General features: G+C 54.9%; 1 protein-coding gene across 1 annotated transcript; it reads right to left on the bottom strand.

Annotated features, from left to right (window-relative positions):
- Window positions 1-5385: 5385 nt before the first annotated feature.
- On the bottom strand, window positions 5386-54724 carry UMODL1 (uromodulin like 1). Its single transcript, XM_036243633.1, has 22 exons — window positions 54632-54724; window positions 51176-51418; window positions 46372-46533; window positions 45135-45256; window positions 42806-42992; window positions 40662-40802; window positions 33436-33690; window positions 32681-32793; window positions 30913-31132; window positions 26532-26669; window positions 25035-25274; window positions 24711-24920; window positions 23468-23725; window positions 21627-21739; window positions 18929-19142; window positions 16473-16610; window positions 14688-15025; window positions 11440-11585; window positions 10702-10938; window positions 10320-10479; window positions 8203-8287; window positions 5386-5567 (listed from the first exon to the last, which is right to left on the bottom strand). The coding sequence occupies exons 1-22, from the start codon at window positions 54705-54707 to the stop codon at window positions 5386-5388; spliced, it is 3978 nt and encodes a 1325-aa protein (XP_036099526.1). The 5' UTR covers window positions 54708-54724.
- Window positions 54725-70656: the final 15932 nt, after the last annotated feature.

Genomic DNA, 70656 nt, shown 5'->3' on the forward strand with positions numbered 1-70656 from the left:
TGGATGGGTGGCTGAGTGGATGGATAGATGGGTGGCTGAGTGGATGGATGGATGGATGGCTGAGTGGATGGATGGATGGCTGAGTGGATGGATAGACGGATGGATAGATGAATGGCTGAGTGGATGGATAGATGGGTGGCTGAGTGGATGGGTAGATGGATGGCTGAGTGGATGGATGGATGGGTGGCTGAGTGGATGGATAGATGGGTGGCTGAGTGGATGGATGGATGGATGGCTGAGTGGATGGATGGATAGATGGGTGGCTGAGTGGATGGATAGATGGGTGGCTGAGTGGATGGATAGATGGGTGGCTGAGTGGATGGATAGATGGGTGGCTGAGTGGATGGATAGATGGGTGGCTGAGTGGATGGATAGATGGGTGGCTGAGTGGATGGGTAGATGGATGGCTGAGTGGATGGGTAGATGGATGGCTGAGTGGATGGATAAATGGGTGGCTGAGTGGATGGGTAGATGGGTGGCTGAGTGGATGGGTAGATGGATGGCTGAGTGGATGGATGGATGGATGGCTGAGTGGATGGATGGATGGATGGGTGGCTGAGTGGATGGATAGATGGATGGCTGAGTGGATGGATGGATGGGTGGCTGAGTGGATGGATAGATGGGTGGCTGAGTGGATGGGTAGATGGATGGCTGAGTGGATGGATGGATGGATGGCTGAGTGGATGGATGGATGGATGGATGGATGGATGGATGGATGGATGGATGGATGGCTGAGTGGATGGATAGATGGATGGCTGAGTGGATGGGTAGATGGATGGCTGAGTGGATGGGTAGATGGATGGCTGAGTGGATGGATAAATGGGTGGCTGAGTGGATGGGTAGATGGGTGGCTGAGTGGATGGGTAGATGGATGGCTGAGTGGATGGATGGATGGATGGCTGAGTGGATGGATGGATGGATGGATGGATGGATGGATGGATGGATGGATGGCTGAGTGGATGGGTAGATGGATGGCTGAGTGGATGGATAGATGGATGGCTGAGTGGATGGATGGATGGGTGGCTGAGTGGATGGATAGATGGGTGGCTGAGTGGATGGGTAGATGGATGGCTGAGTGGATGGATGGATGGATGGCTGAGTGGATGGATGGATGGATGGATGGATGGATGGATGGATGGATGAGTGGATGGATAGATGGATGGCTGAGTGGATGGGTAGATGGATGGCTGAGTGGATGGATGGATGGATGGATGGATGGATGGATGGATGGATGGCTGAGTGGATGGATAGATGGATGGCTGAGTGGATGGGTAGATGGATGGCTGAGTGGATGGATAGATGGGTGGCTGAGTGGATGGGTAGATGGATGGCTGAGTGGATGGATGGATGGATGGCTGAGTGGATGGATGGATGGATGGATGGATGGATGGATGGATGGATGGATGGATGGCTGAGTGGATGGATAGATGGATGGCTGAGTGGATGGATGGATGGGTGGCTAAGTGGATGGGTAGATGGGTGGCTGAGTGGATGGGTAGATGGGTGGCTGAGTGGGTGGATAGATGGGTGGCTGAGTGGATGGGTAGATGGATGGCTGAGTGGATGGGTAGATGGATGGCTGAGTGGATGGATAGATGGATGGCTGAGTGGATGGATGGATGGGTGGCTAAGTGGATGGGTAGATGGGTGGCTGAGTGGATGGGTAGATGGGTGGCTGAGTGGGTGGATAGATGGGTGGCTGAGTGGATGGGTAGATGGATGGCTGAGTGGATGGGTAGATGGATGGCTGAGTGGATGGATAGATGGATGGCTGAGTGGATGGATAGATGGATGGCTGAGTGGATGGGTGCGTGGGTGGAAGGAGAATGGTGAATGGTGCGGTGAGTGGATGGATGGGCCAGGTCAGGGGGACCGCACAGCACACGTGCATTTGTCCCTCTCAGCACCCGTCCTGTCTGCCATCATCTATTGATTCGAGTGCCTCTCCCCCCAACAGGACCGTGTGCTTGATGGGAGCAGGGCTCAGTCTGCTCTCTCACAATTCCGTCCGGACCTCTGAGCCCAAGACCTGGAGCAGGGTGTGTGCTCAGGAAATATTTGTCAAAGAAGAGCCTGGGGCAGGGGAGGGAAGGAGAGAGGAGACCAAAGCTCCATTATTATGGAAAGCACATATAAACACATGTAGCATATTTCTTGGGTTGGCATAAAAACTGGAGATGGAGTTTTAAAATGCACGTTAGCTCTGAAATGCGAAAGCCACAGAGCCATGGGGCTCAAAGTCTGGGTTATTGCATGCTTACTGTCTCTTCTCCAACAACGGTCTGCCGTAGGTCCGGTGTCAGAGCGGTGGACGCAGCTCAAGAAGAGCCAGAGACAGGTTCCCGGCCCCCCGCCTGCCCCGCACGGCGCCGGCCTCGGCGGGTGCTAGCTGAGCATCTGAACCAAACACAGCAGCCGCTCAGTTGATGTCATGTGCACTTTATTCTACTTGTTCAAGCCGGTTATCCACAATATCGTGATTCCCTACGGACTCTGAGAATATCCAGTACATCAGGAAACTGACTTCCCCCAGATGTTTGCATCAGTGGTAGTCAATCATATTCAGCAAGATTACTCTCATGAGTTAAAAACTAAAGATCATGTTATAATTTTAAGTCCATCAAGGATAAACACTATACTTTCAGGCGTTAACTATCAAATACAGTTCAATTTGTCTTAAATAAAGTAAAAAGCATTATCGGTTAGCATGGTATAAAGAAGAAAATTCTAAAGTAAACTATTTAGGTTCTAGACCCATTTCCCCATTCATTCATTTTGTGACTTTAAGTAAATAACTCATCCATTTCTTCTCTAATTTCCAGTTGTGTGATGGGTAAATGGTACCCCCCCCCCCCCCCCGTGGTAGGATTATATTTTAAATGGCTGAGAAAATGTTTGGAAAAATATAAAATAGTGATATATATTATGGTGTTTCTACTTATTATAAAGATTTTCATGTTAATAGAATGCCTTTTGCGTCACCGCTGTGTAAATATAAATAATATCCTGGTAATGCAGGAGAAAGATTAGGAGCACATATGTCTACTAAACATAACAGCAACAATATATTTATTACTGACCTACTGTTAAAAGAACTTCAAGTGCACTGTCAAATATCTCTGAAAATTAGGAACATTATGTATTTGATAGAGAGTGCCCAGTGGTTGGGTGGATAGATGGGTGGATGGACGGACAGATGGATGGAAGATTGATGGATGAATGGAAAGATGGTTTGGATAGATGGATGGACGAGTAGATAAACTGATGGATGTCAATGGTGAGCAAAACCAGGAAGGGCCACTTGGACCAAAATGGATGGTGAAGGGTCTGGGAGCTCTGGGGTCTGGAGGTGATTTGGGTGATGGCAGAGCTGGGTCCTGCCTGGTTTGAAGACCCCTGTGTCTGGAGCTCCAGGCACCCCCACCCGCCCACTCCTCCAACAGCTCCCCTCCCCTGCCTGCTTGTCTAGAACCTACATAGTGGACAGCCTCCTGGGGGCAGGCCGAGGTCACGCTTTCATCATCTCAGCTCATCCAAGCTCTGGATGTGGGCAGAGCAGGCCTCCTTCAACGCTTGATGAATTAGGAACCGAGCTGAATTCGCGGCTACCTGCACAGGAAAGGAGGTCACCGGGGTCAGTTTGCACTAGGAGCGGAGGGGTTTATGCAGGAAACCCCTGGGTAGGACTTCTGTGCTGGCGGGATAGTGAGGGTGGTGCTCAAGCAGGAGGCAGCGACTCCCAGCGGCCCAGAGGTGTGGCCTGGCCTCCGGGAGCGAGCTCCCCGTGTCAGCGGCAGGTGTGCCTGCCCGCACCCCTGAGCTGGACCACCACATCCTCGGGTCTTTGTGTCTTTGTGTAATCTGGGGAGGACCCCCGTGCTCAGAGGGCTCCTGCACCGAGCACCAACCTGGTGTGTGGGGGGTGATTGTTTAACTTTCGGGAGAGCAGATGTTTGCAGGAACCTGAAAATTATCTATGGATGGCTTTCCCTTTGGAAGACCGAAGCCTCCGGAGAACAAAGAAGAAGAGAGGCCAATTTTCCCTCTGGTGTTTTCATTTCAAGGAGGGGGACACCCTCGTGGCCTCGACACCCACACACCTGGTTGCCTTAGACATTTAGGAGGACAAGTGTGACCTCGTTGTTGGAATTCACATTATACATTAAGCAAAATCCACGGAAATTCTTTTGTGAGTCCCTCCAGTGAAGCAACCGGCCTCGGGTGCTGGCCCTGGTCTAGCCCTCCCATCCATCTGGGCTGTAAGGGCTCGAGACCCTGGATCACGGGCACAAGCTGTCGGGCACCCTCAGAGCAGAGGGGGCAGGATGAGCCAAGGCATGACTCTCCGGCATCTGCAGAACCAGCTCCTTGAACAGCTCCCCCAGCAGGGACGGTGCCTGGGGAAGTGTGCTGGGACCCGCCAGGGCTGTGTGCCCTTGGGGCAGTCACCCAGCTCTCTGGGACCCATTTCCTCATTTCAAGGAAGTGTGTCTATCACCCTTTGCTGAGCTGTTTTGAAGACCTGTTACCTCAAGAGACTACGGAGCCAGATACAGGGAAGGAGGCCTTGGCTTGGAAGCTGCTGGCCCCGCGAGGAACGGAGAGCAGTGGTCAGCCACTGTGGGCCGCGTCGCTGGGACAGTGCCCCTGACAGGACAAGAGGGACCAGGGTCTTCATGACCCGCACCTCGTGGCCCAGACCAGAGACCAAGGCGCCACACTGCGGCAGGCTGTTTCCCGTGAGTCGGGTGTCGAGGTGTCGCTGCTGTTCGCTCCCCTATGTGGGACTCCCTGGGGTGGCGGAGGACCCCAACTAGAAGGAGGCTTCGGGGATCCCAGGAAAGCTCTTTCCTCCTGACGGCAGCAGCCGCTTCAGCCACTGTTGGGTGCCTGGTGCCCCACCTTAGAATTGGGGACATCTTAGGTAATTGCTCCCAGAACCCCATCATTTTGGTTTTTTATGGAGGCTTCATTACATGAGCTTGTCTGATTAAATCATCAGCCGCTGGTGACTGATTCAACACCTCCAGAGATCAGGGGGTGAAATGTCCAGCCCTCCAATCACCTGGCTGGTTCTCCTGGCAACCAGCCCCACCCTCGGGTGCTTCCCAAAAGTCACCTCATAACATTGTAGAAGACACCTGTCTGCTCCCATCACTAAGGAAATCCAAGGGCTTTAGGACCTCTAAAACCAGGGACAGTGAACAAAGACCAACATATAGTTCTCAGTATAAATCACAGGCACAAAATGCTGACACCCACAAATCGACCTTTGGCCGAAGCCACTGGGGCACACTCCACGGCCTCCGTTGGGGGCAAAGGCAGGACACGTGGGCCGGCCATGTGTGCCCCTCGCCGCTCACCCACCTGGGGCAGCGGGGCCTCCTAGTCCCGGAACATCTGGTAGCTGAAGCCGTCCGGCTGGGCTGTGAAGCTGTGCTTCCCCGTCATTCTCTGGTAGCGCACAATGAGCAGGGCAGCTGCCCCGGCCACCGCGGCCACCACGGCGCCCACGATGAGGGCGAGGTGGCCGGGGCCCAGGCCTGGCTTCACATCCGGAGACTCTCCTGCAGGGACGAGACAGGCACGGGGGGAGCATCGGTGGGCTGGTCCCCGTGGCCCCAGCCCGAGCCGCTGTTGTGACGAGGGAGCACCGAGCCTGCAGGAGCGAGCTCCCCGCCCGTGGGCTGCTCTGTGGCATTGTCATCTGAATGTGATCCATCTGAAGCCCCGGGGCAGGGAGCTGTGTGCCCTTGTGCCCATGGGTTCCCGAAGGTGATGAGCAAGGTGTCCCAAGGCCGGAGAACCCAGCGGCCAGGACAGTGCAGCCTGCCCAGGGCTCCGGGTAAGCGGGGCTCAGAGGAGGCCACGTGGGAGCAACAGGCCCTCGGGGAGGAGGTGGACAGCTCAGCGGGACGGCCCACGTGGAGACTCGGGGCTCACACACTCAGTGTGAAGGAGCACAGGCTCCCCTTCCAGGGAGGGGCAATAAAAACAGGTGTGGACCCCAAAGAGTGACAGCAAGAACTCAAATAAATACTTTTAAACCCATGTTCAAAGTGGCACTGTTCACACCAGCCAAAGGTGGAAACAACCCAAGTGTCCACCAAAGGATGAAGAGATAAAATGAGGTACAATGCGGCACACCCGCGTTCTAAAGAAAAAACAGTAGCTGACGTGCAGTAGGTGGACGAAACAGTGATGAGTAAGTGGGTGGGTGGGTGGATGGACAGGTGGCTGGATGGATGAGCGGTGTATGAAGAAATGACGGATGGATGGATGGATGGATGGATATGTTGGTGATAAATGGGTGGATGAGCAGATGGGTAGAATCCAGAAGATCCAGTAGTTTTCCCAAGACCATGTGGTATGAGAGCCCATGTTCACACTCGGGTCTCCGACGCCGAGCCCACCGCTTTCTGGTTCTTGCACGGTCTGTGGCATCTCTGAATGAACCGAAGGCGTGCGCCTGGGCACGGCAGTGCAACCACCCACGTTTCGCTCCATATCAGGGCCCCAGTTCTCCTCAGCGATTTAAGAAAACGAGGAGGGTAGAAAAAGCTAGTTGTCCTAGGACCAGGCCTACAGTCCCCTGAGGACCAGGGCACACGCCAGGCCCAGGGCCCAGCTCCAGGGACGGTCAGGCCAGGGCGTGGCCTGGGACCTGTGAGAGTTTACGTGTCCCAAATGCTTTGGCTGAGAGTCCCTGAGAGCAGCTGAGAGTCCCTGGCCAAGAGGCCCTCCCTGCCCAGGTCCTGATCAGCATCCCAGCCCGGCTCAGACCCTGCACCCAAAGCGCAGATGTTCTTGTAGGGAAAACATCGAGAGGAAGGAGGGCCATCCAAGTGAGCAAGAAAGAAAAACAACAACAAAAAAATCCAGTAGAACGAGGTGTCGCTGCAAAAGAAGAGAAAAACCCAAAAGAGTAGTGAAGACAAAAACGTGGAAGTTTATGTCTTCCTTGCATAAAAATGGTGGAGTCAGAGCCCAGGCCTGGCCTGCAGCTTTGCGCCACAGTCTCCTGGGGGCCCGGCTCTTCCAGCTCCCGTCCCCGTGGTCCTCACGGTCCAGGAGGGCGGCCAGGCAGCAGCATGGGAGGCAGCAGGAAGACGGTGAAGCAGGGCAGGGGCATTGTGAAGGAGGACAGCCCTCAGGAAGTCCCTCTGGACGTTCCCATCTGCGTCTCACCGGCTGGCACTTACTCACGTGGCCACACCTGCTGCCTGGCTGGTTATACGTTTTAAAAATTATAGTTTTTATTCCCAGCTGAAAACTGGGGGTCCTAGTACTATGGCAGGAAAGCAGGACAGATACTGGGTAACAGCTAGAAGTTCTGTCTTAATACTCGAAGCACAAAATTTCTCCAAATCATTTCTTAAAAAACAGGCTAGATCACAAAGAAAAGAAAACGTTTTCCCAGAATACGAATGGCGAGTTTCAAAGATACAGGGAATGTCATTGGCGGCTGGAAGTTTTATACTGAGAACGACAGTGTCATCTTTTTGTTTTGCATCTTCTGATTTAGTCGAGTCCAAAATACAGCTTTCCCATTCACACAGGTGTGCGCGAAAGCACACACACACACACACAGAATTTGACCTGCCTACCGCCGGAGTGTCTTCCTCATAACAATCCACTGGACGCATTTATCCAGGGTCAGGACACTTGACAGCCTCACACTATCCAGCTCCCATGTGCCTTATTTAAACAGGGGCCAACTAACTCCCTGAAGTCTCGGTCTTTTTGTTTGCCACGTGGGGATCGTAAGTCCAACCTCACAGGACTGCTGAGAGGAGCAACCTACATTCTGCACGTAAAGAACATAACGGCCCTGGCCGGTTTGGCTCTGTGGTTAAAGCGTCAGCCCGCGGACCAGAGAGTTCTGGGTTTGGTTCCCCCTAAGGACACATACCTCAGTTGCAGTTTGTCCCTGCCCCGGTTGGGGTCGTGTGGGTGGCGACCACTCGATGTGTCTCTCTCACGTGGATGTTTCTCTCTCTCTCCCTCCTGCTCTATCTGAAGATGAATGGGGGAAAAAAAAAGAACATAAAGTAAGTGTGAGCGGGCATTGTTACTACTCTCTGGGCCTTTGGGGAAAATCTTAAGAGCTCCATGTTCCAAGAACCTGCTTTTTGGTTTAATGCTGGTGACATGCAGTTGGTCACATCTTCCACAGTTGTCTAGACCAAGCCATCGACTCACCGTCAGCCCGAATGAGTGGCCCCCAGGACATCTGGTGCGTTTCGGATGGTTCACTGCTTCTCAGCGACCGAAAGTCATTGCAATTCTGTTTGTTTTTTTAAAAGGGGAGAAACTTCAAATTAGTTGAACAATGTTTATGAGAAAATGTATCCACTCTCTGGAATAATACTCTGACTCATAGATTTTTTTTTTTTACTGCTGGAGACCTGAAATCATGATGGATAAGCTCAGACAGGAGGAGGAGGGCTGCGGAGGCCTGGACCGCGGGCTCCGCCCAGTGTGGCGGGAGGCCGGCTGGCGGTGAGGTGTGCAGGCGCAGCAGAGGCTGCAGCCCTGAGCGGCTCCAGATACCAGCACTGGTTCCCTTCTCCTTGTGTTGGGGGGATTCTTTTCTCAGCAAAGCCTCAGGGTCACCTTTGCATTTCCTGCAGCCTGCTGCAGCCACCTGCTCCTTTTAATGCCTTTGCCTTGCAGAAAGTTCAGTGCCGTGATGGCATCTGCGTTCCACGCACCCACAATGGGTGCATAGGTCCCCCAAAAGACGTTGGAGCCCTAACTCCCAGTATTTGTGATGTGACTTTGTTTGGAGATAGGGTCTCTGTAGAGGTTCAAGTTAAGATGAGCTCGCTAGCCCTGGCTGGTTTGGCTTAGCAGTTAGAGAGACGTCCTGAGAACCAAAGAGTCCTGGGTTTGATTGCAGGTCAATGGCACATACCTGGGTTGCAGGTTTGATTCCCGGCCCTTGTCAGGGCCGTGCGGAGACAACCATTTGGTGTTTCTCTCTCTCCTTCCCTCCCTCTCTCCCTTCCACGCTATCAAAAAAAAAAAAAAATCAATGGAAAAATATCCTTGAGTGAGGATTAACAACAACAACAAAAAGAGGAGCTCACTAGGCTGGGTCCTCTCCAATGTGACTGTGTCTTATACAAAGGGGAAATCTGAACACAGACACGGACACGCACAGCGGGAAACCTACGAAGACCAAGGAGAAGGGCACCTACAAGCCAACGAGCTCGACCCAGAACAGACCCTCCGTCACAGCCTCAGAAGGAACCAACCCTGCCAACACCCTGGCCTTGGACTTCCGGCCTCCAGACAACGGACAAGCTTCTATTGTTTAAGCCGACTCCTTCTGTGGTCCTGTTTCGGCAGCCACAGGAGACCCAGGCAATGCCCACCCCAGAGGAACTGGAAAGGAATGTGTGGAGCTCCCACGGTAAAGAGTTTGGGAACTGGAGGCTCCCTGCAGAAGCGAAGTGTTACTGTGGCTATTAATGCTCTTCGCGTTTCTGCTGGGCCTGTGGGACCGGGTGCAGGCTCACAGCGCCCTGAGCTGGCGGTCACTAGGAGTCAGTGTCCCTTTCCTCCTGTTGTTCCAGGAGGCCTACTGTTTGACAAGTGACATCAACAAAACGACCGTCGCTGGGTTTCTCTCATCCGTGACCTACTGACGCGCGGAGGCGCATCACCCAGGAAAACCTCAGGGGTTCGTGAGAAGCAGAGGGACAAGCTTATCCTCCGAAGGACAGAGAGACATAGAGTGGCCGAACCGGCCAGCACAGCCCTCTACACTGTCCTTGGCCACGGAAAACACGTGACAGTCACTTCTCACACTCATCACTGGTAGCACGAAGGGCCTTTCAGATCTCAGGGCTGTGAAGCAGATTTGGAATTCAAAGGTCAAAGGAAATGAGAATGTAAAATTATTCATGATCCCAGCAGGACTGCTGCACCAGGGAAAGAAAAACAACTGGGTAAATATCACGGTGGCTATGATTCAGTAGGGTGCCATCAGCGTAGCTAAAATAACATTAAATTAAAAGAAGACTTTTACACCTCGCGGAGAAGTACAACATCTCCATGACAAGGCGGCGCCGGTGTGACAGCCAGCAGTGGGGACGGCCGCAAGGACCACACAGCTGCAGCAGTCCTCACCCAACGCCTGTTGAAATCTCATTTCCCACCTTTCAGGGGCCACATCTGCAGGGCCCAGCACCTGTTCCCAGAAGTCAGGCGCCAGAGCCACCCGCACCCCGGGCTTTCGGTGACACAGCAACCCTCCTCATGACAAGAAGGCGTGAGCACCCAGACGGGAGCTGAGCACGTCCAGCACCTACGATTTTGCACGTGGTCCCGGGGGTCTCCATGCAGATGCGGAGTTTGCAGTGCAGATAGACTATGGAGTTGTTGATGAAGGAGAAGATCTTCAGCTTAAACTGGGCCTTGTTGGAGTCCCCGTTCTCGATCACGTTGGTATGTGTGTTGGGGATGGGGCAGCTGGGAGGAGAGGAAAGGTGACTTGTCAGTTATAAACTGGCCCTCCTGTCCTTGTGCCCAGGTGAGAGGTTACAGTGCACCTGGCTGCACATAGAGCACCCCCACCAGGCTCCGTGGAAGGCAAGGACGGCTAGCTCTCCAGGTCCTGAGAAGAGAGGGTCTGGAAGTTCTGAGGGCCCGACGCAAGGGGGCAGCAGTGCGCAGGGCCCCCCGGAGCCCTACCTGTTGTTGATGAAGCTGAACATGACTGGGTCCTTGGCGTTGCTGGATGGTGTTGCCCAGCACTTGGTCAGGACCACCTTGAGGTTGCTTTTCTGTTTATAGAGCCCCACTTCGATCTTGATGTCGTCACTGGCAGACACGCTATAATTCTCAGGTATAGGAGAGTCTCCAATAAATAACTGCATCTCTGTGATAAAACTCCCAGCGCCGTGGAGGTCTTCAATGATGGTGTAGACCCTGCAAGAGGGAGCATTCCCGGAGGTTCCCTCCTGGCGTCCCTCTCATCCCCATTCCTCCCTGAACAGCACCTCCGAAGGAGTGCGGAAAGAAAGAACAAGCAAAGAAAGACTGAATCCCCACTGGCTGCAGCGGGACTCAGTCCCCGCCCCTGGCACTGGTGGAGATGCTAAGGCAGGCAGAGGAGAGGCACAGCCTCATGGGGGGAAGGGGTCTCAGGTGTGCCCTGATGGGGCGTCTTCCTGGGGAAGCTGTGGGCGGGCTCGCCAGAAATGGGGTGCCCTCTGTGGTGGACTAAGGAAACATACATGGCTTCGCCTGGTTGGTCCTGAGTTGGAAGTGGGAATGAAATTTCAGGGAGCCGGACATTGTTAGTCAAGTCCTGTTAATCACCGTCTCTCAGACGGACCCTCAAGTGACGGGAACCCTAAAGTCACCCACAGCAAGGGTGCTGGAGAGGAGCGTGAGCGGGGGGAGAGACAGGAGGGGCTCTGCACTCACCCCCACTCCGGGGTGTAGCCCGAGGACGTCAGGAGGTCGTTCTGGAAGGCGCAGTGGATGGGGCTCAGGATCTTCAGGTGGTGGATGATGCCTTCTGGCGACAGGTCATTCCTCAGCGTGGTCGTCACCACGGTATTCGTCATGTTCTGAACACAAACCAGATGGGCGTGAGCGAGCACCCAGGCCCCAGCAGCACCCCAGGATGGGTCTGGGGAGGGGTCTTTTTGAAAGCATTTCCCCCAAATAGAAAAGCCCTAATGATTTTCTTCTAACACAGACTGTCAAAGAGAGGAGGAAGTCGGGGTGGCGGCGGTAGCCGGTTTCCAGGGCCAGTTTCTTCCCTGGAGCAGAACCAGAGACGAGGGTACCCCAAAATAACAGACCAGGCTCCTCCCCGGAGGATCCCCGTCCATTTCTGGAAATGAGAGCGCGAGGCCCTCCCCAGAGGAACCGAGTGGAGCTGGTCAGGCTCGTGGCTAAGCCAACCAGCACCCTTCCCAGCCTCCAGTCTGGGGAGTCACATGAGCCGAGACCCAGCGGGCACCCTGCAGGAAGGGAGCGCCGTCCTGACCAGGTGTGGGTGCAAAAGGAACAGCCCAGCTACTGCTGCGGGCTGGAGTCTCCGGGACGCTGACGGTGATGAAGCGAAGCCTGGGAACAAAGGTGCAGAGCAAATTGGGTTCGAGCATAAAGAGAAATGTCCCAGGTCAGCCGCTGTGAGGTCTGGTTGCTGGGAATGTGGCCGTTTAGCAGAAAGGAGAGATTTCGGACAGTGGGACCAGGCCGAGAAGAGGGGCCTTCCCAGGAGGCTGTGTAGCAGGCAGGACCAGGGACGGAGGCCCTGAGCGGGGCCCTTTCACAGATGGCCTCCGTGGAAAGGGTTGGAAGGGAGGTAGAGTGTCCTGTGACAATCCGTCATTACACCGAAGTCTTCTGTTTGACAAAATGTCCGAAGTTCTAGCTCTTCCTTTGAAGCACTTTGCTGGGAACTGGCCTGGAGTCTGTCATGGTGGTGGAGTCTCCAATGTCCCTTTACTGACGTCCCCCTATGTTGTCACCAGAACAGAGCACAGGGCCCGCCGAGGTCAGCTGGGTCACCTGCCGCAGCGACCACAGCGGTGACAGCTGGCAGTGGGCACCCTGTGCTCTGAGCTCGCCGGCTGCCCCGGTGTGGCCAGGGAGCATAGTGCAGAGCTGGGATGCGGAGGAGGGGGGTGAAGCCGATGACAGAAGTTCAGTCGAGTTGAAAGCACACGCCAAGAACAGGACACGCTGCTGGACCACTCGGGGGACAAGCGGGCTGTGGGCTCAGCAGAGGTCGGATCCACTCACGAGGCTGTTGTCTCGCGTTCGCTGAAGGAAACCATTCTGAGGCTGACCGGTGACTGATAGACAGGGACCAGGGGCCAGGCCGGCCCCAGCCCGAGTGGGTGACAGCAAAGCGCCGTGTGCCGGGCAAGGCTCACGGAGGAGGGCGCTTCGGCTGGGTCTGAAGTGGGAGCCGCTGGGGAAGGCGTCTGATCTCCTTCTGCAGCTCTGTACTTGCTACTTTGTATAAAATTATATAACGAATGAATTCTTGTGTAGTAAACAGACCTGGACAAACTTTGGTAAAGTTGATTACCTCAGAGCCATTAGCTTATCTTTGGAAGCTGTTAGATATTGTTGGTCTAGGTATTTTATTTGTTAATCCTCATCCAAAGATAGTTTTTTCCATTGATTATTTTAGAGAGAGTGGAAGGGAGAGAAGAGAGAGAGAGAGAGAGAGAGAGAGAGAGAGAGAGAGAAACATCGATGTGAGACAGACACATGGATTGGTTGCCTCCCATACACACTGGACCAGGGGCCAGGGATCAAACCTGCAACCCAGGTCGCTACATGCCCTTGACCGGGAATTGAACCCAAGACCCTTCATGGGGGCCGATGCTCTAACCATCAAGCCACACTGACCAGGGCTGGTCTAGGTTTTTATATAAATAGCGAAAGTTGAATGATAGAAAAACGCTCGTGTTTAGAATTCACTCTCCTTAGCGGTGACTAGGAAAGAAGCTCTATTCTGGGAAAGACTTGGGAGTTCGCTGACCCGCCCCCCGCGGAGCCGTTCATCACTCTTGAACTTCGCCTGTCTTTTGTGTTTGCTTCTTTAAAACAACAGCCTGCGTTTCATTTCGGAGTCACTGTCTGCGTGATGTTTACAGGCCTATGGGTTCCAGCCGACTCCCATTCCGCTCCTTAGTTTTATCTGTCACGACGCCAGGGCTTTGATGTGCCCTCGCAGAGACCCCGGGTCAGGAACGTGTCTTCACAGAGGGGACACCTGTGCCTTGCAACATTTTGCAAAGTGTCTCAGCTCGTGTATTTATGAAATGATTCTGTACTCCAGTGCAACTTTGGGGCACGGGCGAATCTGTGTCTCTTCGTAGTCATATCTGCGTGACCCATCCATCATAATCAGAGATGTGACCCTTCTTTTCTAACCTGGAGGTTGATAAAATTTAAACTGCTTAACAAACTAAGGGGGGGAGGGGTGGAACCTGCTAACTGTATGTAATCCACTGTGTTTGTACAAATAAGTCATCAAGGCAAAATTAATTTTTGACAAATGCCAAAGAACATTAAGAACTTGTGTGGATTCCAGGGACTCATAAGAGACAAATTTCCCTTTGCTCTGACCAGGCCCTGAATCCACGTGAATATAATTGCTAGACCAGGTGTTCGTCTAGCTCCGAAAAGCAAAGGGAGTGAGCTGATGCCCCCTCACCCACCACGGTGGCAGACTCACCCCTGGGAACAGCCTGCGGGAGGGTCACAGGCTCTGCCCAGGCCCAACCTCCACCAACACGCCACACACACAACCGTACACACACACATGCACACTCACACCTACACACATACGTGGCCTCCCACACACGGACGCTCACAGGCTGTGGCTTTGCTGCCCTTTCGGTCCACTGGTTCTGCCTGTGCAGCAGCATCTCTGAGAGGATGCTTTGAACCCTGACTCTCAGACCTGCCCCAGGCCCTTTGCACCAGAATCCTAGCAGGGTGGGGCTCTAAGTCCCTCACGGTTCTAGGGTGTAGCCCAATCTCCAGGGAGAACGTGGCCCTATCCTGACTCCTTTGCAGGGTCCCTCACTTAGAGTCAGAGACGTCGGGGGGCAGAGTGCTCCCTGGTCCCAAGGTCAGCTGCGGGCCCTTCCCATACTGAGGTCCGGACAGCTTGGATGCCCCCTGCACCCAGGACTTACGCTTTGCACAAGGGTGCCGCACTCATTCCATCCGGCCACCAGGAACACGTGTGTGCCATTGCTGTCACTCACGTTGCAGGACGGGTGTCCCAGGTACAGGGAGGACTCGGGGACGGACTCCTGCTGCAGGAAGCGCCTGTCGATGGCGATGGCCACCTTCTCGATCTCGCAGAGCACCCTGACCGCTCCGGTCAGGTTCAGCCGCTGGGCCGGGCCCTGGAGGGCCGGGCTGGGACCGTGCACGGAGGCAGCCCAAGTTTCTGCTGGGGTGGGGGACTGCTCCAGGCCAGGGTCCAGAGAAGACCCGGGGGCCTGGGTTGTGTTGCCAGAAGAGTCGCCTGCAAGGCATGAGGAGACACAAGCGAAGTGTAGGTCTGTGTTTGGGGACTGGTATGTGAGCCTGGACAGGGAGGCTGGCACAGAGGGGAAGGAGGGACGCGCAACGGGAACCACCCTGCGCCCTGCAGGACCACACATGGGAATCGCACCTTCCAGCCCCCTCCGCATGCACACACGTGTTGCATGTTTCTGCCAATCCAGGCAGCTGGGCTGGGCTTGGCTCCGTGGGCCCTGTGGGCTAGGAAACGAGGGACCCTCTGCCCTCCAGCCTCTCCCAGGCCGAGGCCTGTGGACTTCGGACAAGCCGTCTACCCTCAGGAGTGCCTGCGTCTGGGCTCTAAGACGAGTTAGTGATGTTTACTCTCAGGATCCTCGCGTCCCTCCTGCTGCTCCAGCTTCCTGCTTCCCCCAAAGCACTTCGGCCCAGGGAGGCTCCTCACAGGCACCCACCACCCTCCCTGGTCCCTCCCTGGTCTGCGTGAAGCAGGCCCAGGACGCTTCTCGGCCGCCCCCCGGACCCTCCTCTACGGCCTGGCCCCACTGCCGGCCACCCCGGCACCCGCCTTCTCTTGTCTCGAGGTGGGGGACCCAGCCGTCACTCTGCCACGTCACCCAGCTCTGCCTGCCTCCGGGCACTTGCAGCCTCCTCAGCGGGCCTCACCCACCTGTCTTGGCGGCCTGCCTCCCACTGTCTCCCGCTCACCTCCTGCGGCACCCACTCTGAAGCCAGCCCAGCTGCGCGCCTGGACCCCGCCTGCCTTCGACAGCTGTTCTCGCAGCTGCCTCCGCCCACCACAGCCCCCTCCGCGCAGCGAGGCCTTGGCCATCCTTTCAGACCAGCTCTAAGACACCTCCTCCAGGAAGCCCTCCCTGACCACACTCATGGGGCTGAAACAACTTGGTCTCCTCTGGGCCCCCTGCTTCTCCCTCAAGCAGAGCACATTCCACATCCCTTGTGACACCATGTTTACTCGTATAAACGCCTGTCTCCCTCCACTGAGCACAGATCCCAGGATAGCAGGCATCGTGTCTGAGCCAATGCTGAACCCACCAAGGCCACACTGCTGAGGGAAAGAGGGACTGAGTGAAACGTTCCTGCGTGCTGCTTGTCCCGTGAGCTGTGCATTTTGCAAGATCATCTTTTAGCGTCTGAGAGAACACCTCTGAGTTCATGTGTGTGTTTTCTCATCTCACGATCAGAAGAAGCATTTGGGGATATGAGGCACCACCCAGAAGGCTGGGGACACAGGGGAGAACGTGAAGGGACAGCACGCACACACATGTACACACATGTACACACACCCACTCACATAGCACACACACACATTAGGAACCTGCCCAGGACATAAAAACGGGCCAAGCTCATTTGGAAAGGGAGCACTTGGACTCTTTTAAAAGAACAGATTATCCAACAATGTTCCAGCAACAGGACAGCGAGGATATTACCTTCACAGGGTCTTCCCGAATATTCTACAGGGAAGTCGGGGGCTCTGCCCACACAGCTGCACGTGAAAGACCCAAGGGTGTTGCGACAGGATGTGCCCGGTTCACAGTCGTCCTCCCTCCTCTCGCACTCGTCGTAATCTGTGCGCCGGTCAGAGAACAAAGGAGAACTGAGCGCGCCGGAGGGTCGCGGCCAGAGGGGCACCGTACCGGCCAGGCAGCCAGCCTAGGAAGAGCCTCTGGGGAAAGGGGAACATTATCAGCGACAACAACGATGGCCAGTTCTGGAGAGTTCCGGAGACAGGGATGGGGTGGGGGTGGGGTCAGGAAGGCGGCAGGGGCTGTTCCAGAAGGAGGGACCCTGGTCTGGGGCGGGGGCAGGTGCTGGGCAGAGCAGGTCACATCAGAGCAGCCAGGAGGTGAGCAGCTCCCCCCCCAACCCCTGGGCTCGGGCAGAGGGTCCCCAGCGACAAGACAGCCCACCTGCTTTTCATCTCTCTCAGTTTCTTCGCTCATTAACAGTAATGCAGGTTTACCGAAGAAATGGCTATAAATCAGAACAGCTTAGCAAAGAACATAAAACCCACCCCTGAGGTCACCTCCCCAGGACAGCAGTGTCCGCGGGGCTATGTATCCCGTCCAGTCCTTTAAGTGCAGACAGTGACAGAGCTGAGATCGTGTTCTGTTCGCAAATGTGAGTCCCGCATTCTCCCCTTACTTAACCTTTCGTCAGGAATACCTTCTGTCTCAGCAAACCTCATTTTTAATCCTTGCATAACAGTCTGTGGCAGGGATACGCCACAACCGACCTTCCATTTTCCCTGTTTTGAAACTATGGGTGATTTCCAAACTTCTCCTTTTAAAGAAACACTGAAGGTAAATACCTCTGTGGCCTTGGTGGGTTCCAACTATGACCTGTTTCCGTAGGATGGAGTCCAAGAAGTGACCTTCCAAAGTCAAGGTGGAGGGACATTCTTAAAGTTCTCGATGAATATTGTCAAGTTGATTTACAGGGAGCAGGAGCTAATTCTATTCCCAGCTTCACTACACGTTCATCAGTATTATCATTTTAAATAATATTTTTATTCATTAATTTTTTTAGAGTGAGAGGGGAAGGGAGAGAGAAACATCAATGTCAGAGCAGAACATTGATCGGCTGCCTCCTACACGCCCCCTAGTGGGGACTGAGCCTGCAACCCAGCATGTGCCCTGACCAGGAGTCGAACCAGCAACCTTTCGGTTTATGGGTCGACACCCAACCAACTGAGCCACATGGACCAGGGCTGTGTCATCATTTTTTTTTAAATTGCTCATAGACGAGGAAGAAGAGCAACTCATTTAGTGGGAATATCCTTGGATATTTCATTTTTGTTAGTCATTTATGTTTCTTCTTCCATATATTATCCATTGGAGACTTTCCTGCATTTATCTATCAAGGTTCTTAGTATTTTATTATCCATATATGTGATCTCTATCTCTCTATCTAGGGTATAATTCTTCATCAAATTATATTGTGGTTTGTTGCTTGATTTATACTGGTGCCTGTATTTTGTTTGACATAAAAGATTCACATTTGTGTGGAGTCAAATAGTCCAGCCCTTTCTTCTGTGGGCTTGATTTCCCTCTGCTTCCAAACTTGGAAATCCCTTCTCATTCCAAAAAATATCAGAAAAATCTTCACCTGTGTTGTCTTTGACTTTTTAATGCATGTAACGATAAGCCCCTTTTCACTTATTTTCAAATAGGACAGTGCTATGGACTGAACTGTGCCCCCTCAAAGTTCACCTGTTGAAGCCACCCCCCCACCCCGTTTGGAGATGTGGCCATTAGGAGGTAATTAGGGCTAAACGAGGCCATGCAGGTGGAGTCCTGATCGGATGGGATTGATGTCCTTATAAGGAGAGACACCTCGGAGCGCTCCGAAGGACCTGGGTCAGGAAGCAGACCCTCAGCAGAAACCAAGTCAGCTGGCACCTTGACCTGGGGCCTCCGGCCTCCAGGACCGAGATCAACGTCTTGTTTAAGCCACTCGGTCGGTGGTATTTTGTTATGACAGCTTGAGCCGCCGCAGATACGGCCATATGAGAAAAGAATCTGAGCTGCCATCCCTCCTGCTTCCCTTTTCAGTTATTTTCACTGGGATCTCCTTGGCAACTGCGCTTGGGAGGAAGTCTGGCTGCCAGAGGGACGCAGCTGCCCTCGGCCCCCGGAAACGGGCACGGAGGAGGGGCGGGGGCAGGACGCGGGCTGCGACAAGGGAGCAGCACCCTGGGGATCTTTGCAGGTTCACCAGAGGCTGTTCCCAACTCTTAAACCTTAAATAAAAACAACAACAGAGTAGCCGTAGAGAGCCCGAGAGAAGCACATGGAGCCCATCTTTCAGAAACGAAGGCAGCAGCGGGCACTCGCTGCCTCTCCTTCCACCCAGGGAGCCTCCGTCAGGCCCGGCGTCCACGTACCCCATATGAAGACGTCCCCTGCGGCCACCTCCAGCTGAGAGGTGTTCTGGAAGGCGGAGCGGAACGCGGCAGACACCTCCTGGACGGCCAAGTCCGCGACAATCAACAGGTTAAACTCCACCACGACACTGCCGTTGGTGATGCTGGTCACTTCCACCCGCACCCCACCGGTGTCCAGGTGCTGACGCATGGGGGGTGACAAGGACTCCCTCACCTGCGGCGAAGCAGAGCTGGTGAGAAGAGCTGCCGAGAGGGACGGGTACTTGTCCTAAGGTGGCTTCTCCTGGGGTTGCAGCCAGCAGCAGGGCTGGCCTTGGCAGAAAGGTCAGAGCCACAGGTCAGCTCTGGGCCCAGTCCAGCGCCTCGGGTCTGCGATACTGTGGAGAGCCGAGTTCGCCCCTAGCCGGCTGGTCCGTACGAGCTGGGTGCAAAAGCCCCACCGTGGGAGCTTATCACTTGGTAGGTAGGGGACTCACAGCGGTGCTCCGATCAGCACCCAGCAGCTCAGAGCATGGGGGCAGGGGGCTGGATGAGTTGTTATGGGGAGGGGGGGCACGCCTTCCTCACGTTGTCTCTTCTAGAACAATCATTTTGTTCCTGATATGACACATTTCCCCTCTATTCTTCCTCCCTTCTTTCCAAAACTTCTTCCCTGTGAACACCCCTGCTGAGACAGGCTTTGCCTGCTTGTGAAAGCCTTGTTTTTATTCTGTCACTTTGGATAGCACCTTACACCACGCACAGTGTCGCTCACGCCTGGCCCATCGTGGCCGAAATGCCAAGAAGACAGGACATAGCAGTGAGCTTTAAGGAGTCCGTGCGATGGGGATCGTCTCTGGGAACCTGCACCTCCAGGCTTTGCCCTCACGGAGGAAGCGCCAGCCTCCTCTGCACGGTGTGAGGTGCTCAAGGCACAGGATCCCTTCCCAGCCTCGGGACAGTCAACCGAGGAAGTCTATTGTCACCCATCAGAGGCTACAGAGGCCCAGAGAAACAGGAGCTCCCTGCAGTCACACAGCTGATATTATTATCGTTTAAACAGTTAGTTGTTACCTATCATCTATCATCCATCCATCCATCCATCCATCTCTTTCTTCCTCTGCCTGTGTCTCTTTTGTTCTTCTAGGACTTCCTAAGAGGGATGTCACAGTCTTGGATTAATCTCACCTTTAGTTGCTTTTCAAACCAAGCTCCAAGCTCCTTGCTAGGCAGTCACAAAGAACAAGGTGCTGAATTAACCCACAACTTCCCCAAATTATTCTTAAAGTCCTCCATGAGATATGTGGCACACTTATTTGCTATCCTGAAATTCTGGACAAACAAACAAAAACTGTCCCCAAAAATCAGTCAAAGAAGAAATGGTTTAAACAGGAAAGATTAATCAAGAAACTCAGGGTGACCACGAGAGCGATGTGGGTTGATTTCGGTGTTTGCTTAATATCAGTGTAGCTTCATCGAACGAAGCAAACCACAAACACTCTGGAATCCACGAGCTGGGCCAGGTGCTGAGGGTCCCAGGATGAATAATGTAAAATCCCAGATGCTGAGCAGCCTCAGTGGACAGTTCTCATGACCATTTCGTCACCAAGTGATGCTGACAGATGAATAAAAGTGAGGTCACCTGCACTGCTAAGGCGCCATCATGTCATCACACTCCACCACTAGATGGCGCTGCCAAACCCCAGCTATTTCTGTGTCTTCAACACCCAGAATAAGGAAAAGCTAACTACATGAGATCTGCCCCCTGCCAAGAAGATCGTTAGATCATGACAAGTGTGTTCTCTGTTCATCAAAGAGTAATCTAATCTCCATCAAAAAGAATATTGAGGTTGCTACCCTGACTAGGTTGTAATAACACACCATCCCAAAGAATGCTAACTGGATGGCGGAGGAAAGGACGTGCAAGGAAGAGTAGGAAAATAATGTTTACGGTAGGGGCTATGGCAGCACTGTTCACAAGAGCCCCGAACTGGAAACAACCCAGCGTCCATCAGTGAGGAAAAGGATAAACAAAATGTGGTCCATCTGTACGACGGAATATTACTCAGACATTAAAAGGAATGACGTCCTGATACTGCCACGACACGGACGAACCTTGAAGACTTTATGCTCAGCAAAATAATCCAGACACAAATGATCACACAGTGTATGGTTCGTTTTCTATGAAAAGCCCAGGACAAGCAAACCCATAGAGACAGAAAGCACATTAGTGGTTGCCAGGGGCAGAGAGAAGGGGGACTAGAAAGTGACTACTGAGTAGGGTTTGGGGGGAGGTAATGAAATGTTCTAGAATTAGAAGGTGGTGACAATTTGGCAAATACCATCCAATCCAAACCACTGAACCGTACACTTAAAAATCTGAATTTTGTGGTCTGGAAAATCAATTTTTTAACAAAATGTTCCTTTGAAGGCAAGTGGGGGCTTTCTGTGTCCAGGGGTCCCACCTCGAAGTTGCACTGAACAGGAAATGGTGTGAGGAAGGGTGCCACCGAGGAAAGGTGTGTCTCCCATCCCCTGACGTGTCTGTTTAGTGGCAGGTGCAGGGACGCCCAGGTGCCACGCACGAGCCGGGGATCCCCGCTTCCCTCGGAGAGGAGACCTCAGCACCGGCGGCCTAATCCTGCGTGGCGGCAGCTAGGGCTCCCCCCGCCTCCCTGCCTCACATCCTCCGAGGAAATACGGACTCCCACCCACTCACCATCCGGAAGAACAGCTCCAGGAAATCCTGGGACTCCCTGCTGCTGGCGTTGCGGAAAGATTCGGAATACTGGACGTTTGCTACTCGGACTTTACCGCTGAGCTTCTGGGCAGCTGCGGGACGGAGAATAAACATGTTTGGAACAAGAATGTGTCAGGAGACAGATGATCACGTCTATCTTAGTAACTGTATTTTCATGTTGGCCGGGAAGAACATCAAACCAGGTTGACTTGGACTCTACAAAGAAGGGACCGTGCTCGACACTCACAGGTACAGCCCACCAGAGTGGAGGACACCAGGGCAAAGCCTGGGCACAGGGGAAGGGCCTTCCGGAGGCCCTGGAACCAGCCCAGCTGCAGCTCTCTGCTCCCCGCCTGTGTTGTTACCTGTGCTTAGCGTGTCCAGGTGATTTGCCAGCAAGCGGGCACTCTGACAGTAAAAGGGGCCACTAGCAGTGGTTGTGCCAGAGCCCAGGTGCACACCGGAGGCCTTGCCAAACCTCTGCTCAGAGCCCTTGCCTGCGACAGAGCGCCCAGAGGTCCTGACCGGTCAGCTGCCCTCGCCCCTCAGCCCCCCGCGTCTGCGGTCCACGGGTCCAGACTCAGGGCAGCTGGAGCGCGAGGCCTGACCGAAACGCCATCGGGGGCAGAACAGGTGCGCAGGGGAGGGCAGATGCGGACCCCTGCGGGCGCTGGCAGTCCTCCCTCCAGGGGGGAGACCTTCACAAGCCAGATGGGTGCAGCCCAAGGGCCGCCCGGCCTGAGGTGCAGCCAGCTGTGACCTCCCCTTCTCCAGCTTCCACATTTGCACAGTAGTGTCATTGAACACCTTTTCTCTGTTTCTCAGGCCATGACTAATTAAAACTTTATTTTATTTTATTTTTTTCTGTATTGATTTTTAGAGAGGAAGGGAGAAGGAGAGAAAGATAGAAACATCAATTAGCTGCCTCCTACATGCCCCCACTGGGGATTTCACCCACAACCTGGGCATGTGCCTCGACTGGGAATCTAACCAGCGACCTCTTGGTGTATGGGTCGGTGCTCAACCACTAAGTCACACCAGCCAGGCTAGAACTTTAAATATACAAACAAAAATTCTAAACCTTTCTGACTGCATCCCTGTAGGTCACCTTAAGCATCCCCAAGGGTGTGCACGGTGCCTTGGAGACCACCACCATCGACTCCCCAACAACTGCCCAAGACATGAGAACTAACCTGCAGCATCAGGCCCACCTTCGGCTGCTTAGGGAAGTTAGACATTCAAGAAAATATCTGGCTGATAAATGCCGAAGAGGAGAAAAGAGGGGAGTTATCTGGATATTTGACTATGGTCAGCATCAGCCGCCTTATCAGAGTCTGCTGCAACTTGCTCGATTCTATTCCCATCCCTTTACTCTGCAGCCCCAGGCTCTGGCGGCCATTCACAGCTCTGCTGTGTGTCCATCTGCTTCTTGTCATTCTTCCTGAAAACCACATCCAGGTCCACTGAGAGTGAGTGACCAGAAGGAACCGAGGACACTCCATAGACCTGCACCACCCACATCTTCCCACATGGAGGACACAGGCCAGCAAGTGTCTACGACCTTGTGGCAGAGTCTGGAGCTCTTTGCAACATCCACCCAACACCTTCTCCCAAAATGAGCCACCTTCTGTCTGGCTGTCCCATGCCAGCTGAGTAGGGAGTGAGCCAAATGTTTCTACACTGAGAAGCCAATGGAAACCCAGCAGCCCGCCCACAGGTGAATGCAGTTCTTTCAAACCTTGACCCAACGAAAAATCTTTTTCATACATTCTCCCTCCCTTAAAGAACAAATGGCCATTAGCGTTTCTGCAACCCCTTACCTGTCCTCACTTTCAGGTGTGCCCTGGCACTTTCTTTCCCACATGCTTTGGCCACTATCTCAACCAGGTGCAAGACACCGGGCTCCAGGCCCCACAGCTGCAGGCTTGTGTTCCAGGTCTCCAGGTGCACGGCAGGGCTCCGCATGGACGTCAGGGTGAGCTGGAAAGTGGGGTGCAGGGCGAGATCTGCCACCCATGCCACATGAAAGCCGGTGCTGGTCACGTTGGAAATCGTGACCCTTCTGATGGGGGCGGGAACTGGGAAGTGGATACAAATGCCGAAGTTAAAAACAAGCGTTCAGAGGAGAGACGAAAGGCCAAGACTCGCCCTGTGCTAAAATCAAAGGCACTGCTGGGGACGTGAGACATCCTTAGGGGACGCCAGCCCAGGGAAGTCCCATGAAGCCCCCTTGCTACCAACAGAGCACATGGGTGCAGGCTCCCTGGACAGCAGCCCTGCCCCTTCGGTTTGGTGTCTGCCTCTGAGGTCCCCACACTTCCCAAAACGAAGGCCTCATGAGCAGATTGTGGGCGGCTCCTCCAGAGGGGATACTTTTGGGTAGACTTTTCACATGGTGGCCATCGCTGGCTACAGAGCCATTCTTACAGGAGGACCGGGGCACTCCCCAGAGCTGGTTTACGCCGGCTTAGCAACTTAGTCCTGGAACATGCACGTCTCAGCAGAGGGAATGCATTTAGTGGCAACTGGCACGTGCCATCCAGAGTCGGGCCAGCTCAGAGGGCTCACAGAGATGCCAGCGTGGCCCCCTGTGGGAGCTGGCCCGGCCAGGCCTTGTCACCAGGGGCTGTGGCGAAGGCTGAACCCTCTACATGTAATGAGGAACTGCTGGGGTCAGCACATCTGGGACTGCACAGCTGGCGCGGAAATAAAGGGGGGTCCAACACTGCTGGGGGATGTGCCCCAGTGCTCGTGGTGACACATGTGCCCCGCAGTCTCCTCCAGACGCCCGAATTCCTGCTCCAGCTTGGCAAACGGGAGGCCTCGGAAGGGGGAGGAAGGGCTGGAGAGAACACGGAAAATAACTTCCCGTCCTAACCAGACCAGAAGTCAGCCGCCAGGGACAGGGCTGATCTGCACCTCCGCTTGCCAAGCCTTGAAACGGGAAATCCACCTGAGTGTCCCTAGGAGGGGTCTGACCCGACAGCCCACGAGCCCTTGCCACTGGCGCTCAAGCTGAGCACGTGGTCCCCGTCCCTGGGACACGTCCTTCCAGGCACTCACCACAGGCTGGGGTCTTCAGAGACGAGAGGGTGGAGGCCAAGGGCAGGTCTGGGGAGCTGGAGTGTCCAGGGTCTGTGTCCTTCGGCCATGTGGGGTCCAGAGGTGCTGGCGATGTGCCCCACGTGGGAAGGCTGGCATGCCACCCATGGCCCACGGGGCCCTCAGCAGGGGTGGGCCAGGCGTGTGGCTCTGTAGTGGAGTTGCTCAGCATCCATCCAGGAGGGTCCAGCAGGCCGTCCATGGCCCCAGGAAGGGTGCTGAGGGTTGGTCTGGGAGCCCTGCTGGTCATCCACTGGCCTGTCCCCAGACCTGGGGCCTTGCTGGGCACCTCCTCCACACCTTGTTCTGTGCCATTCTTGTCCTGTCCGACCACGCCACTGTCCCCTCTCCTGGGCGGGGGCCCTGGGGTCTGGGCCTGGCCTGCTGCAGGGGTGCCCCAAAGATGCCCGGGGCTGGGTGACAAGGCAGGGGTCTCCAGGCCAAGAGCTATTTCTGTGCTGAGAGCTGGGGCTGTTAGCCCTGTCGCCAGGGACAGCGCACCTACTGTGGGGCTCACCAGGTCACCTGCTGGGACACAGCCATTCTCAAAAACAGAGAGCAAAGCCCCAGATGCCACCCACGAGCAAGGGCCCCCCAGGTGGACTCCAAGTGGGAAGACAGACTGTCTCAGTGACTATGAATGTTTAGTGTGGTCGTTACCCAAACGACTCATGGAGGGTCAGGAGGAGCCTCTCCACTTAATACATGAGGACGCTGCCCTGGCCGGCTTGGCTCAGCAGTTAGAGCATCGGCCCGTGGTCCAGAGAGTTCCGGGTTCGGTTCCCGCTAAGGGCACGTACCTCGGTTGCAGTTTGTCCCCAGCCCTGGTTGGGGTCATGTGGGTGGCAACCACGCGATGTGTCTCTCTCACATTTAGGTTTCTCTCTCTCTTTTCCTCCCTCTGTCCCTCCCGCTCTATCTGAGGATAAATGCAAAAATGTCCTCGGGTGAGGATTAACATAAATAAATAAATGAAGACGCTGAGACCCCAAGAGCGAGGTCCCCCTGGGGGACTGCAGACCCGGGACTTGGTTCTTACAGGTTCAGATGACTCCATCCAGCAGTTCCCTCACGTGTACGCTCAGGGCGGGGCGTGGTGCGGGGCTGCTGGGCCCTGACTAAGAAGCTGGGAGGAGAGACGCTCTGCGCGCGTGGGGAGGCGGGACCACGGACACGGGCCGGAACAGAGTGCCTTCCCTGGGGACACTCTGCCCGGCTCCCAGCCGGAGCTCAGCCGGGACAGTAAGGGGCTGAGCGTCCATGCCCACCCCGCGTCCAGGGCAGACATGGCCAGCCTGCCACAGCACTGGGCGTCTGCAGGGGCCTCCTCCTGCTTCTCACCTCGGCCCTCGGGTAGCCCCAACCCCTCAATCAGAGCCAGCCCCCCAAAAATCAGGGAGATGTTTTGGCCCCACATCAGGGCCTTCTCCACACTTTCCTAGGCTTCTGCAGCCTCGGGCTCCTGGCCGCCTGGAGGGATCCTCTCTTGGAGGCTGCATGATGACTTACCCGAACCCTCTTAGCCATAAAAAATTAAAAATTGTATTTTAGAACTGCACTGGAATAAAAATTAGATTCATTATTGACATTCACTATTATTATATTCGTTTCTTTGATTAAAAAAATTAAAATGAGAGCATTTCTGTGGGTTCCTAACAAAACGGTGGGCCCTCAGCCCTGTGCCCATCCTGCCTGATGGGAGGTGGTGTGCCCCACAGCCAGTCCCGGGGCGGGGGAGAGGGGGGCACGGCCCAGCGCTTGGGGAGGGTGGGGAGGACTCGCCTGCACAGGCCCGGCCGGCGCGGGCGGGGCGGGCGTCCTGGGCCGTCAGGCAGCGGCAGGTGTAGGAGCCCTCGAGGTTGACGCACTGGGCGGCCGGCGAGCAGTCATGCTCCAGGCTGTCCGCACACTCGTCCCAGTCTGCCGGCGGGAGACAGGACAGCAGCCAGTGCGGACAAGGCGAAGGGACCGCGGAGCTGTCCCTGGCTGTCTGCAGCGAGCAGCCCGGGGACGGCGCCAGGAGCAAGGGGTGCGCCCCTGCGTCCAGCACCCTTGGGAGGGGCCCTGCACAGACCTCCCCGGGATGGACGCCGAACCTGAACTGAGGCCACCAGCCGAGCCCTCCTGCGCTGACCCCCACCGCTGGCTGCTGATGCGGGGCAAGGGTTAGGGATGTTGGCTACTTTGGAGGTATTAGCACCCACAGGTGCAAAGGTATTTCTTCCTTGTTTATTCTTTGTTCCCAGACCCAACTCTCTGTGATGTGCCAAGATCCCCTAATATTTACTGTTTCGAGAAAGAAATAGGAGGCAAATGACTGAGCCAGATGCCCAGTTAAGTATACATGAGCTTCCTTGACGTGGGTGGGAATGGCCCTTGAGCACCTCCTCTGGAGAAAGTCCATAGACCCACGTCGCCAGGAAGCGCTGGCCCCTCTATTTGGGCAAGGAAGAGTGTTGGGCAAGCCCCCATCCCTGTAACAGGCCCCAGCGGCCCCCAGCCCTGGCTCACCGACCGCCCCCCCCAATCCAGCCCTGCCTTTTCCAATCAGCCAGCAGCCAGGAACTGCATTAGGCCAAACTGAAAACCAAAATTCCTAGAGAACACCATTCCCTTCTCCTTCTCCCGCCCTCCCCCCGCCCTCTTCTGGACCCCTACTCCCGTACCTGCTTTGAGAGAGAATCTGATGGTGTTGTGCATTTTGACAGATGACTAACCAGTAAAGTGCTACATGCAGTAAGTATGATAATCCTAAAGGAACAAATATCTCAAACTGTTTTCCCAGCGGGGACAAGCTGGGGTGGGGCAGTTTTCCCACACCTCTAGAATTCCATCTTTCAGCCCAGACCCAGCTCTTTGGGTCCCTCACTACCTGTCCTACCTCCCCTTCCCCCGGGAAACAGGTGGTTCTAAAGAGGGTCACCCCTGCTAGCAGGGCAAGCTGGGGCCCCAGGAGGGTACTGGATTCCCCGAGTGGGGGTGGACTGTGAGGTCCATTTGCACGCGCCTCCCTGGAGCCTGGGCTCAATGCCTGGTCCAGGCCCAGTGTGCCGGGGGGGCTGGGCTTGGCTGGGCTTCAAGTCAAGATAAGGGATGAGTTCAGTGTTGTGCTGAGAAGACTGCAGCTGAGGGCGCAGAGGCCTGCTTTGTGGTTTTCGGTTTTTCATGTGCTTTTCATGGAAACAGCTCCCCAGGGACAGGGAGGCTCACTCATCAGCTGATGCAACACTTACACGAGTGTGCGCGTGCACACACACACACACACACACACCCCCCACATGAGCCTCGGCTCTTTTGCAGACAGGGCCCTGCTGGCCCGGCCCCCAGATGTTCCTGGATGCCTGCCCATCCTCCAGCCTACAGGCAGCTCCAGGGTGCTGGGAGGCTGGAGTAGGGGCCAGAGCACAGCTGGCCCCGCAGCAGGGCCCTGAGGAGAGGGAGGGCCCAGTCGAGATCTGGGCTCCACTGCAGAGTACCTGGTGGCTGTTTTCAGTGCTGGTGACTCCCTGGCCTTCGGTCCCCCGCACGCAGCCTACCAGCCAGCCCACGTAAGGTGGGCACAGCTGCATGTGGCCTTGTACCACAGCCCAAGGCCAGCAGTTCTCCGGTTCAGAGGGAGGCGGCGGGTGTGCGGGCAGCTGGGGAGGCCAGGTGGCCTCTGCACCTCCTGGACTGGCCGGACGAGGACACGGGGGACACGGGCAGGAGCCCTACATAGGAAGCTGTGGGGGCTCCGGCTGGCCCTGAGGCTGGGCCGAGGGCGTGGCCCACCTCCCACCAGCCACAGCGAAGCTCGGCTCCTGACACAGGTGCCCCCACCCAGGAACGAGTTGGGGAGGCCCCAAACCAGGCCTCTGGGTCCCAGAAGGGGCAGGCTCCTCTCGAGGCCCCAAGCTGTGGCCCAGGTGCCCTTCAAGGGGACGTGTGCGCCAGAGGCCTCCTCTCGCCTGGGGGACAGCACCAGGTTCACACGTGAGGGCGAAGCGGGTCCAGAGAACCTCGTTCTCCTGGCACCACGCCCAGAAGCCGGACAAAAGGCAGCACCATTGAACGTGGGGAAGAAAGCCCATGCCGGCCGACCGGGCGGACGGCGACCGTCCCAGGGCCAGGCTCCCTCTACTCTGCCCCTTCTCCGCTGCCTGAAAGGGGACAGAAAGGGCCTGTGTGGCTGCCATGCTGTCGGGGTGTGCGGCCGACTGGAACCTGTGGGGAGCACGGTTAGGCCGTCCTGACGCCCACAGAAACGGTGGCTGCCCAGCTGGCATGGTGGTGGCCTTTGTGTGTCGATTTTTCTGCAGAGCGGCAACAAATGTCTGTGTCCCTGTTCCCGGGCTGCGGGCTGAGGGCACTTGGGAGGGAAGAACGCCTTCCCCACTCACGGGCTCAGGCCCGTGCTCCCCAGTGGGGGCTGGGCCCAGGGCCTGTCCTGCGGGCTCTGGTGTCAGAAGCCAGTAGTAACTGGGTCAGAAAACTGCACGGGCAGGACACCTTCCCTGCCAACAAGCAGCCCGAGGCCTCCTGGTCCAGGGTCAAGGGCAGGTGCCTGCAGGGGGGCCTTCAGCCGCCCCCCAGCTCCGACTCGCTCCACAAACAGCTCCCTGTCTGGCAGGACCGCTGCAGGCTCCGCTCTCCAGGGCCTCTGGGACGGCTGGGGATGCTCGCAAACGACCTGCGAGAACGCTCCCGTGTCCGTCCGCCCTGCCAGACCCTCCTCTCCTCTGCGTTTCCCAGGCTGCACGTGACCACAAGTCTTCAAACCGGCTCAAAACAACGAAACTCATCTCTCACGGTTCTCGAGTCCGAACTCCGGGTGTCGGCAGGGCCGGGTTCGCTCCGAGGGCTCCAGGGGAGGGCTCTCTCCCTCCAGCCTCTGAAAGCTCCGTGGTTCCTTGGTTTGCAGCCACCACACCGTCTTCAGGTGGCCTCTTCTCTGTGTCCTGTCTCCGTGTGTTCGCTTCCATCTCTTCTAAAGACCCTTGTCACTGGATTTAGGGCCCGCCCCGATCCAGGATGATCCCAGATCCTACCTAATTACACCTGCAAAGACCCTTCTTGCACACGGACCCTTCTGAAGCTCTGTGTGCAGAGCTCTTGGAGGCTGCCCTTCCACCACCGCACCACTTGGCAAAGATCTGGAATGACCTAAGCCCTGGGGCACAAGGGCACGCGGGCAGGGTGCTGAAGGGCTGCTGGTGATCCAGCAGATGGCTCCTGCTTGGTCTCGGGTGGGCCTGGGGGCGCAGGCTGAGGACCCACCCGCAGCAGGCCCGCGCCGGCCAGGTGCAGAGAGCCGCTGCCCTCCGTTCTGAGGGGCTGAGTGACAGCCACCCCCGGCTAAGCAGGCAGGTGTGACTTCAGTGTGGCACCCCATTGGCCTCCCTGCCTTGCTGGGCGGGGGAGGTTTGACAGCAAGCAGGAAAGAGCTCATTCTCGGACCCAGCTGCACCGGGGCTCAGGGGCGCCCATTCCACACACTGAGCCTTAACCAGGCTCGTCGATGCAGACACTGCGGTGCCCGCACTACACGAGGGAACTTTATCTCCGTGTTTGAAGACAAAGCTTCCTTACCCGCCAGCACACACTCTGTCTCTGTCTCACCTCCCCAGTCCCCATCTGTCTCTTGGTGTTTCTGTCTCTACCTCTGACTCGGTCTACCTCTTACCTTCCCCTGTCCCCCTCATCTCTCTGTCTCTGTCCCTCTCTCCCTCATTCCTGATCTGTGACTTCCTGCCGCAAGGCAGTACCGAGTGAAATTACACGCACCTGGCCGGACGAAACCACCCGCGCTGAGTCACACAGTGGCCAGGCGGTGCGTGGTCCTGACACTGACCCGGGGGCTCTCGTCCTCTGCCCCTTGTGGGCCCTGCAGCCCGTTCCACCCTGAGCTCTGGGCCTGTGGCAGCCGAGAGGCACCCTCCGAGGGGACAAGGCTCTTTGGGTCCCTTCTCCCTTCTGGAACAACAGTGTGAGTGGCAGGTGGGCTCGCTGTTCTGGGGCTGCGACCCTAGGCCCCGGTTTCCATGGAGTGATACAGAATAAGGATTCGAACTTCATTGACCTCATCTCTCTTTCGGAATGAAGTCGCTGTTGACCCGAAACACTGTAGCAGAGGCATTAGAGGGCACCTTGGTGGCACGCCCGGGGTGTAGAGAGGTGACCCTACCTTGCACTAATGTCCCCCTCTGGTCAATCTGGAACACTCTGCTTGCACACAGCCTCGGGAGCATGGGGGCCAGCGTGGAGACACCCACTGGGAACTCGGGGTCTTGCACCGTCACTCTGAGCTTCACGACCAGGCTTCCGGCCTGGAGAGACACGATCTGCAGCCTCAGTTTCCCTCTTTTGTACAAGTCAGACACCGCTGGCGGGAAGGCGCTCTCGACCTGGCCAGGGAGAGGCAACAGCCACTGGTTAGAGCAGAGTTTCCATCAACAGCTTTGAAACCTTTAAGCAGGGCCCCAGGTGCAGCTGACAGATGGGGTACAGAATCCATGTGTCTCCTTCACCACCAAGAAGAGGCACCCAGCAACCAACCTCTTGGGGCAAGCAGAGGTGCCCCCAGCTCACGGCACCCCACCTGCCTTCCCCCTGGGACGGTGGACTGCGCATTTGCGAGAACTCACAGTGACGTCACAGTCAGCCCCCCTGTCGTGGAGCGTGAGGTATGCAATGCGCTCTGGGTGCCCTGAAAACTGGTGTGAAGGTAACTTGTGTGAGGGAGACAAAGGGACTGTTGGACTGACTGATGGATGGACTGACTGACCGAGGGGGCCACCGAGGAACAACCTCGTAGCTATTTGACGCTGCCCCCCACTTACAGGCTGTATCCCCCAGGAAACACACGGGCAGAGCCAGGGGCTCAGGGTCAGCTCGGCAGGAGCAGAGGAAGCAGCGCGCCCCACTTTCCTGCCCCACGATTCCTGCACACATGCCAACACCACTGGAAGGAAGAGGGGGTTCTCTAAGGACGTTTAAAAACCAATTTTCCCTGTAGGGGGATGTGGAGAGACAACCCTCCTTCGGTCTCTTGCATTTCTACAGTTTTGCAGGTAGAAGCACGAACTACCCTCTTGCTTCAGAATATCTTCCCCAGATGTCTGCATGACGAACAGCCTTGGGGGAGAGACATCGTGGCCCCTCAGAAAGGGGCAGATTTGTCCACTGTCTGGTACAATAAAGGTAATGTCTCTTTACGGCAAAAGGTCTAGGCTGGCTTGCTCACAGCCTGCCACGGAGGTTCAGGCTCCCTAAGCTTGGGGGTCCTCCGCTGCGATGCAGACCTGCTGTGTGGGCGTCACCCACCTGGGCCTCCCTGAGCCTGCCCTGTGGAACTTGGGGGCCAGAGAGAGAACGGGAACCAGTGTGAGGCTCGGTGCCTGCCGTGCTGGAATCAAGTCCTTTGTCTCTGATCCAGGACTTCGTGTCTTCTGCCAGCATCCAGGCAGCAGGAATCGGCTAACTTATTAGTTTGCAAGAAGGGTAAAATCTTAGACCTTTCATAGTTCTTGACAACTTATCAAATACTTTTTCCTCCCATTTATCATCTGAGGCTAGAGGGTATTCACCACAGGCCTGGCTCTCCCAAGCTGCGTGCTGCTGTCCCGCAGTAGCCGCGGGGAGGGGGGAGGGATGCCTGGTCCCTGGCCAGCGCTTTCTTGATAGATAAAGCTGCTCCGGAGTGGGAAGACCCCCCCCCCCCCCAATGCCCTGGATGGAAGTTTGACAGAAAACCTAACTGCAGGATCAAGTGGTGCAGACCATTTGAATCAAAGGCATGTATTTCAAAGGTGGGTTGCCTCCAAATCAAGAGTAAGTACCCCATAAAGAGGGAGGGGGAGGCACTGAGTAGTGACATGTGCAGACTCCTCGCTCGGAACCTGAAGGCGAGCTCACAGTGCCTGCCCTTGGCTTGTGCCTGCCCTTGGCTTTACCTCGTGCAGCAGCTGTCGGGAGAAGTCCCGGTACTCAGGGCTGCTGCGGTTCTGCAGCGCCTCGGTCATGGTGCGGTCCAGGATCCTCACTGTGACTCCAAACACACGGGCCTCTGAGATGGACAATCACGCACATTAGCTGGAACCGTGTGAGCTAACGTCATAGGGTTTTCTGCCAATGTTTTTGGTAAAGCCTATTCTTTGAGGGAAAATAAGAAAAAAGATCGAGGCCTGCACCACCGAGGTACCACCGTGACCAGGCAGAGGGGAGCTCGGACCTCGGGCCAGGAGAAACGCCAGCCACCTGGCAGAGCCCCATGGCATGCCAGCTGCCTCTGGACCAGACTTCCCAGCTCATTGCTACGCGGTGTTCGGGGAAAAGGTTCTTTCCCGCTGGGCGCAGGCATCAGCTCGGCAGTGTATCACATGGGGAATGCGGCAGGCTTCGTGGAGATTTGGTGTGGTGCTCAGGTCTGGGTTCGGGGAATTTACACACACTCAGCCCTGCGAGTTAAGTGTGACAGAGGGTCTTTCAATGCCTGCAGGAGGGGAGCGAGGAGCCCGTGATGGCCATGACCACCATGACACTGTTCAGGGCACACGGAGAACCCAGGGCTCCATCAGGATGGCGGGCCGCGGCCGTGCCTGCCCCTGCCTACTTAGAAGAAGAGCACCAATTTGCATCTCTGGGGCCAACAATCGGGATAGAAAGACCAGCGCACAGGTAACACAAGGCATTCAGGCGAGCGCCTTACCGGTCCTGACAGGCAGCATCGCGGTGACATCGGCCCCACATGCCTCATAGCCGGTCTTCACCCAGTACAGCACTCCGGCCTCCAGCCCAGTCACCTCCAGGGTTGTCCCCTGGGTCCTGGCACTCCTGAGCAGCTCCTCACCCCTGTAAACTTGCACAAGGAAGGTGCGGTTCTGGGTGGAGTTTAAACTCCAGGACACTTGAAAGCTGTTGCTGGTGACGCTGAGGATCATGTAGTCTGTGATGGGAGGGTCGTCTGTGAACATACAGAGAGAAGATTCGGAGAACGTCAGGGAGAGGCAACAAATGCAGAACCAGCAGGTGGGACTGTTCAAACCAAACGCTTCTGCACAGCAAGGAAACCACCCACGAGGTGAAAAGGCAGCTGAGGGATTGGAGAAGATAATCTGCAAATCACACATCTGATAAGGCTTAGTATCCAACAGCAAAAAAAAAACAATCCACTTACAGAACGGGCACAAAATCTGAATAGACCTCTTCCCAAAGAAGATGTATAGGCATCCAACAAGCACATGGGAAGATGCTCAGCATCACACATCACCAGGGAAATGCAAATCAAAAGTACAGTGAGGCCTCACTTCTCACCTGTTAGAACAGCATCATCAAAAGGCAAGGGTTAGGTGCCGGCGAGGGGTGTGGGGAAAAGGGAACCCTTGTGCACCATTGGTACGGCCACTATGGAAGACGGTATGGAGGTTTCTCGAAGAATGAAAACTAGAGCTGCCGTAGGACCCAGGGACCCCACTTCTGGGTATTTACCCAGAGGAAAGGAAATCACTCTCGCGAAGGAATTTTTGCACCTCAGGGTTCGCTGTGGCTTTTTTCACAACAGCCAAGACGTGGGAACAGCCCAAGCTGGTTCACAGCTGTGGTCGTTATGGTGGGTCATGGGCTGAACTGCATCCCCCAATATTCATAGGTTGAAGTCTTAACTCCCCGTACATCAGAATGTGACAGTATTGGGAGACAGGGTCTTTAAAGAGGTAACTAAGTCAAAGTTAGGTAATTAGGATGGGCCCTACTCCGATCTGACTATGTCCTTCCAAGAAAGGGAGTTGACTCAGGAATCGGGCTGTGGCTTCTTATGTTTTCATATTAAAATCCATGTTTGAGCCCAACCGGTGTGGCTCAGTAGACTGAGCATTGGCCCATGGACTGAGAGGTCCCAGTTCGATTCCTGGTCAGGGCACATGCCCAGGTTGTGGGCTCGATCCCCAGTGGGGGGCGTGCAGGAGGCAGCCGATCGATGTCTCTCTCACACATCAATATTTCTATCTCTCTCTTCTTTCCTCTCTCTAAAAAATTAATAAAAACATTTAAAAAATTTTTTTAATTAAAAAAAATAAAATCTAGCCCTGGCCGGTTTGGCTCAGCGGTTAGAGCGTCGACCTGCGGTCCGGAGAGACCCGGGTTCGGTTCCCGCTAAGGGCACGTACCTCGGTTGCAGTTTGTCCCCGGCCCTGGTTGGTCGTGCGAGTGGCAGCCACTCGATGTGTCCCTTTCACATCGATGTTTCTCTCTCTCTCTCTCTCTGTTCCTCTCTCTCCCTCCCACTCTACCTGAACAAAAAATGGAAAAATGTCCTCCGGTGAGGATAAAAATATAAATAAAATAAAATCTATGTTTGGGGGAGCAATACTCTAATATAATACTCTAGTACATAATACTCTAATTACCTAATATAACAAGTAATATATATTTCTTAATACTCAAATATTAAACCTCTATTTTGGAAGAAAATTCTGGCATACAACAGGCACCTGGGTAATATGAATTATGTAAAAAGGAGGTTGGTCCTCAAGCCAGGCACAGTCGTGTTTACATCAGGATTTGACTTGTGTAAAAAGCAAGCCATAAGGATATTTTCTAAAAACCTTCTGCAAAACCATAGTAAAAAGAAAGTTAAAAAGTGTCTGAAGTTTCCCAAAGCTCTTCTTGTAAGGATTCACAAAACATGTTTTCTAGTATCATGAACAATTTTCTCTCTCCAGACAAATGGGTCTGCTTCCTTTCAGTAAAATAAACGAATAAATGTGTCATTTCACTCATTTTTCTTTTTTTCTTCGCTGCCAAGATGCTCAGACTCAAGTTCAGTGCTTCACCCTTGTCCTGTGACTCAGCCCTGCTGTGTCTTCCTCCAACTGAGCACTGAGCTGGCTGCCTTTTGTAAATGGGGGTGTCCTGTGTATGCATGGTTCCTTACCGTAACCCCTGTGGTTCCCCCTCCAAGCAGGTGGAGATAAATTACAGCGAGCCCAACCCTCCCTTCCCTGCCATTCTGGCACAGGACCGGGGACCTCCATCTACATTCTGGCTGTTCCCTGAGAACTCTCCCAGGATGGGGAGGTACAGTGTTTGTTTGTTTTTGTGCATTTATCTTCAGACAGAGAGGGAGAAAGAGAGAGAGAGAAACATCGAAGTAAAAGCGACACATTGATTGGTTGTCACCTGCACAACCCCAACCAAGGCTGGGGACAAACTGTAACTGAGATACGTGCCCTTTGCGGGAATCGAACCCGGAACTCCCTGGTCCGCGGGCCGACGCTCTAACCGCTGAGCCAAATCGGCCAGGGCTGTACAGCGTATCTGAAGACACCTGTGTCCTTTTCAGACTTCTGCCCTCCGGAACTGGAGGAGACTATGTTACTGTAGTTTTAGTCTTTTGAAAAAAATAATGCATTAGATCATTTTCTTTTTCTTTTCTTTTTACCATTTCTCTGCCGTTTTATGCCACCAGGTGTGTGGCTCTGGGACAGCAGTCACAGGGCAGGAATCCACCTCCTAGTCTCCCCGAACCCGTTTTCCAGGCAGCTGGGCTGGACAGCAACTTGGCCAGTCTGTGTGGCTGCACCCTCAGCCAGCGTCTGACACACTGTGGCTAATCCCCCTTCCGTAGGACGGAGCTTGAGACACGCTGACCTGAGAATCGTCCTGCTGCTGCCTTTGCTCCAACTTGGAACTCGTCCTTCGTTAGCCAGGATGTCCTGCTTGCACGACCCCTTAGCTTTCTGACGGCCCTCGTCCAATGTGGCCCTGGGAAATAACACCCGCTTCGCGCCTGGGTGACCCCAGGACACTGCTGCCATGGGGTCCTCCCCATCCTTCGTCTGGGAACTTGGTCTTTATTTCGGTGAAGCTCATTGGATTCCGTGCCTGTGGGTCTGGGCCTTGTCTCTCCTGGGCAGCCCAGACTCATGTCTGGTGAAGCAGGAAGGGGCCTGCAGGGGGCGCTGCCTTTCCCAGGACATCCCGTGTCAGGCTGTTCCTCTTTTCCCTGGGCCTGTCACCCTGACACCTGACCCTTGCAAAGGTAGAAATGCCGAGGATGCGCAGTCTGCGCAGTTAGGGACGAGGGGTCTGACTCCGGTGAACGTGAGTGGCCACTTCCCGCCAGCCTGGCTGCCCCTCGGACGGGCAGCCCTGCCCTGGCCAAGCACAGGCTCGGGAGACATTTCTTTACGGAGTTGAATAGCTGTTCGGCTCCAGCTGAGAAGGGGACCGTGTTGGAGGGAGTTGGGAGGACCCTTGAACACAGTTCCACTCTGTCCCAAGAGCAGAACGTGTTTCTGGAACATGACAGGCAACCCGGCAATATTTCTTACGGTTTCTGTTTTGTGCAAGAATCCAGCTGCCCCGTGTGTCATTAATCGAATGACTAATTTCACAAGAAAAGCATGTGAAATTTGTGCTGTATTTTCCACGGATTTGTACCTCTGAACCATTCCAGCAGATTGCTCATCAATATGAGCTTCTAAATTTAAAACATGTGCTGCTTCGCTTGGCCACATGCGGTCGGAGCTCTCCGGGTCTCCAGCGCCGAGTTCGCAGCGTCCGCCCGTGGAGTGGAGCCGGGCGGGGCCGCGGCCCCTGTCTGTGTACCTGTGGCCCAGCCTTTATCTGGAAGGAGCCTCGGAACTCAGTATCCGGGGCAGCGTGGTGATGGTTGGCTGACAACATTCCTAACTATAAATAGAGCCTGATATTTTTTTCAGATTCCTGGCCAGAGTACTTTCAATAAGTGTATTCCAACCCTCTATGCTCAGTGACGAACAGGACTCCCTGCCTGGAGGCCCCAGTGCGGGAGATCCAAGGGTGGTCAGCGGGGGAGCCTGTGAAAAGCTCGTGGGCTCAGTTGTGCGTGGAGGGCACTCATCAGACCCTCAGAGTCATGGGCTGCGTGGTGGAGGGGTGTCTTGTTGCTGGAAGTGGGCTGGGAGGTGCACCGCCCAAACATCCAGAGACCCCGGGAATAGCCGCCGGCAAACCTCCCTCTCCACTGACTGATGTCAAGTATGTGCTGAGCGGCTGTCTGCCAAGTGCAGGGGCTCATTAGCAGTGACCGGGAGACCTGCCCCATGGAACTTCATCCTGGAGGAAGTAGGACATCCCAGTGGAGGAAGACTGACCTGCACCCCTCCCGGTCCTCAAGTGGAGCTGGGAACCAGCCCCTCCGAGCGCGCCCGCAGCCTCCGCCTCCCCCTCCACAGCAGAGCAGAGCGGGGAGTCAGCGAGCATCTTGCACTCATGCTGTCCTGGATCACCAAGGGAGCAGTCCAGGCCTCCAGAACTCTGGTCAGCTCCTGATCCTCGGCACCATGTGGGCGGGAAGGGCATGGCCACCGGGTGGCACAACGCAGTGACAAGGGGCAGCCCCGGGGGAAATACCGCGGGGCAGTTGCCTGGTGGGGTTGTTCTAAGGATGAAATAAGGTGACAATAGAAAGGTGCTCATTACAGAGCTGGGTGACCTAAGTGCTAAGCAGTTCTTGGCTGTGTTATTCTGAACAAAGGGAGGGCCTCGCGGTTAATGGTCCTTTAGAGGGACTCGGACGTGCACATTAAATTAAGTAATTCAACGTGATTGTAACAATATTCTCCATAACCACTTCACAAAGTTACTGAAAGTCCTAGTTTCTATAGCAGAATGTTGGAAGCCACCTTAATGCCCCCCGAGAGACAAATAGCTGAGACATTATATCACTGCTACACAACATCATTATTACTCAACCGTGGAAATTAGGGTTATGAAGACCAGGTTGCTTCTTGGAAACCTTGAACGGGGAATGGAGAAAGCAGAATACAAAATTGCATGCACAGCAGGATTTAAATAGGGAAAAATAACAGTTTGCTGGCGCATAGAGACTGGGGGTGACTTATCTTTCCACTGTTGCTAGAATGTTGCTAAAGTAATAAATCAGATTCTGCAATGACAAAAGAAAGTTTTAGTGGCCAAATTGAATAAGTGGTATCTGCTCTAGGCTGGACTCTGAGAGAAGTACCCCGTCCGTCTGTGCCCAGCCTGCAGCCTCCTCTCCCGCCGATCCCCTGCCTGTGCTGTGCACCCCTGTGCTCTGGGTCCTGGTGTCTGTCTAGCAGACACGCCTCCCCACCACACCCACCATCTCACCACCAGCCACCTGCTTCCAGGACCCCATCTGACCTTTACCTCCCTGCTCCCTGCCTTGCCTCAAGTCACTTGGATTGAGATAAGATGTCCCATATAATAGGAAACCCCATATAACAGGGTTCGACCTCTGGCAGGTGTACCCCTTGAAATGTCAATACCCCTTGAAATACCTCAGGCCCAGGCCCCTTCACTCTTTTTGCTCCCCCACCACTAGTATCTGAGCCTTAGCCTCACTGTCACCATGTGGCTCAGATGGCCAATGGGGCCTTGGCCATCACAGTCCTGTGCCCAGCCTGGCCCCAGCAGGGCCCATAACCATTAAGCAGTCTTCCTGACTCTCATAGATACTTCTGCAACATCTCATTGGCTAAAACGAGTCACATGGCCACCCTGCCTGCAAGAGAGGTAGGGAAACCTGGTCTCTTCAACTAAGGCATTTCCACACAAAACCCAATCCAAATTCTGTTGCTAAGGAAGGAAAGAGTGAATTTGGGGCCTGCAATACCTCTCTAGTCTAGTCTTTACCCAGCATAGTAGGCACAGTACCTGGTGCATAACAGGCACTCATTAAAATGTGTCCCGTAAGTGAGTAAATGAACCCTCTCTGCCCATCCACGCAAGCTAGGGGATTCCATCTTAGCATCTCCCGCTCACCATCCAGCTGCACCTTCGGCCTTGCTCGCCTGCAGACAGCTCTGCAGGCTGTGGGCATTAAGCTTCTCCTGACCACACGCCGGCCACTGGAGCAACTGCAGGTGACCAGCATCCCCAGCTCGGGAGGCCCTAGGGGGAGGGGAGAAGTCCAAGAGCAGCTTCCCAGAAGAGAGAAGGCTGGACTGGGCCCTGGAGCGCAAGAACTGACCAGGTCTCTCCTGCCGGCACGTGAGCCTGCTTCAGCATCACCCATCTTCCAAAAGGACACTCCTGGGAGTCTGCCCTCTCCTGCAGGCTCTGCTTGGTCTCAGCCTCCTCATTGCAAACGCTTCTGAGACTCTTTCCTACTGTTCTTCCAGCCTCACTCGTCTCTTTGCAAGCTGCTCCTCCTGTACTGACTTCTAAATAGTGGGGTTCCTCAGCCAGAGGCCCCAGGCCCCCTTCTGATGCCCCAACCATGCCCATACTGAAATGCCGCCTGGATGCTGATGACCCCAGATGTCCGTACGCAGCTCAGTCCACCTCTGAGCTCTAGCGCCCAATATCCAACTCAGCATCCTGGCCTCTCCACGCGACTTCAATCCCCTCTCAATATAAACTGTTATTGTCAAAAATAATAGTCATAGCCCTAGTCTTCCCCCAACTCATTCAGGAATTACTGTCTGTTCCGTCCTTTGGCCAAGACATCTGCACGGGCCTCATTTCCCTCTTTCTCTTTCCCGTCTAATTAACCAGCAGTCCCAGGGATGGTCCCGATTACTCCTGGGCCCAGCGGATTAATAGGGCCGCTTCCACTCTCAAAGGTGACCCAGTGTAAACAATAGATCACACATTATCCTACCCACATACGTGACGCCTGGCAAGCATCTGGCATGTTCTCTCCTGAGTTTCCTGAGAGCAGAGACGATGATCGATTCGTACGTGTTTCCATCACCAGCATCTCACACAGTGAGTGGCACATAAATAAACATGGTTTCGATCAAAGAATGAAGAATAGCCGGGTATGAGATCAAGAACAATCTACAGAACCAGGCGACGAGTCTCTGCCTGACCAGCCTTTTCCTCGTTACAGGAGGAGCGGATCCCTGTGGTCTACGGACTGTCTCGTCTGAAGAGGCTGCTTGCACGGGTCCTGTGCCATCTTACCTTCACACGTGCGGTTCAGCCTCTGGGGAGACGAGGTCAGCCCCTCCGGGTGGCGGACACACTGGTACGAGCCCTCCACGTTCAGACACAGTTCCCTTTCGGAGCAGGCGTTGAGTTCCTTGTAGAAGCATTCATTCACATCTACCGGAGAGAAGAACAGGGGAGTTGGAACCACCTGGTCATCCTCACGAACCTCCCAATGTGTGTCCCAGGAGCGGAGGAGGTGGACTGGGCAGCGGGCCCCAGGTGCCTCCGATGCCCTGTGATAGAGCCCGCCGAGCTGTCCCACAACTCAGGACACGCGGGCCGGCACCCTGTGGCTTGGGGGGCTGTGGGGGCTGTCGTTGCCTTGGGGCTGTATCGAGTCTGAAGGGTCATAAAATGATGGGTCCAAACATCCTACCAAAGAATTAACCTGGTGGATGGGCCCCTCTCCAGACTGAGAGAGAGAACAGAGCAGCCCCTGCCATTCAGAAGTGGCCTGTCACTCAGCTGGGCCCCGTCACTCTCCGATCGACAGAAGCCATCTCACAGAACACACAGGCTGCTCCCCGACTGGGAGAAAGTGGACAGAACCACGCCACCGCACGACTTCCCAAGTCAGCCCGAGGAGAGGCCCCGTGTCACCCACGGATACCTTGGGCTAAGGTGTGACTCTGGTTTCACTAACTGTAGCTCCTCTCGGGCTCGCTTGCCCCTCTCCATAAGGAAGATTTGCTGAGATGCCCAATCAGATCCTCACTTGCTGACAGCGTCCGCTCCAGAGCAAACCCTGGAGCGAAGCTGTCCCCTGAAGCCGCCAGTGGAAGCCCACATCCCGCCGCAGGTTCGCTTCGCCGGCCCCGGCCCACGCCCTGCTCTCGCTGCCTCCAGCGCTGACCCCGTGGTCACCCACAGACACGCTCCTGCGGCCCAGCCGGGGCCTTCGCGGACCAGGCAGGCTCGTCTCTCGTGGGCGCTGCTCAGTTTGGTCCGCAAGCACGTCTGTGGGTTTTCAGAGGAATGAATGGTCCAGAGCCGGGCGTATGCCCTTCACTGCCCTTCACTGCCCTGGAAGGAGCTTCGCCCACAGAAGCAGCCACCCTCCCAGGGAGCAGGGAACTCAGCTGCCTCCCGTCGTGGAAAAGGACGTGCTGCTGGGGCCCTGTGCTCACACCCTGCCCACGGCTCCTTCCGTGTCACGTGGCAGCTGAGCACTGAGAAGAGGCCACGTGGCCCACAGCCCGAAGAATTTACTGTACGATGCTTTCAGGAAATGTTTGCTAGCCCCTGATATACACCAAACAAAGGGAGGGAGAAAGGGAGGGAGGGAGAAGGGATAGGAAGGGAACGAAGGAAGGGAGGAAGGGAGGGGGGAGGGAGAGAGGGAGGGGGAGGGAGGGGGAAGGAGGAGGGAGGGAGGGAGGACGGACCAGGTAATTCTTCCAGAAACAAGGCCACATCTGTGTTCTTCACCAAATTCAACCCTGCACAAATTCTGCTGACGGAGCCTTCTAGGTACAAGGATGTCCTTGGCAGGGTGGGAGGGAGGCAGGGGGACATGTAGGAACCTGAGCGCTAGAGGAAGAAACCCTTGTGTTGCTCTGGGGTCCGTTCACCGGCGCCCACATGGATGGAAGGAGAAACCCGGGTATGGGGGGTATGGAGGACACAGAGTTTAAACTTGTTTGGACCAGTGTGAGCTAAAATGGGTCAGCCACTGAGATGACATGGAGGGACCTGGAGAGTATTATGCTAAACAAAATAAGCCAATCAGAGAAAGACAAATACCATGTGATCTCACTTATTTGTGGAATGTAATGAACAAGGTGGGCTGATGAACGAAATATGTAGACCCAGAGACATAGAAGGAGTACGGTTCAGACTGACAGACCTCAGAGGAGGGGGTGGGGGGAGGGAGGCGATGAACCAAAGAACTTATTACATGTCTGCGTAACCGGTGGACACAGACAACAATGCTGGGGGGTGGGGGGTGGCGGGATGGGGAGGAGGGTGTCTGGGAGGGGAAAGGAGAAACATCTGTAAATAAATTAAGAAAAATTGGAAAAATAAAAACAAAATAAAATGGCTCAGCCCCCCCTTACCTGCTGGATTATTTTCCACGCCGGCACCCACCCCCACGGAGAGGCCCAGGGAAAGCACACCTTGCACCTGGATGTTGATCACTTCGTAGACACGCTTCACAATGCTGTCCAGCACTGCGGAGACCCTGGCCACGGGCACCGGCTGTGGCAGACCCAGTAGCAGCCTGGACACTGTGGTCGAGGTGTCCCCACAGGCCGAGTGCAGGTGGTGGACAGCGGCGTCCGTCGGCTGCAGGGCACTGGTGACCTGTGAAGCCGGAGTTAGAGCATCACCCAGTGAACCTGCCGCCATCAGACAGACAGGGAGACTGGGGCCCGGAGCTCAAGTTCACGCGCACGCACCGCTCTGCAGAAGAGAACGACGGTGGTTTGTTCCGCCGTCATCCCAGTAGCGCCCTGCACACTGGTTTACAAATACTTCCGCAGCACCAGCTGTCCTGGGCTGACCAGTGTCCACCCTTATGCTGAACTCCTACCCCAGGACTTCAGAAGGGCCCTTATTTGGAAATGAGGTGTTCTTACACAAAGACGAGATTTGGACAGAGGCAGACACTGATAGGAGGAAATGCTGGGGAGACACAGGGAGAAGACAGTCACCTACAAGCCACGGAGAGGGGCCTGGAAGGGTCCCTTCCTTCACAGCCTCAGAAGGAGCAGCCCTGCACGCACCTCGAACTCAGGCCTCTGGCCTTCAGACCTGTGGGAGCAGAAGGTCTGTCGTGTGAGCCCCCAGTCTGCGGCACTCTGTCACGGCTAGCCCCGGAACAAAACACGAGTCACCCCTGGGGCCCCTCAGGCCCCATCCTCACAGCTCATGGCAGAGAGTTAGACTGGAAATTCAAAAACTGCACGTCAAACCATGGCCTTGTGTTGTGCATCTGATTTTTTTAGCTTCAGGGATCTGTTTTCTCATGTCATATGAATCCTTTTTTCCAACCTAATATTTGTTTAAGCTCTTTCCATGTACTGTTTAAACCTCATGGCCACCATCTCAATAGGATGATAACTATTTCTAATCAATGGACGTGGTATGGAAGGCACAGAGAGGTTAAGTAACTCGCCCAAGGCCACACAGCTGATGAGTGGCTGCCCTGGGGTTTGAACCCTGGCAGTCTGGCTCCTGAGCCCTGCTCTCACTGGCCGATGGGGCTGTCTGCCCCTGCCCCTCACAAGCTTAGAGAAGACAAAACCACCCCCAGCTGGGGCAGTTAAGGAGGCTTCCAGGGGACGGTGTCCTTTCGAAATGCCTCTCAAGCCGCTTACTGGACGGCCCAGAGCAAGGTGAGTTTGTGTGCCATCTGTTCTGAGGGGAAGGGACCCAGTCTGAGTCTGTTTCCCCGTCACACAGGGGACACAAAGGTGGGATCCGAAGGTCAGGCGGGACCAGCCACAGTGCGTGGGGCCCAGTGCAGAAGGAAAATTGGGGGCCTTATTCGAACAGTGTGAAACATTTCCAGAGGCACCACAGAGCATCGGAGTGTGGGACCCTTCTGAGCCGAGGGTGACTCCCACCTTGGAAGGACCTCCATTCGGGGACCATGAGCGGAGCCCCGTCCGGCACCGTGAAGACGTCCTGGCTGGAGGCCGCAGAGGTGCTGGACGGAGCCGGGCTCTCCCGCAGGAATGGGGTTGCTCCTCAGGGGACATGTGGCACCTCCAGAGATCTTTTTGGTTGTCAGAAAACTATCTAGGCTTGTTCCTGGGTTCTTGTGCTGAGAAATCCTATGATGTCGGGCAGCCCCCACAACAGAGTTGTCCAGCTGCAGACGCCAATGTCACTGGGCAGAAGTCCCCATCCCAGCACTTTCCATGACGCTGGGATGCAGGCCATCTGGGGCACAACTGGGGCCCAGGCCATCTACACTGGGGCACCTTAGGTTTAAGCGTCAGACCGTTAAAAGATTGGGGCCTATTCTAGACTGTGACCAGGGCTCAAGGCTGTGTCTGCACACCGCACACTTCTGTGTATGCATTTTGTGGCACGTAAATCACACTTTTTAAAACTTTGTTCTTTTTTATCCTCACCCAAGGATATTTTTGAATTCATCTTCAGACAGAGCGGGAGGGAGAGAGAGGAAGAGAGAGAAAGAAACATCGACGTGAGAGAGACACATCGAGTGGCTGCCACCCACACGACCCCAACCGGGACCGGAGACAAACCGCAACCGAGGTACGTGCCCTTAGTAGGAACCAAACCCAGGACTCTCTGGACCGCAGGCTGACGCTCTAACCACTGAGCAAAATTGGTCAGGGCGAAGCTTCGGTTTCTAAATAAGGAATTCACATTGGCTTCAGAGTCAGGCCTTCTAAGGTCCCTCGTGGAACCCGTCCCCGACCCCCGGTTCCCGCCAGCCCCCCATGCGCCCGCCAGCAGGCTCGTCTCACCTACCATCGAGTGCAGAAGCCGCATGTGGCCCAGGAGCCTGGTGTCCACCCGCTGGAGCTCCTGGAAGTCCATTTTCACCAGGACTGTCACGTTGTACCAGGACCTGGCCAAGCTGCTCTCTGGAGCTGCAGGGGGACACAGGCTGAGAGCTGTAGGCCCAGGACCTGGTGCGGCCACCAGAGACCCCGGGGTGGGGAGGGGCACAGGAGACCAGGAAGGCAGGGGGCTGGCCTCCTGCATTCAGCCTCCTATGAGGGGCTGCCACCTGGCCGGCATGGGACACTTCCCCACCTCCTATACACATGCAATATGTACATCACATGGACACAACACATGTAATCCTATGTCTACTATACACTATATTATTGTAATAATAGATAATGCTGTGTGTAATATATATTTTATAGAATATGTGTACTGTGATGTATATAGTAAAATCACGTAATTAATATGTGATATGTAATACTTTACATTATTTATACTATACCAATAATAGACTACATTATAACATATAATGCATATGATATGTGTGTGTGTGTATTTTTTTTTTAATCCTCACCCAAGGATATTGATTTTGAGGGAGAGAGACACACACACATCGATGTGAGAGAGAAACATCCATCGGTTGCCCTGTCCAGGGGTTGAACCTGCAACCCAAGTATGTGTCCTGACCGGGAATCGGACCCGCAGACTTCTGTTGCACAGGATGATGCTCCGACCAGCTGAGCCACTCACTGGGGCTATGTACATATTTTCCCCGGCTCTGAACCTTGACCGACCCGTTCTCCTGGCGGCGGCCATGGCCAAGACCAGAATCTTCCAGACCGGACAGATGTACCCTGAGGGCTGGGCCACGGACCTGCAGGGTTTCGGGTTTCAGGAGCAGCTGCACACCTTCCCGCTATGACACAGGTCAGCTTCCATCTAGTGCCATCCAGAGCTCTAGGGCTCCCCAGGTGAACCTGGGAAACGGGTCGATCTCTGCCAGGAATGGCTGCCCCCTCAGGGCGCCCGTGAGCACGCCCCGCTCTGAGATGTCGGTGGCCAGGTTTCGACAGAGACATTGCATTGAGCGGGAGTGGGGTGTGCCTGCACACAGCTGTGGGCTCCTAGTGACATCGGGACAGCAGCCAGGGTTCCTGGAAATCGCTCCCCCCACCTTCACCAGATCAGGGCCGAACCCCAGCCCACGAGCAGCGGCCTAACTGGACGCCTCCTTCGCTGCAGACCTCAGTCCTACCTTGGGGTGCGGGAGCCACGCAATGGTGCCCCCACGACAAGGGGCAGCACTTCTGAAGTCCAGGGCAGTCAGAATCCAGGGTGCAGGGCGAGGTGGATGCTTCCTGCCCCGCCTTCGGGCAGACGCCGGGTCTTGATGTAAATTCCCTGGACCGATTCAGGGCTGGGGAAGCAATCAGCAGTTAATGATATTAGTGATGAAACCTGGGTGCCCCGCGCGCACCGGATCTGGGAGCCCCCGACGCTGATCACGTCTGTGGTTCTCTGGAGCGGACAGTGCAGCCACTCGAGGGCTGCAGCCAGGCCTGGGCAGTGCCATTCTGGAGCCTAAAGTCCTGGAGAAATGGCCACACAGGGACTGGCTTTGGTGACATAAAAAATGGAGAGCCACTGGGACAGAAGTGCCAGCATCCCTGTGGGGCCACCGACCAAGGATCTGAAGGTCTTTGCTTTCTCTTCCATCGTAAAATCCGGCGGCCTTACGGTGAAGGGGACATGAGACTAAATGTGAGGTGGCTTCTGGAACAGAAAAACCACTATAAGAAAAAGGAAGTGAAATCCATCAAGCGTTCAGTTGGACTGCCAGCAATGCACAGCGCCGGTTCCTCCGTGGGGACAGGTGCCCGGTGGTGACACAGGACACAGACACTGGGGGCACTGTGAGGGTACCAGGGCACTCTCTCCATCGTCTTTGCAACTGGCCTGTCCATCTCAACTGGTCTAACCTAAAGGGTTCCTCAAATGGAAAGAAAGTACGGGCCACCAAGAAAAATCCGCTTTCAGAACTGGTTGTAGACCACAGCAGACAGGTGTCCAAGTTCAGCGCCCTGACTGCTGCAGGGACGCCCCTCCTCCCGCCCACAGGGCTGGCGCTCCCTGAGAACCCCGGGGGACCGGCAACAATTCCAGCTTGGTAGAAAGTCAGAAATCTGCTTCTCCCTCCACTATCTCAATGTAAACAATGAAACAGGACTGCTCGGTGCCTGGCAACCCAAGTTAGTCACGGTTGGAGGGGCCCACCCGACAGAGATTTCTGTCTGAGCAGCAGCCCTGAGGCCTCCCAGGCTCTGAAATGTAATCCTCTGGAAAATCATTCCCGCTCCCTCCTCCTTCCTGGGAGTCCTTCCCCGAAGGGGCCCTGGCCTCAACCTGGGGGGATGGGGAGTTTGGGGCAGTCTCTGGGTACAGGGTGGGGTCTTTCTGCCATGATGATGGGCCCATGAAGATGGGCTGAGTGGAAACCCAGGTGTCACCGCAGCTGGCGAGCAATGGTCAGGTGGTCCGTTAGTGCCACCCCAGCTTGTGCAAAGCAGTGTCTGTACCATCGGACACTCATCACAGCAGGGTGTGTGATAACGAAAACTTGGAAGCAGCTGAAGTTAAATGGCAGAAAATTGGCTCCCGCTGATACATCCATACGAGCGGATGACATGTGGCTGTTGAATCGTGCTGCGGGACAGTATTTATTGACATGAAACGTGGCCCAGGTACACTGCCAAATGGTAAAAGTGTGCTACAGGAAAATCTCGAACAGGGTGACCACGCTTTTGTAAAACGCCTTCCCTGAACGAAGATAGCAGAAAATGTTCACAGTGGCTATGCTGGGGCGTGGGGGTGGGGGGGTGGGGGGGTGGCTTAGGGTGGCGTCCCTGCGTTCTCTTCTGCATTTCCAGATGTTCTGCATGGCTTGAGCATTTGCTTTTGTAATGAGAGTACAGAGATACATTTAAAGAAAATAATGGATGAGTTACTGTTGCCTTTCCAAACGCTGGAGTTTTAGAAATCGAAAGTCATTTAGACTGAAAGGCCCGGGTGTTCTCAGAACGCTCTTCCCTTCTTAGTGAGTCGGTCGTTGAGTGGGAGGGAAAGGAGGAAGCTAGTCTGAGCCTCCCGCTGCCTGAGCTCAGCCCTGGGTTGCCAAGATACGAGTCCCCCCACGCCCCGGGGGAACCCGGGGGCCCTCCTGTCCTCCCCACGCGTCCAGGCTGTCTCCGTAGCTACCACATCCAGGGTTTGGCCTCTGCCCCATTCTGTGCAAAGCAGCCACGGGTCTGGGGACCACTTAGGAGGCCGGAACTCTGCAGGCTCCAAAGAGCGGCCTGCCCCTCGGCCTCTCGATCAAGGTCTAATCGAGCAGTCAGGCCCTGGGGCAGCGGGGGCAGCGGAGAGAGGGGTGTGTTGCCAATGCCCACAGTGTAAGTGCTTTCACCGGGCAGTCCCAGCGGCCAGCGCGCTGTCCCCGAGAGCAGAGGTGGGCAGGGTGCTCAGCATGTCCTCCCATGTCCCCACTCCCCTGCTCTAGCCACACCCCTCCTATAGGTCCCCAGAGCAGCCCTGCCCCGGACTCTCTAACTAGTACGTTCTGGCCCTCCAGCCACCCAGTGAGTTCCCAATTAAAGGTGCCAACGCTTTAAAAGTGGGGTTGATGTCCCAGGAGAGGCATTTCTTGGTGGCTGGTGTGTTGAGGGGCAGAAAGACAAGCGGCGGGTGGCAGGGAAGGGACACCGGCCCTTCTCGCCTTCTCTCCTTTGGGACTTGACTTGTTTAGCTCAGCAGGGCCAGAGCCCTCACAGAAAGATCACCCTTTGGCGGGTGGGGCTGGTGGGGCTCAGCCAATCCTGGGTGGTCCTCGGGGCTGCTGGACCTGTGACCTCACTGGCCCTGACAACAGCCAGCAGGCCTTGACCTGTGTGGCCTTCACCGGTGAAGACAAATGGAGCAGGGCCACTGCCTTTCTGCGCTGGATTCTGACACTCCACACCAAGGTGCCATGGGCTCCACGATCTCCACAAATAATGGGACCCCCGCCCCTCAGGAAGAGAGGTGCTCCCAGGGCAGGGACAGTGGTTCAGTTGGCCACCCCTTCATGCATGTGGCCCTTGAGGACAGGGACAGCGGAGAGGGGGCTGGGGTCAGCACTGGAAGGGACTCCGTCCGCCCAGCACCTGGGCAGGACCCCCAGAGGACGGCCCCTCCCTTCAGGCGCCCCGTTAGAGTCAACGGGAGCATACAGCTGGCTCCAAGCCAAGAACCCGAGGTCAGCTGGCCCCATCTAGTTTCTATTGGCCGTCGCAGTGTTAGTAATAATGGTGTCATTTTGAGACGACCCCTGAACCGTCAGGATGTGTCTGCCCGGCCCTCCGCACAGGGTCCACGGAAAGAGGCAGGCACCCCTGTCCCCTGGGAGATTCTTCTTTGTTTCCAGATTTTCTGCATGGCTCATGCATTCATATTTGTAATTATAGCAAAAAGATACATACTGAGCCCTGGCTGGTCTGGCTCAGCGGTTAGCGCTTCAGCCCATGGACCAGAGAGACCCGGGTTCGGTTCCCGCTAAGGGCATGCACCTTGGTTGCAGTTTGTCCCCAGCCCTGGTTGGGGTCGTGTGGGAGGCAACCCGTCGATGTGTTTCTGTCACGTCGATGTTTCTCTCTCTTTCTTCCTCCCTCTCTCCCTCCCCCTCTATCTAAGAGGAAAAAAAGAGATACATATTGAAATAAAATAATGTATGAGTTACCACTGTGTTCCTAATGCTGAATTTTAGAAAATGTAAAAAGTCCCTTAGACTGAAAGAAATATCACACTTGTCCTCATAATGCTCCTACCACTTGGATCGTGGGTTGCTGAGTTGTTTGAGGGACCTGGGGGAGGCAGGCTCAGGATGACTCAGCGTGCCAAGCCCACGCAGCCTTCTGGGGAGCCGCAGGACACAAGGCTACACCCTGTCACCCTGGTGTGGGGGGAGGTCGGCACCCCTGGTGTGCGATGTTCATGCATTAGCCCGATGCTGTCCTGGCCTCAGGCCCCAGGTATGGGTCATGTGGGGACCCCCCCCCGAGACTCCCTGAGCTGATACTTTCTGCAACTGGAGGTGGCAGCTCTCAAACTGGGGGTGACCCTGTTGACATTTGCTGGAGAGACACCCTTCCCATTTCCCCTCCAGGACAGTGTGGGGACAAGGGGACCTTCTGACTGCTCAGAAACTCCTTCGCGATCCAGTATTGACTCAGCGGTGACAATCCCCACACCCATACACGCTCACGTACCCACCCTCTGCCCTGGAAGATGCCTTCTGGAAAGTTCCTTTCACGTCCAGGGGCTGAGCCTTGAACCCCACACGGCACAGGCACCTGGCCTTAGACGCGGGCCCGGCACAGCCACACTGGTCACCCTGGCCACTGCCCCAAGCATCTTCCAACTCACACGGAGGAAGGAAGAGGCTCTGAGCAGTAGGGGGAACTGAGGGACCCCTTCCATCTCCTTCCACATGGGCGTTCAGATTAGGAGGTCGAATCAAGAGAGCATCCGGTACAACTTTGGCAAAGAAAAGGGTGGAGGAGCCTGCAGTACTGCTTCTCAAACTCCACGGCGGGTTATTAGCTTGGGGAGCTTTAAACACATGCCGACGCCCAAGCTGCGCCCCGGACAGAGTCCATCACGGTTTCTGGGGCGAGAACCAGGGCCTTGGTGTTCCCAGAGCGGCCCAGGGGCCCGGCTGTGCAGGAGCCGCTGCTCTAGAAGAAAGGTCCTCAAGCTGGGCCCCCGGGCCAGCAGCATCACTGCACCTGGGAGCTTGTGCTTCACCCCTGACCCACTGGACCTGAAGTCCAGGGGTGGGCCTAGTGACCTGTGCTTGGACAAGCCCTCCAGATGGTCCTGCTGCTCAAGGTTAGGAACCAGTGTTCTGGAAAGATCTGGTAAGCTCAGGGCTAATGGGTGTGACCAGTGACTCTCGGAGACGCAACAGGACTCCCAGGGCGGAGGACGTGAGGGAGAGGACCCCAGGCGCCCCACCCTGGACTCACGCAGGACGCAGTAGAGGCCCAGCTGCTCGTAGCCCTCGCAGCAGTCGGTCACGTTCCTGGACTCGGGGACGTCCACGGCCAGGTACCGGGTCCTGTAAACGGTCTTGGGGCACCGCCTCCACGGGATCCACCCGCCGCAGGGGGCGTAGGTCACGTGGGACATGCGGACCACCTCCACCTTCTGGACATTTTGGGTCACGCTGTAGGTGCACAGCTGGTAGCTCAGCAAGGACAGGCCTTTGTCTACGAGAGAGGAAGGAGGGTGGAGGAACGGAGGGAAGAACAGACGCCAGGGCCCCCCTCTACGCGAGGACTGTCCCCCCTCTGTAGCAGCGAGGGAACCAGACCCTGCCCCCGTGCAGACCCTCGAATCTGCCCCCAGCCCGCCGAGCAGTCCATGCGGCAACGTACGCGCGAGGGATGACGCGTGAACAGAGGCCTGCCCCTAGGAAACCTCGACCGAACGTGGAGCGGCCAGGCCGAGCCACGTGCCCGCAGCCCTCGGGGTACACACAAGGCAGACACACAAGGCTCAGGCCCCCATGTTCTGCTTCGTCCTCTGTGATTCTGTAGCTGGAGAGTCTTGTGCACGACCCTCAGTCTCCACGAGCCACGGTTTGCCCCGTGGGAGATGCATCAGCGACAATTCCCACCACTGCACGCTGAAGGCCTGCTGCGCACCAGGCTCGGACGGCAAACACCCTTTGCAGTAGTTCTAACCTTCCTCAGCCGCGACCCTTTAACACAGGTCCTCATGTTGTCTGGGCGTATCTGCATGTGGGCGGACCCGCCTGGAGACGGACAGAGAGGTGTCTCGGTTCCGAAGACCATCGGAAATATGTGGTCTTTCCGATGGTCTTAGGCGACCCCTGTGAAAGGGCCCTTCGACCCCCAGAGGGGTCGCGACCTCCAGGTTGAGAACCGCTGCTCATGGACTGAGCTGAGAGATGGATACACAGAAAGTCCAGGCACACGTGAGGGGTCACAGCTGGTCAAGTCCAGTCCAACTGTTACTGTGAAGGTGAAGGCAGAAGTCAAGGGGACACTTCTATAAGCCCGCGAACCCCAAGATGGCCAGCAAACCGCCAGGGTCGGGGGAGGATGGGGCAGCCTCCCTCACAGCCAGCAGCAGGACCTGTCCTGCTGACACCTGCCTCTTGGACTTCCGGCCTCTGGGACCGAGGGACTAAATCTCAGTGTTTACGCCCCAGCCTGTGGTACTGGGCCCAGGCAGCCCAGGGTGCTCATGCAGCCAGCATGGGGCTCTCTGTTCTTGGGGCTCAGGGCAGGATGAATGCCTGGTCTGAGCACACTTGCCATTTTCAGAGTCTCGGCCTCAGCTCCCAGCTGAGTGGGGCCGCAGAGACGATGGCCGGCGCTCCCTTGCCGTGTGAAGTCCCAGCGAGAAGCTGGCTTTCTGAGGATGAACTCAGGCGCGGCCGCATGAACCATCCTCATCCCCAGAAGCAGGTTGCACCCCTGAGGATGCCCTCCTCTGGCCTCACAGCAGCCCCCAAGCGTGCAGAAAGCGAGACTCGGGGCTGGTGATCCCCAGGAAGAACGGGACTGAGCCGGCCCTCGAGCCCGGCTGATGGGGCGGCCTGCAGCCTCACCCAGGGCTGGACACAGCTGAACCACCGCACCCCAGAGCGAACCCACCCCGCAGCCAGTGAGCTTCCGGGCTGCCTCCGCGTCACCTCTGTGGGTGGCAGGGCCTCTGGGAGAGGAGACACCCGCTGCCCATCTCCACAAGGGTGGGTGACAGTTCGCTTTGGGAAGGAACGGGAGGCCCCTCGTTATGTGGGTGAGGCAGGAGAAATCAGCCTCTGAGACCAAGGTCACTTCGCCCAGAGTGTAGAGCTGACTTAGATCAGGAGCTAAGGACAACGGCCACTGTGAAAGCGATCGGCTTACAAGACAAAGTGCAAGGACTTCCTGCTGGAGAGTGTGGCAAGGCGGACCTAGATTTTGTTTTTCGTCTTGAGACGAGATGCCAACCACTAATGAAGGTCGGCATCTCATCCCTGTCTCTAGAGTCACGGTCCCCATCTGATCATGACACGGTCCCAGGCGGTCATCACACACCCACACACACATCTCCTGTGACACACTTGCGAGCGATCTGTTTAGTTTCGTTGTTTACGTTCTCCTGGAGGCCACCAGGTCCTCTCTATGCCGGGTTCTAGGCAGAGCCCAGAGTAGAAACCTCTTAGCAGATCCTGCCGTTCAATAAATCCCTTCAAGAGCCATCAGCATGGGAGGCGGGGGTCCTGGGTTCGTCTCAGAGGTGGGACAGCATACTCCAGAGCGAGCCGGGGCCCTGGGGTCAGAGACCCACGTTCACACCAGCTTCATCAACACCAGCTGTGCGGTCAGAGCATGTCATGCCCTCGCAATGATCCAGTCCTGTCATTTGTAAAGTACTAGCTACGCCCGGGGGGTGGGATTAACTGAGATAATGCCTGTAAAGGCAAGTACGTGGTGCGTAGACCAAACAGATGTGCAACCCCGAGTGTCACAGAGCTTTTGTTCCCTGTGTCCTCACAAACAATGAGGGGCTCACAAACACCTCCCCAGGTCTCCTCTAGCTTCGCGATGGTCCCACGCGTTCTGCGGCTGAGCTGTGTGGTTTGCTCGTTACCCATTCCCGAGGGAAAATCAGGTGAAAACAATCACAGTTACACCAACATCCTACTTATGGGTAAAAAAACACTTTAAACCAGCGCAAAGCTGAATTTGATTATGGGAACAGAATGGACCTGTTTGAGTTCCCGACTGAATAAGACGGATTTCAGGAGGAAGTTGATGTGAAAGGTTTCCCATGGCAATTCTTTGAAACCTGGAGCTGCAGAAACCCAATATTTTTTCGCAGCTGACCACGAGCCTCACAAAGGCTTTAGACAGGTGCCCTCGCTCAGCTCCTGACTTCCCCGCGGGCTACCTTCATCCTCATTTATCGCTAAGGAAATGGGTTCGTCTGAGCCCAAGGGGAGGGGCAGGTGGACAGGAGCCCACCTCATGACCCCACCTCCCTGTCGGGGTTGCCTGGGTGGAACCCACCCTCAGCCAGCTATATGCCTCGGGTGAGTTCCTGACCTCCTGGGCCTCCAGCTCCTCTGCAAATTGAGGGTGCCAAGGGCACCTCACCGGCGGCTCCTCTGTGTGTCCTGTGGAGCTGCGTCACCCGCCCCACCGCAGAACTGCACAGTTCCGGCCTCCACCCAGACCCTGTTCGCTCAGAATCTGCTCAGAACCCCACAGGCCCCCAGGCGATCCAGAGGCACACGGGACACCTCTTGTGGTTACAAGAGCGTTTGGTGAGAAGGAGCAGGGGCTAACCTCGCAACGCAGAAGCATCTGCCTGCCCGCTCTCAGCAGGGATGCTGCCCTTACTGAGACCCGCTCCGGGGAGCCCCTCTCCTCCAGCATCACCCACACTGAGCCCTGACCCCTCACCTGTGAAGCCACTGGCCTGGCTGGAGCCCACGGAGCTGAGCAGAGACAGCAGGGCCAGCCCGAGGGTCCTGAGCATGGCTGGGCAGTGCGGCGGCTCTGGTTCTCTCCTGCGCAGAAGCACAAAGCCTGGGCCGCCTGGGTCGGAGGGAGGTCCTTTCTGTTCCCTGTGCCGCCGCCAGTGGCAATGGCTTCAGAGGGTGGCTCTCAGGGAGCGGTCCCTTATGCCTTCTCGTTAAGGCCTGCCGCTGCCACGGCTGGTCCCCAGGGGCGTCTGCATGTCACAGCCCATTCTCACTCCCAGCAGACGGCATCTTTGAGGAAAGGTGAGTACCCAACCGCCAGGCTACATCGCTGGGTCCCATCTCCTAGTTACGCAGAAAACGCATTTCAGACCCAAATCTGACTCCCTCCATCAAAGACAAAGTATTCTCTGAACCTTATCATTGCAGACTGGCAGGAGAAAACAGCGTCAAATCAAAGTGGTCCATCAGATTCAGAAAAGCATCCTTCCCCCAAGTGGACAGGGCAGATCAAAGCCATAGGAATGTCCCTCACCTCAGCCTGGTGGTGGCTCCTGCCGAGGGCCAGGGAGCTGCAGCCCAGAGCTGCTCCCTACTTGCAGGACTTAAACCGGAAAAGCATCGGGGGCGCCAGCACAGGTCACCTGGACGCAACATCCCACAGACAACGACGGGCCCGCCTGACGTCTTTTAGCAGCAGGAAAGCCAAGCTTCGCAAGGCAAAGTCACGGAGCTCACACAGCTCTGTCCCCATAAAGACCACAACTCTGTATGACCGAATACCAGTGGGCACGATCCCAAAAGGGCCGCAGGACTCAAAGAAAACAGAGCGAGGGGTGACAGAGGATGGCTGGTTTCCGTTTTAGTTCAGTCGCTGTCATGTTGTGCGTGAAATGGAGTTTAAAGTTTCCTATGAAATCCTGTCTGGTGGATGCTGTCTTCTGGGTCCCCCATTGGGTTCTCTTTCAGGGCTTGGTATTGAAAAACGAGGCACAATTTTTAACATTGGATGAAGATCTCATTAGTTCTGCTGAGAAAGTTTCCAAATAGGGCAACAAAGACCCATCTTGGCTGATGGTTCGGAGTCGAAGTCCGCTGTGTTTGAAATACTGACCGGTCCTTCCAGGAGAAAGCCTCCAGCCCAGCGCCTGAATCCGCTGCCACGTCCTTTATTCTCGGTAGATTAACCTGTGAGACCATCAGCTGCTGCGGTCACGTGTGAACGGCTGGAGGACACACGCAAAGAGGAGAATACCAAAAACAGGAGCTCAGTCGAGGGGCCCAGGGCAAGTCTTCTGAAGACGCACCCTTCACGGAAAACCGAGAGCGCAGGATCAACTCCACGACTGTCCTGGACGGAGGTCAAGTAAAGGTTTCAACAAGAAAAGAATGCATTTTAAAGCTGTAATATAATACCCGAGAAAACATAATTTAATTAGCACTCACAGAATTAGGAGAAAGTATATTATAATTTAGGTAAATCTGAATGTTTAAAACGTGAGATGAATCTCCATTATGATATTCTATTATGTCACCTGTTAGAACTTTTTGCTTCTAGAATGTGTGACCATTTCTATAAAATATGAAGGTGAAATCAAGGGCAATGATACATTCTAAACTGGAAATTGCTGCTGTGCACCATTTTCTCTTATCTTCAGGACCACCCTTATCCCCACTGCACAGAAAAAGAAACCAAGGGTCAGGGAGGCCACCAGCTGGTGTGTGGGAGATTCAACCCCAAAGGCCGAGTCCTTCACGCTCCACTCCCCCCTCTGGTCGCAGTGCCAACCAGCGTGGCATCCAGCCACAGCCCCCAGGAGAGCAGCAAGGTCAGCTGGGCACTTCATGCCAATTTGGGATTCTCCATCAGATGTCACCATACACGTTTTCTCTTTATATTAAACTCATGTAATTTTTTAAAACCCTCAAACTTGACAGTCTGTTTCTAGCTTGGTCGTCCCTCAGCCTCCCTTTCATACAGGCACGAGAAGACGTGTGTGTTTAATTTCATCCCCAGTGGGGTCTCTTTCTCCAGTTATTAGGGTGGCACATTATTCTGCATGATGACTGTCGGGATTTTCCACATCTGCCTTTTTCATGTAAACACTGTGAAGAGAACATACCCACGCCCTGTAATCCAGCAGGGACACAGATGTCCCTCCAGGACATCTCACACTCACACTCACGCATGCACACAGACACATTTACACTCACACTCTATATGCATGCATGATACAGGCACATCCATGCATGTCCACACTCATGTGTGCTCACACACATGCGTGCACACTCAAACACCCTCACTCTCAGATATGCACACTCATGCACATCCATACTCTCTCACACTGACGTGTGCACGTATATGTGCGGACACTCACACATACTTGTACACTCACACCCTCACTTTCACGTGTAGGCGTGTACATGCAGACACACCTGCTTGGACACTCACACATGCATGTGCATACTTGCACACTCACGTGCTCACGTGTGCATGTGTAGGCACAGATGTACACACCCTGGCATGCTCACATGCATGCACAAGCACACGGATATGCACGCTCCCTGCCCCTGGGACCAGTGTCTCCGTGGACCTGAGCTCTGCCCTGCTACCCGAGCCCAGCTCTGCCTGCTTTCTCTGCCTGCAGAAGGAGGAGGTCTTCCTACCTCGGGCTCCACTACAAAATCACTGTCGTTACCCTGTCAGCCACAGTGTGTATGCCCGCAGTGCTGTCCTGGGATGTGGGGATCGGGTCCCGAGGGGCAGAAGTGCGTGGCCGTGGCGGGGCAGGGACAGCACGTGTGGCCTTGCTCACTGCTCACAGCCTCCTTCCTGGAAACGGCTCCACACGCAGCCCTGGCAATGACCGCGGTCAGGTGGAGCGACGAGGGCCATGCGCTCTCCCTTTGCCTGGCCTCAGGGTGCAATCGGTCAGCACAGGAAGAGGCCCAGGTACCAGAAACACACATCCAAGGGCTGTCCTGGGGGAGCTGGACCGCAGTGAGACCTCCACCAGGTGTCCTGGCCTCGGGGCATGTGGAAACTGGGGTTCTGGACGAGGACAGCATGGGCCTGTGACTGCTGTTTGTCGCCAATTCTTGGGGATGATGCTGGAGATAGGGAGGGGAGGTGCCTTGACCTCTAGGGGGACAGCGGGCCATTATTTCCAGGGAACACTGGCCGCGATGGATGGTGGGGACAAAGAGCCCGAGAAGAGCGTTATAAAGTGTCAAAATGTTGGATTTGGAAAATTCTGTAAGTAATCCGGTCTCCCTTCCCACTGTCAACGTAAGAACTATCCAAACCTAGAGAGAATTTTTGTGAGTTTATTTGAGCCACACTGACGACAATCGCCTGGAAGCAAAATCTCAACAGATTGTGAAAATGCTCCAGAACAGCAATTTTGCACCTTATTTTACACATCAGAGTCAAAGGGGATGACGCACATGTGTTACATGAAATCCATTGGTGATAGATTAGGGAGGCGGGAGGAAGCAAAGTGGAAACCTCTGGGATTGGATAAAAAGTAAAATGATAGACACATAGGTGTGTACCGGAGAGTTAACAGTCAGCAATTAGCATGATTACAATAACAATGAGGGGATCTGTGGTCTCAGCTCTGGTCCGGAAAAAGGAAATTACTCTGGCATTCCACAATTGTGTTATAGTAGCTGCAGAAAAACAGCAGGCTCAGTTAAGGTAAAGACTGACGTTCCTCAGGGAAGATTCTAGCCTGGGACACGCCTTCCTACCATAAGCTGCTTTTAGTTAGAAAGTTTTCATTTCAGACCATCCTTTGTGGTGACTGTAGGTCTGAGTTGCAAGGTCGCCACGCAGGCCTCCCCTGAGTGGTCAGGTTAGCACGCGGCCCTTTTCCTTCCACACCACCCAGTCCAGGCTGCTCTCTGTACCCCAAACTGTGCTTCCTGGGGTGCTTCCTGGGCTGTGGCGAGGGCTCATGGGGAGGGAGCTTCTCAGAAATGCAGGGAGCCTCCCAGAGCCACACTGCACCTTTCTGCACCTGTTTCCCAATCTACAGAATGGGAGCAATTGTGCCCCTAATTTAATAGTATGCTAATGCCCCTCAATTGGGTGAGAACCAAATGAAACAATGTGTGGACGAGTCTTCTAGAACTATAGGGCCCTGTGAAGGTACCGGACCTGGGCCCCGAGGTTAAGGCTATTAGACTCCATTCTTACGTAGGCATCATGGCTAACGGGACTAAATAACCCCATTTTTATCATCAACGGACCTTCCTTGATATTTTTCCAATAATAGGTTAATTACCCCTAGAAGTAAAGGGATTTTGCCTAAGATTATAGTTGCCCCACGTGTTGGGAGGCATTTGCAGGTATTCTTGAGCCCGGTGAATAATGCTAATTTTGACTTCTGTGATTGACTTTTGTACTGGTCCTCTGAGAGGGTGGGGGTCAAAAGGAGGATGGGGCTTTTGTCTTTAAAATCGGACGAGCAAGAAGAGTGGCTGCTGATCTGAGGGGAGACTACGCCCCCCGCAGCCTGCTGGCAAGAATAAAGCGCTCCTTTACAATTTGGCTGTGCTCTCTGGTTATCTCGCTGACACCATAACAACCCATCTTCTGTTGTCATTACCTGTAGGGAAGGTATCATCGGGGAAATTTAACAACAGAATCTGCTCCCACCTCAGCAAACCTCTCACAAAGGTGGAAGAGAAAGAGCACTTTCATGATTGAATGAGCACCGTAACCACAGCGACGGGCGCTGCGGGCAATCCACCGGGAGCTGACAGAGGCAGCAGAAATCTCACCTTTTCTACCGCTGAGCAGACACCGCCCTTACATCTGGCTTCTCAAGACAGATGATAACCAGTCCTCATGTAAGAGGATTTGCCGGCACCTCTGGGGTTCACCCTACACTCATCCTGTAATGGGGGTGACCATCTGTTAACGAACTGGTTTATCTAGAGGAAAAATAAACTTCTCACCTCTTTATGACAGGTCATTGTGCAAATTACAGCAGGGGGCCCATCCAAGCTCAGGGCCCACCCAAGCCCTCCCCAGAGACCAGAGGGTGGGGCCCTTCTCCTTCAATTTTTGCATCAAAAAGAGATATTCCCAGGGCCTTGAGAAAGACTCCTTAGGTCATAAAGCCACAACATGCCAATCTAGTCTTCAAAAGGGATTTGTACATTTCAAAGAGCGAAGCAAGTTCTTCAGTCACAAGTTTTCTAAAGTGTCTGCTCAAAGAGGAGGGGCGGGAAATCCCCTCGCTTTCTGCCAGGAGAAGTAGGCCTCGTGCTTCCCACTGGTGCGTCCTCACAGACGGAAGGGCTGGCTGCCCTCTTCTGGGTTCAGGGCCCACAGCAGACAAGGCTGGACTGGACGCCCCGCCCACTTAGCTCCGAGCATTACAGGTGAGTTCAGACTCTTTGAGGAAAAGTACAAATACTACGGTCAGGGCTGACATTGCTCCTAATAAATAGTTTCAGAATATAGAATGAATGGTTGTCATAGACACTAATGCAAGTGCAGAAACAAAAATGCATCCAAGTAAGGGCTCTAGAACCTGGCAGAGGCCGGCGCTGGGCTGAGACAAGGTGTCCCGGGTTCCAGGCTGGACTCCAGCTGCCCCGTGTGAGTTGGGGACGTTCTCAGTCCTCTTCTTCAGCGCTGGACTCCACACAGTGGGAAGATGAGCTGTGTCCCATCAGCACCAGCATGTCATGACGGCATCGTCTCTCCCAGGACCGGTTGAAACAGCACCTCCAGAGCCACCAGGAGCTTCAATAATGGACACCGTTGTGCGGATGTGAAATGATGAGGGAGACCGATAGCATCTGAACCAAGTCACAGTAATAACGAGAGTGTGCCGGCAGTGTGACATCTTAGAGATCTTTCTGCTGCAGATTTCCAGATACGTTATGCCTAAAGCAAAGGAGGCCGGCCAGGCCGTCCCCAGCCCATCATGGCTCAGCTGCATTAGCACAGGAGCTGCTGGAAAACCGCACTGTTCCATGGCCAAGAACCTGCCCATCGCGTGCTGGGGTGGAGCTGAACGCAAATCACAAAAATTAGTTACCACTACCTTGAATCAGTCTTTGGTTTTTAAGAGGAAAAGAGGAAACATCTGCAGCCCTTCCCCATCAAGGATTCTAGAAATTAAGATTAGGAAACAATTGACTCAATACATATAATAAATAAATTTTTAATTCTCAGACACACTGTATTCATCACGGTTCCTGAGAGAAACAGAACCAATAAGAGATAGATAGATAATAGATAGATAGATAGATAGATAGATAGATAGATAGATAGATAATAGATAGATGATAGATAGATGATAGATAGATAGATAGATAGATAGATAGATAATAGATAGATGATAGATAGATAGATAGATAGATGATAGATAGATGATAGATAGATAGATAGATAGATAATAGATAGATAATAGATAGATAATAGATAGATGATAGATAGATAGATAGATAGATAATAGATAGATGATAGATAGATGATAGATAGATAGATAGATAATAGATAGATAGATAGATAATAGATAGATAGATAATAGATAGATAATAGATAGATAATAGATAGATGATAGATAGATAGATAGATAGATAATAGATAGATAATAGATAGATGATAGATAGATAGATAATAGATAGATAGATAGATAGATAATAGATAGATAGATAATAGATAGATAATAGATAGATAATAGATAGATGATAGATAGATAGATAGATAGATAGATAATAGATAGATAATAGATAGATGATAGATAGATAGATAGATAGATAGATAATAGATAGATGATAGATAGACAGATAGACAGATAGATAGATAGATGATAGATAGATGATAGATAGATAGATAGATAGATAATAGATAGATGATAGATAGATAGATAGATGATAGATAGATAGATAGATAGATAATAGATAGATGATAGATAGATATAGATAGACAGATAGATAGATAGACAGACAGATATTGTGAGGAATTGTTCACACAATTATAAAAGCCAGAGTCCCACGGTCTGCAAAGCGAGTCTGCAGGCTGGAGGCGGGAGAGAGGATGGTGAATTCTGTTCTGAGTGCTTGCAGGCTCCAGACCCAGGAAGAGCCAATGTTTCAATTCAAGTCCAGAAGCAGGGAAAAGCCAGTGACTCAGTCCAAAGGCAGTTAGGCAGGAAGATTTCCTTCTTAAGGGGGAGGGTCAGCCTTTGTTCTAGTCAAGCCTTCAACTGATTGGGTGAGACCCACCCCATGGAGGAGGGCAATTTGATTTTCTTAATCTACAGATTCAAACGTTAATCTTATTCAAAAACACCCAAAATAATGTGTGACCAAATATCTGGGCACCCCACAGCCCAGTCGAGATGACACCCAAAATTAACCATGTTGTGTTTCCATTTGCATTTCTTTTTTTTAAATTTTATTTTTGTTACAGATGTTTCTCCTTTTTTACCCCATTGGCACCCTCCTCCCCATCCCCCCCTGCCCCATCCTCGGCTTTGTTGTTCATGTCCATTGGTTATGCATACATGCATGTAAGTTATGTGGTTTATCTCTTCCCACCCCCCCACCACCCCCTCTTCTGAGGGTTGTCAGTTTGTACACACATCCGTGTTTCTGGGTCTACCCTATTCCTCAGACTGTTATATTCATTATATTCCATATGTAAGTGAGATCATGTGGTATTTGTCATTTTCTGCTTGGCTTGTTTCACTTAGGATAATACTTTCCAGGTCCCTCCATGTCATCTCAAAGGATAAGAGATCTTTCTTTCTTACAGCTGCATAGTATTCCATTGTGTATATGTACCACAGATTTTTTTTTTTTTTTTTTATCCTCACCCGAGGACATTTTTCCATTTTTTGTACAGACAGAGTGGGAGGGAGAGAGAGGAAGAGAGAGGGAAACATCGATGTGAAAGGGACACATCGAATGGCTGCCACCCACGCGACCAAGCAGGGCCGGGGACAAACTGCAACCAAGGTACATGCCCTTAGCGGGAACCGAACCTGGGTCTCTCTGGACCGCAGGCCGACGCTCTAACCACTGAGCCAAACTGGCCAGGGCTGTACCACAGATTTTTTATCCATTCGTCTACTGATGAACACTTGGGCTGTTTCCAGATCTTAGCTATTGTAAACAGTGCTGCTATGAACATGGGGGTACATATATTCTTTCTGATTGGTGTTTCAGGCTTCTTAGGGTATATTCCTAGAAGCAGGATTACTGGGTCAAATGGCAGTTCAATTTTTAATTTTTTGAGGTAGCACCACAGTGTTTTCCATAGTGGCTGCACCAGTCTGCATTCCCACCAGCAGTGCACTAGAGTCCCCTTTTCTCCACACCCTCGCCAACACTTGTTTGATGATTTGTTGATGGCAGCCATTCTGACAGGTGTGAGGTGATACCTCATTGTTGTTTTAATTTGCATCTCTCTGATGATTAGTAATGTTGAGCATTTCTTCATATGTCTCTTGGCCATTTGTATGTCCTGTTTGGAGAGGTGTCTATTCAGCTCCTCTGCCCATTTTTTAATTGGGTTCTTTGTCTTCCTTTTGTTGAGTTGTATGAGTACTCTATATATTTTGGAAATTAACCCCTTATCTGATGCATCATTGACAATTATGGTCTCCCATATAGTGGTTGGCCTTTCCATTTTGATGGTTGTTTCTTTTGCTGTGCAGAAGCTTTTTAGTTTGATGTAGTTCCATGTGTTCATTTTTTCCTTTGTTTCTGTTGCCTTAGGCGTTGTATCAGTGAAAATTCTGCTGCGTATGATGTCTGAAATTTTGCTGCCTACATTTTCTTCTAGAATTCTTATGGATTCATGGGTCACATTTAAGTCTTTCATCCATTTTGAGTTTATTTTTGTGTATGGTGTAAGTTGATGGTCTAGTTTCATTTTTTTGCATGTAGCTGTCCAATTTTCCCAACACCATTTATTAAAGAGGCTGTCTTTACTCCACTGTATGCTCTTCCATTTGCATTTCTTAATCTTAGCTTGGAGTAGCCAGGAGAAACTTTAGGAAACATATTGAGGACTAAATAAAATAAACACCGACTTGAGCTTTGGCTCATGGTTCTTTTCTGAACCAAGAGTTAATGTATAAGCAGAAATGTCCTAAGAAGGACAGTAGAAAGCAGATCTTGAAAATCTAGACTGTGGTCGGCTGCCCCTGCAGGGCTGCTGAATCAAACGGGCGGGGCCACCTCTCCCCAAGCCCCAGCCTCTCACCCTTGGCTGCCGGCCCTTGCCCAGCAGCTGTTGCCCAGAGGCAGAAGAGCCGGGTCATAGTTCTAGCAATGAAACCTGCTTCTTGCATTATCCCTGACCCAGGCTCCAAAGTTAGACAATGGGAGAGAGGTGTGCCATGCGCTGGCTTTTATAGACTTGGCCACAGACAAGATTTCGAACGGACTCTACGCGTCAGGGGTCCCGTTGCGGTCGCTCAGCTCCGAGCAGAAACGGCTGGTGTGGAAAGTGGTGAATAACAGGGAAGATTGTGAGGAAGCTGAGAATTGAAGCTCCGGCCTGGAGGTAGTGCCCCCCCATCCCCCACCCCCACGTCCCCGAAGTAGGAAGGAAGGAAGGAGGGGGACTGAAAGGACAACCACACCCAGTGAGAAGCAATGACCACAAGCACGGCCCTGGCCATCAGACCCTCAGGGCGCCAGCTCTCCTCACGGTGCCTTCAGGAGATCCTCGTGCAGCGACGGTGAGGTGCGTGCTGGTGCCAGAGGGCACCCGGGGCAGGGGAGGGCTGGCTTCCACAGTGCCCGTCTGGAGTGCCACCCTTCACTCCCTGTGAAAGCCCCGAGTTCCTAGGTGTTTCATTCTTCCTGCTCCCAGCCCCCTTCCGTGTGACAGTTTGTCCCCCACCCATTTTTTGCCCTCCTCTGGGGCTGGGGAGTGGGGTCAGACACCACGCTTCGGCCGGCATTGAGCTCACTGCTGTGCCCAGCTGGATAGGCGTGACTGGAGGCTGCCCCTGGCCATGCCCTCAGGATGCTCGGGCGGAACAGCTGAGCCACCCCGAGGCCCCTCTCGGGAAGGAGCCCTCGGGGAGACGGGGGCACGCAGGAGAAAGGGCAGCCTGGGAGCAGATGTTTGCGCCACACCTGGCTGCCTCGGAACGGAAGCCCCTTCCACGGGAGCCCCAAGTGGCAGGTTGTGTGCACACCCGAAAGCCACCTCTGGGGCACGGAAGGAGCAAGCAAGTGGGGGATGTTCACTGTGGCTCCCTAAGTCCCCACACCAGCCTCAGCGGCACAGGGACCCTCCAGGGTGTGGGAGGGTCCAGTCCAGTGTCTTTGACCTGCTCTCAGGACAGAGTGGCCAACTGCGCTGGTTCCTGGGGACCGAGGCCTGACTCAGGGTGCGAGGCTTTCACTGACCAGAGAAGCCCCATGAAATGCCCGAGTGTGTTAACTGCGGGAGCACCAGTGTCCAGCCCACCCGGGAGAGGGGCCCGGCATCCGTGGGGCAGGATGGGACCCCTTCTCTAAGGCACCTGGGGGATTTCAAGAGGCAGCAAGATTGCCCTCCCCGGACCCAGTCCAGGCCCATGGCAGTTTCCCAATGAGGAAACGGAAGTGGGGTGCCCTTGTCCAAAGTCACCCCATACATTGGGTTGAATAGTGGACCCCAAAAAGACATGTCCAGGTCCTAACCCCTAGAACCCGGGAACGGGAACTCGGCTGGAAACAGTCTTTGCGGATGTGACTACCCAAGGGTCTTGGGAAGAGACCCTGCTGGATTTGGAAGGGGTCTAAGTCCAATGACTGGGTCCTTGCAGGAGAAGGGCAGGAGTGGAGACTCCCCAGGGGAGGCCGTGGGAAGAGAGGAGGAGGCTGGAGTGATGCATCCACACGCCAAGGACGCCGAGGGTGGGGAGACACCAGAACTGGGAGACACAGGAAGAATTGTCCCTCGAGCTTCCAGAAGGAACCTGCCCTGTCAGCATCTTGGTTTCAAACGTCCAGCCTCCGGACTATGAGAGACTCTACTCCAGTTGTTTAAGCCACCCCGTGTGGGGGGCTTCGTTACAGCCACCCCAGGACGCTCACACACCCCACTGGTCGGAGGCGAAGACTCACTCCCCTTGCATTGGAGCCCCAGCTCTTGCTCTTCCCACCACCCCTCTTGCCCCCTGCCCCATTCCCCTCTTATCCCATAACCCTCCCCAGTTCCAGCAGTTTATTTGGGGTGACCAGTGATAGGCACTCGGTACACACGGGATCGGTGGGCGAACACATACCTTAGTCCACTCAGGAAGTGCACCTACCAACCTAAACGACAGAGCTGGTGTCTGCAGTTTGCAGAGCCCAAGGAGGCTTTCCAGAACCATCTCCAATGGTGACTGAGCTTTTCCGCTCTGGCCAGCTGCCCTCGGAGGTCCCTGCCTATGACCCAGTGGGTCCGTGGTGCCTTCACCCCACGAAAAGTGCCCTTCCTCCCTGGGGCAAGAGGAGCCGTCCTGGGGTTGACTGTTACCTCTGCCACATCTGGGTGGCTGCCTGGTGGCCGCTGGCCCCGCACAGCCCTGCCTGGCTCCTCGCAGACTTTTCCTGCTGTCGGTTGAAAGTGCTCCCGCAGTCTCTGCTGCTTCTCCTGTCGGCAGGGAGCGGTTTTCGGAGCGCTGCTTTGTCCTGAGGCCTTTCCTTATTGTGGCCGGGCAGTCCCAGCGTTCAGTGCCCCAGCCTCACAGGGCCGAAGGGAACCAGCACGGGGTGTCCGGGGCCCCCAGCCAGACGCCACCCTCGGCCTCTGCCTGTCCTGGCCTCAGCCAGCTGTCCACACAGCATTGCTCTTTGGGCTTCACATGAAAACAGATTTGTCTTGAAAAAGCCTGGTGCGTATGCTATGGACTGAAAGTCTGTGTCCTCATAACTTGTAGGTTGGAACCCTAACCCCTGGTGCGGTTATTTTAGGGGTAGGGACGTTATTAAGGTTAAATGAGGTCCTGGGGGGGGGGGGGGATCTGATAGGATTGGTGTGCTTCGAAGGGGACATACCGCAGCCCCCCTCCGGTTCACTCTCTCTTCCCTGTGGGGCTCGGTAAGAAGGTGGCCGTGTGACAGCTAAGAGCCCTCACCGGACGCTGGCCCTACGGGCACCACGGCCTCGGAATTCCACCCTCCAGAACTGTGGGTAAGTGTCTGTTTAGTCACACAGTCTGTGACATCTTGTTAGGGTGGCCCCAGCTGCCTAAGACAGCGTCACTCAAGGAGCTGGCGAGGACACTGGTGACGGTCAGCACCTGGCACTATCCGCCTTGCTGGTTTTCTGCGACATGGTCAGAGTTGAGCTCAGAACCTCTTGGATGACGGAGCATGCTCCCAAGATCAAAGCCGGAGCCGGCCTGGCAAGGTGCTCCTGTAGGATTCTGCCCTGCGGACAGCAGACAAGTGAAAACCAAGCAGGGCGGGGCTGCCTGGCCTCCCAGGGCCGAGGCGGGTGGGCGGCACCACTCCCTGCCCGGGTGTCCGAGGGCCGTGTCCCCACAGCCCCAGGACGACACAGCGGCTGCTGGGGACATGCGTGTGGTCAGAGTGCAGGAGGAGGTCCCGGCACCGCTCCTTGCTCAGGGAGAAGCGTGCCTTCCTCGTGGGCATGCCCAGCCCTGCCCGGTTCAGCTTCGGAAACAGCTCAGATGCGAGGCAGCAAACAGGAAGTGGGAATGGAGGAGGGGCGGCCCGGAGTCTTCACGTGTGAGAAAGAAGAACCAGGGCGCACAGGAAAGCAGAGAAGAGAAGAGCCATCGGCACAAATGGGCTTTTTCTTGGCTGTCCAGTCTTTTCATTTCCAACCTGTTCTGCAGGCTCAGCTCTGCCCACGCGTTCATCTGTTCCGCAGACGTTCACGCGGGCCTTCCGGGGCCTTTGCGGATGTAACTCAGCTGGGATAAGCTTTCCTGGCCCTGAGTCCAACACCACTCGGGTCCGGACAAGACGGGAGTTTGGATGCAGACACAGAAGAAGGGCGCAGGACAGTGGGACAGATCGGAGAGATAACGGCTGCCTGCCAAGGGAGGCCAAGGGAGGCCAAGGGGCTCCAGCCACCACAGAGGGGAGAGGGGCCCCGCCGACACCTGGGTCTCGGACTTCTGGCTCTAGACTGGGAGAGAACGAATTTGCAGTGGTCAGCCGCCCCGTCTGTGGTTCTCCGCTACAGCAGTCCTGGGACTCTAAGGGAGTGTGACGGAGAGACTGACATTGACCCTAATCTCACAACCCATTGTGTCACAATAGGGTCCGTGGATAAGAGCTGAGACCCGATGGGAGCGCGCAGCCTACAAAGGCTCTGGGGCCAGGAGCTTGGTTCCTCCAAGAAACTGGTGGAGGGGAGGGACCCGGAGGCCCAGAGAGAGCCTAGTGTGGCCCCACCCAGTCGCATCAGGCCACCTTCCAGCCGCAGCTCAGCCAGGGGGCATCTGAGGGCCGAGTCTGTCTGAAGGGGGCATGGAGGCAGAGCGCCAGTGAAAGCGCCCCGGTCACCTCCTGCCCCTGACCCCTCAGGGATGTGGGATGGGGCCTCCGTGTCACTCAGGGCCGGTCCGCAGGGGTCGACTTCAGTTGCAGCAGGAGGTATTTGGGTCAGATAACGAGGGCTGTTAAGGGCTGGAATGCCTTATCTAGAGCCCGTGACGTGGAGAAGCTGGCACCGGGTGAGCCTGCCCGAGGCAGGTGGGGCTCCCCACCCACACCCCATCCAGCCTGTGTCTGCTATCACAGCTTCTGAGCAAGAGGCCCTCATGAGTGGGCGGCGACACTCAGCTCTGGGCAGTAGGGATGAGAGCAGGAGTCCCCTGGCGCTGGGAGGAGGAGGAGAAAGAACCTCCATGGGTCTCGGGCTCCCACTCCAACCCGACATCACCACCCCTGCTGACAGCCTCGGAGGCACTCGGGCTGTGTCCTCACCTGCAAACAGGGGACGGTGCACCTGCCCACGGGGCCCACGGGCTCCCTCACTCACCGCTGGTGTCTCAAGGTCAATGCCTGTGCTTCCTCCTTAGGGGATTAAGTACAAGAGTGACCATGAGACGACCTGTGTGCAGGGAAGGGCTGTGCAATGTCAACTACAGTCACCGTTCATGCGTGGGAACTGCTGGCCAAACAGACTCAATGTCACTGGTCACCTGGGGACAGACAGGCAGGCAGTGAGGGCCCGGCCTAGACATAGACCCCTGCTGGGCTCAGATGAAACCTGGCCAGGCCTGGGGGAGCTGACCCCACTAGTGGTACAGGGAGGGGACACTCAGCAGCCTGGATCAGGTCAGACCTCCCAAGAAGGTTCCAACAGTAGCCAGTCAAGCAGGCGACAGTATGGCAGACAGGTCAGCATGGATCATGAACACATGAATGTCACAGATGGGAACCAGGGCCGGGGTCGGTTGGCCGGCTTTGGGGAGGTCTGCCAGAGGTGGCAGGGCTGGCCCGGGCCTGGACACTCCTGGCCCTCGAGGGGTAATGCTAGTGGCCATGTGGACGGGGAGAGCCCTCCGCAGTCACCACAACCAGGGCACAGAAGAAGCAGAACTGAGCAGAGGTGCTGGGTCCAGGGTCCAAGCCCCCGAGTGTCAGAGGCCACGGTCAGGTATCCCCGTTGGGCCTGGCCTGAGGGGCTAATGCTTAGGAAGGAGCAGAGGGCCACCTGGTCAGGGTCGGACCAACAGGGAAATAATATCGACTCACATACTGGTATATCCCTGTGCCTTCCTGCCCTTGCCCAGCCCCATCACTCCGCCCTCTACATCTTTGGCCCCTTTATCTTTATACCCATGTGAGCAAAGGGCTCCTCGTCCTTGATGACGCAACACAACAGGAGGAGTCCTGATGGAGCTCCGGGTCTGGCACACAGTAGATGCTCAATAAGTGCTCGTTGACTGAATGGCCTGGGGTCAGCCGGACGCATGTTAGGGCATCCCCATGACAAGGACGCAGAAGAGAGGACTCCCCTGCCGGCCTCCCCCACCCTCTGCCCCAGGACACCCTATTTTCAGGTAAGCAGACAGCCCCACAGAACCACGGCCTCACTTCCCAGAATAAACGCGAACCATCAGGAAGACGTCTCATCCTGTGCTGCGGGCTCCTGCTGGCTGCCCCCCTCTCCCGCGAGATCACAGATGGGGCAAGGCCGTTTTCGGCAGCTTTCTCCACGGACTTCTCGGGGAGGGAATCCAAGAGGGACAGGACGTCATCCCAGACCAGTAATGGACGCCCCGGGCACACGTGGTCCCCTCTAAATCAGACCACTCTCCAAACCATTGAGCAAGAAAAGTATGGGCCCACAGGACCGAGGATGGCTGGAAGTGGGCCTTTCCCCTTCACCCCGGGCTGTCCTGATTCCCCAGACTTGCAGGCGCGCCAGCGTCAAGGAAACCCTGGCACGGGGTGGGCACTACAAGGGGCCTCTTTCTGGCGAGCGAGAGGCCCCACTGGAGAGCCGCGGCTGGGCATGCAACCTGTGGCAGCCGCACAGCATAACGCTGGGGGTGCCGCCCTGGCCGGTGGAGCCTCGGAGAACACTTTCTTTCCCAGAAGGAAGAGGACAATGTAGCATTTCCAGCTCGACGCCAGGGGCTGCTGAAGGAGTCAGGGGGCAACCGTGCACCCCACTGCTTCGTGTGAGGTCCCAGGAGAGTGCAAAGAAAAGGAGAACCAGTTGGGCACTCTGAGAAGGGAGAGTAGTTGTAGTAGGTTGGAGAATGTCTCCCCAAAACTTATGTCCACCCAGAAATTCAAATTGTGACTGTATTTGGATATAAGGCCTTTGCAGATGTGATTAAGGTAGGACGTGAGAATCACAGCCTGGATCAGGCTGAGCCCTGAATCCTTAGACGAGACAGAAGGAGACACAGGAGGGGGCAGAAGGAGACACAGGAGGGGGTAGAAGGAGACACAGGGAGGGGGTAGAAGGAGACACAGGAGGGGGTAGAAGGAGACACAGGAGGGGGTAGAAGGAGATGCAGGGAGGGGGCAGAAGGAGACACAGGGAGGGGG

Source organism: Molossus molossus, unplaced genomic scaffold (genome assembly GCF_014108415.1).
Source record: "Molossus molossus isolate mMolMol1 unplaced genomic scaffold, mMolMol1.p scaffold_m16_p_5, whole genome shotgun sequence".
In the NCBI taxonomy this organism is placed as follows: Eukaryota; Metazoa; Chordata; class Mammalia; order Chiroptera; family Molossidae; genus Molossus; species Molossus molossus.

Bases quoted from the DNA above. Each gene is read 5' to 3' on its own strand.
- UMODL1 (XM_036243633.1), bottom strand. From the start codon at position 54,707: ATGCTCAGGACCCTCGGGCTGGCCCTGCTGTCTCTGCTCAGCTCCGTG. The intron at 19,143-21,626 runs GTGAGTGGGTGG...GCTTCGCCGCAG, and splicing joins TGGAGCTGTTCTTCCGGATG to GTGAGGGAGTCCTTGTCACC. The intron at 10,939-11,439 runs GTGAGTGCAGAG...TCCCTCTTGCAG, and splicing joins GGCTACACCCCGGAGTGGGG to GGTCTACACCATCATTGAAG.